Genomic DNA, 72,089 nt, shown 5'->3' on the forward strand with positions numbered 1-72,089 from the left:
GACAATGACTGTATGGGCTTCAACATGGGAAGAAACTTTTCTCCTGTGACTTTTTCAAGATTTTAGCTTTATTAATATGACGTCAAAAGTTTTAGATTATGTGTATGTGTCTTTCCTAAATGAGTATGCATACTTGGCACTGCGGAGGGGAGACAAGGGCATCAGATACCCCGGAACAGGACTTACAAATGGCCGTGAGCCACCATGCAGGCTGGGAACCCAACCCAGTTCTCTGCAAGAGTGTAAGTGCTCTTAACTTCTGAGTCGTCTCCGACCCTGAAGGATAAAGTTCTAAAAGCATAAAAGCTAAGGGAATTTTACTCTGTGCTGCCATCTGAGCCCAGCGCTAATGTGTTTCCTAGTCTTTAGATGATGTATCTGACCACAGGTTAAAGTGGGATTTTTCATGAAATAAAACTCAGAGAGACTCAGATTCAGATAATCTCTTCAGAGTGCTGGTCCAGAAACCCTCTCAAATATCCTGGGACAAACCAAACAAAAAGTTCTCTACTTTGAAAAAACAAAAAACATACTTTCCAACTCTGCAACTTCAACCTCACTTCAGGGATTATTGGTTCCCTAACTGAGAGCTAGGGGTGTTCCAGCACAAGAGGGTACTTGCTGCTAGAACATGCATGAGCCCTAGAAAGAGAAGCCAAGATCACAGACCCTGGACAGTAACAAGATCAATAGTATTGGACCAACCGTCCATCATAGACTGATCATCAAAACAGCATACTTGGCTGCCACCAAGCCCTCATCGTGACATAGAGTCAGGGAGGTTTGACAGGGGGTAATGTCCATGAGAGGACTAGTACTTGTTTTGACCTTATGATCAAGAAATGCTGATCAAAAGAAATTAAGTCAGGCTATTGATTTCTAGTGTTATTTTTTCTTTGTTTGATCATATTTGGACATGATCTCATGTAGCCCAGGTCAAAGACTCTATGTTGTGAAGGATGACTTTGAACTCGTGATCCTGACACCTCCACATCCCATGTGCTGATATCACAGGTGTGCACCCCTCGATCTGGTTTATGCGGAGCTGGGGATTAAACCCGGGGCTTTGTGCATGGCAGACAGGCATTCTACCAGCTGTGCCGCAGCCCCAGTCTCTTTACCCCAAGCTTCTCAAAAGTGTTCCCAGTAACCCGATACTTTACCAAATCCATGAAAGGCATGAGTGATGCCATTTACATCATGAGATGGTTACAAAGGGACTCAACAGTGAGCAAAAACTAAAACATAGAATCGGGGAAAGAAACAAGAAGATCAGCTTTTAAAATAAGTCATCTTTCCTAACAAAGAAGAGAGGAGGCCTGGGTAACCTGCAGTAGGATTGAAAGAAGACCAAGAATGGTCATTTTCTTAGGTACATGGACCCTATGGATCCCATAGATTCTGCTGGATCCTGGGCTTTCTCAGTAAACACTTAGCATACTAGAACAGTTTTAAATGACAAGAACCAGGATTTTGCCAGTTGGGGTGGCTCGTGTCTGTTAGCGCAGCATTCAGGAGACGGGGCCAGGGATACCGGGAGTGGCAGGTCATGCACAGCTATGGCGAACATTCAAGGGTAGAGCGGGCTGTATGCAGTCTTATCTCAAAAGGCAAACCAAGCACCCAACAAACAGGAGAACTAAGATTTTTGAATGCTTTGATTTTATTACATAAACAAAAGTAAGTCTCCAACAAAATGGTGTAACTGTCCTCTGGACAGCCTGGCTGCTCTCTGGTGGAAGACAGACAGGGTAAAATGCTGAATGTGCTCAAAGTTTGAAAACAAACTCTTGCTGACAGACATGCGTGAAGTGCATAGCATGGCCCCGGGAGAGCCGAAAGCAGAAGTCAGCCTTCCACCTTCACGATGGTTTAGCCACAGGTATTTTATCTTCCTTCCGTACCTCATTCACCAGGGAATTCTACTAAGGGAGTGCTGTGGAGAGCTTTGACATAGGACTACCATACAACCATATGATATCCTGACCAATGATCTAGGAAAGGCTTGAAGAGTCCCAATCTCACCTGCCACCATGGCTTTTTATGGACAGAGTGGTGTTCCTGGTATTGGTGAGGGGATGATAGATTTACACATTAGATTTTACCAGCTAGAGAGCTTTGCAAACCCGTAGCATTACAAACCTGGGGGTGTGGAGGTTGTTATTTTTATTTTGTTTTTTTAAAAAAAAAAACCTTTTTTTTTTCAAGGTAAGTTTTTATAAACCCAGGCTAACCACAAACTCTATATGCAGACAAGGATGCCACTGGACTGTTTTAAATAGAAGAAACTGTTTACTTTAGCTTTTGGTTTCCGAGCTATAAGATTTCCTGATGGCAGAGTGGAGACATGGTGGCTAAGGCGGAAAACTGAGATCTTATATCTTCAAACTGGAAGCATGAAGCAGAGAGGGTGAACTGGAAAGGGCTCATGGCTTTGAAGCCCACCCCCATGGATGATGATCGCATGCCAAATGTTACAAGAATACACGATGGTGGCACACACTGGCCTTGATGTAGAGTGAAAGACACGAGACTGAATGAAGAGGAGAGAGGAGGACCTGGAAAGAGCGGGAAAGGTGGGATGCATAGAATCTAAATGTACAACCCGATGTACAAGATTTTCAAAGCTCTCCTGTATGTGAAGAAAATACGTGCTAGGATTGAGATTTATTTACCTCATTCAGTTTACGTCCTTCTGTGATCGGCCTTGTGGAACACGTGCTCGGGTAGAGCTCATAAAGAAGGCACAGTACCAAATACCAGGCAGCAGGGAAAGCACTAAACAAGACGTTTGACAATACCTGAACACCCATCGTACGGCTCAACCATGACCAATGATGGAGCCTTACAGGAAATATGTGGAAAGTCCGATACTCAGAAGAGGTTCTCAATGGCCCCTTCCATCACCAGAACACATTGGCAGGTGCCTATGACCTCATAAGAGACAGGAGAATAAAGTCCAAGCCTTCTCCTTGGCAGGACCACCTGATTCTTTCCTCTCTGATCACTATTCAGCTCCATGCTGAAAGACTACCATGCTTGGTTGCTCATAACATACCCTTGTATATTAGAAAAGGTTATTAGTGCATTAGTCAGGGTCCTCTAGGGTAACAGAACTTAAAGAATGAATGAATATATATAATATATTATACATATATATGAAAGAAACTTATTAGAACAACTTACAGACTACGGTCTAACAACGGCTATCTATAAAGAATCTAGTTAAGTCGCTCAGTACACAAAACTGGCTGACTCAACTGTTCTCCCATGCACACCAGGATCAGACTCTATTGCCAGTGAAGGAATGGACTTGCTAGCAACGGTGAGAACAAACAGGAAAGAGAAAGTTTCCTTCTTCCATGTCCTTTAGATAAGCAGAAGGTGTCACCCAGATTCAAGGTGGATCTTCTTACCTCAAGGATCCAGATTAGAAATGGGTCTTCCCACTTCAAAGCATTTAATTATGAAAAATTCCTTCATATGTGAGTCCAGCCTGGCAAGGATCAGTTAATGTCATATGTAGTCAAGTTGAAACCAGGAATAGCCATTTCAACCTCCATAAATTAAACCCACAGAAATCCAAACATTAAGGTGCACACAAAGCAATTGGTTTTTGAGAATGAAAAGTCAGTTTCATGGCAGAAGTACACAGGGCCACCAAGAAATTGGAGTCAAAGGGAAGACTGTTTGTGTTTATGGAGAAAGAATCTTGTAACCAGCCCAGACTGGAAAATGAGCCTTTATCTAAGCCAAGTGGATAGAACTGCTGTATTCAGATAGCATTGATGATGAAAGTACAGAAGGCATTGTGGGGACTGCTACACCACAGAGACCAGCAGCAGTCAGCAACCACTTGCCTTGCCAAAGGGGTAGCAGTGATAACGAGTCTCAGGGGAATCGCTCAGCAGTTTCCCTTTCTCAGCCTCCTTGACTCTGTCCTGTAGGCTTGATGACCGAAAGATGTGGAAGACACACAACAGAATCTTTTGAAATTTCTGCAAATCTAATTAAAACTCTTACACAGTAGAAGAAGAAAGATGCAAAGTTATTCGTTTAAGGATTAGGAGTACAGTTTAGAACTAGAGCTTGCACTTAATGTGTGGGAAACCCTTGGCTGGCTCCCAGCCACAGAGCAAACTTTGAAATGTGTAGAGACGGGGCCCTCGAGAGTCTAGAAGAAGTGCGCCCCAGAAGGGAAAGGTTAATGAAATGTCAGTTCCTAATTTGTCTGGAGACACAAAAGATATTTGTCCAAGACTTGGTTAAAAAGGGGAACTCTTGTAGGGCAGTGGTGGTGCATTATCTTAGATCCCAACAATTTGGAGGCAGAGGCAGGCAGATCTCTGTGAGTTTAAGGCCATCTTGGTCTACAGAGTGAGTTTCAGGACAGCCAGGGCTACACAGAGGAATCCTGTTTTGAAAACACAACACAAAACAAAACCAAAAAAAGAAAAAGGAAAACTCAGAGCTCGAACAAGCCCAAGAATGGCAAACACAGGCACCAACAAGCTCTGTCCTTTACCCTTCTCTCCCTTCCTATATTACATTCGATTCCTAACCTAGGTCCATTCCCTTATTTGGCCATTGATTCATTCATCCAACAATGAAAATTCATTATTTGGCTATTATGTCCAATCAGGACTGGCTCACTAATCCTAGCACTGACTCCCCCCTTTTCTCCTTAAAAACCCACTCTTGCAACAAGTAAGTAAATAAGCCCACGTTCTGTTACTGCAGCAGCTGCTGCTGGCTTTTACCCAATCCAGAGACAGCCCACCACTTACCCCTCTCGGCTAGTAAATCTCCTTTGTGCTGAGAATTTGGTTATCTGGGCCAGGAAAATGGTTGAGTGGATCAAGTTCTTGCCTCGCAAACATGAGACCCTCAAGTCAGATCCTCAGGATCAATGGAAAAGTTAAGTAATGTGTTATGTAGGGTTTCTATGTCTATGGGAAGACACCATGATCACATAAACTCTTATAGAGAAAAACATTTCGTTGGGGCTGGGCTACAGTTTCAGAGGTTTAGTCCACATCATCATGGTGGGGCGCGGTGCTGTGCAGGCCGACATGGTGCTGGAGAAGGAGCTGAGACTCCTTTCTCTTGATCCTCAGGCAACAGAAACAATCGTACACCACACTGGGCATAGATTGAGCATTTAAGGACCTCAAAACCCGCCCTCACAGTGACACACTTCCTCCAACAAAGCCACACCTCCTAATAGTCCCACTCCCCGATGGGCCGAGCATTCAAACACATGAGTCTATGGGGGCCATCCCTATGCAAACCACCACAGGGACAATAGTAACCACCTATAACCCAAGTGCTGGAGGCTGGGTAGCAAAGACAGGAAGGAAGGTCTCAGAACTCACTGGTCAGCAAGGCTAGCTGAAGCTGCAAGTTCCAGGTTTGCTGAGAGATTCTGTTTCAACGATAAGGTGGAAAACGACAGGGAGATACTGGACGTTGACTGAACTGCACAACTGCACACACATGTATGCTTACACCTGTTTACACACATGTATGCTTCTGTGAAGGCACTGACATCTCACCTTAGCCGGCGTCTTCTCGGCAATAGCATTCCTGCCGGGTTCTCAGTCTGTAGCCTGTGTCTACTGCACACCAGTGTGCGGGGTGTGATAACGTGATCACAGCTCATTTCCTCCACCATCTGTCAGCCAGCTCCAGCCATGCTCTTCCATGTTCTGTCCTGGCTAGCCATCGTGCCCTTTTCTAAACACCAGGGGCAGGCTGGGTGTGGAGTCCCGTGCCTCTCGTTCCGAACCCTGCTGCTTCCATCCAGCCGCTTTCCATGTCTGCAAGAAGAATCAGGGAGAAGGATTTTTCACTGGACTTCTTTGAGGTCCTACCTACGCTTTCTGAATCTCTTTTTTCTTTTAAATTAGGGGTGTGTGTGTGTGTGTGTGTGTGTGTGTGTGTGTGCGCGCGCGCGCGCGCGCGCGCGCGCGCAGACGGCAAAGATCAACTTGCAGGAGTCAGTTTTCTCCTCCTGCCACGTGGATCCCAGAGGTCAAACTCAGGTCATCAAGTTGACAGCAAGCACCTTGACCCTATCAGAACCGGATCAGCAGCCATCTTCATTTCTCTTCAGTTTAGTGGGTCTAACTGGGTATTTCTGTGTGGCATCTGCAACTTCCTTCATCGCATTAATTTTATTGCATTAAAATCTGGCTCGTATTTCACAGAGTTTTCTTCCTTCTCCCCTCCCTCCCTTCCCTCCATTTCTCCCTCCCTCCCTCTCTCCCTCCCTCCTTCCTTCCTTCCTTCCTTCCTTCCTTCCTTCCTTTCTTGCTCACTTCACTTAATCGACATATGAAAAAGAGGCATTTTTGTTTTTCTGAGTTTAGGTCACCTCAATTAATATAACACTTTCCAGATCCAGCCATTATCCTGCAAATTTCACTAACAGAAAACATTGACTAAGAAGAAAGGAAAGCCCAAAAGCTCCTCACTGTGGGGCAGTAGCAGAAAGCCCTGAAAAGGGACTCGTGAAAACAAAACCCAAACTCAGCAAGCAGTTACGAAGTCTGAAAGTGCGCATGGCTGGGAAGTTACATGCGCACGAGGTTCTGTTCCCTCCAGCCCGGCTGTGTCCTTAAAGTTAAAGGATCAACCACAGTCATATGTCACGCCCACAAGGCTCCTGCGCGCCCGCCCACGGGTAGTGTTTGCCTGCTCACGGTCCTATAAGCTAGTGGTATTTGCAGATAGGTGTGTGATGGAAAAAAGTAAACAGCGCAATCCTCACACCACTTCCTGTTTCCTCGTCAGTTCTTCACAAGGAAGTGAGCCTTCATTTGTTTATGCTTTGCCTTGAGAGTATGGATTCACATTGGAGGAGTCCTGATTAAAAGCCAGGCAGATTAGGGAGTTCGGGCCAATGGACTAGCATCCTAAATCCACATTTTCATAGCCTGCAGGAGAGCGAATGAGACCGCACACTAACAAGCGAAGTTTCCTTCTAACCTGACACACTGAAGACTCTGTCCACACCAGCCTCACTGGGTCCTTCCTGGCTTCTCTCCAGATAGGAATGTTTCTGGTAAGTGATTATATGATTTTAATGTTTTCTTTACCTCAAAATGAAACTTTTTTATTCATCCATATGGACTGGTAAGATGTTTTCCTAGTCCAGATACAAGAGTCTGCTGCATGTTTCTTCCTGAATGCATTTTTTAACTGTAAAAAAATGTATTTTTTAACTTCCCAAGAGGAAAAAGGACAGTGTCTACTTTGCTAGAAACATATCCTGAAAGGGGCTTCCCTCTCCTCTGCTACGTTTCTCTGGTTTGTCCTGATTTTTCTTCTCCAAAGCTAAAAATAATGAGTATTTTTGTTGAATTCATGAGCAATTGAACAAACTAAATTAAACCACAAAGCTTCACTGAGTTCTGGTACTTTCTTACTGTGGAAAACACGGTACCACGAAACAAGAAAGAACTACAAAGAAAAATGCTGGGGAACACAGTTAAATAAAGCCCTTCTTATTTATTATTACAGTTAAAAGCAGATTAAATGATAGCATTTCCTCTTGAATATATCCCTTTATATAATGACCAGCTGATAAAAATCTGTGGCCCACATTATTTTTCTACATATTCGATCTAGAAATTTTAGGGAGGATGTGCAGGTATGAACACATCTCCACAGGTTACACTGAGCCAACTGACAAGTCAGATTTGCTCATTATGTGATAAGTGTGGAAGTTTTGCTTGAGTCAGGATAGAGAGCAAACGAAATTGCATTGTTAACAATTTTTAAGGCTCTTTGGGGTGCAATACTTATGGTAAATATATATATATATATATATATATATATGCGTTTACAATGGCTTTTTGGGTTTTTGTTTGTTTGTTTTTGTGCCTAAGGTCAGTTATTTAGGCCTTCAGTGGCAATGCCTTTGTGCTCCCAGCATTTCATTTTGAAAGCAGCTTTGGCCTGAAGGAAAATGGAGTGACTGCATCAAGAATATCCAGAAATAAACAATATGAAAGTCATGATTAGCATGCTGTTGTGCTAGCTGCCTCTCTGGCTGTCTACAATCCATCTATCTACACCCCCATCAGTTTAGTTACATCATGTATATGAGGTATTTTAAGACCTCAGCAAACTTAAGTCTAAACAGTTAAGAAAATATGTCACTTGGGTTCACCATGTCACCTTTTTCCTAGGATAGAAACTCCTTCCCAGTGATATAGGAAGGAGACCTGGTGACTGGTCTGGAAGGGGTTGGAGTGGTAAGGGGAGGTGTGGCCAAAATATATTGAATACACCCGTGAAACTCTCAAAGAAGAAAATTTTAAAAAGACCCTTCAAAAAATTCCTGGCATAGTCATGTACACCTTTAATCCCAGCACTCAGGAGGCAGAGGTCAGTAGATCTCTACAAGCTTGCGGTCAACCTGGTCTATATCATAAGACTCTACCTCAAAAAAAAAAAACCACTGAAATACATAATATTTAACGTGGCATTTGGTGAATGTAGTACAAATCTCTGTCGAGGTATAGAACACCACTCTCACTCCCTAACTAGAAAATTCTTCATTTTATCTAGTCAGTCATTATTCATTCCCCACAATGGCAAATATTCTTCTCCTCAATACCTCAATACACTATGCACACACACGTAGAGTTTTTAAAGACTTATTTGTGTTGTATCAGTATTGTTGAATGGTATTTCATTGTGTGAATATATAAGAATCTACATGTGAATTCTCTGGTTGATGGACACCTAAGCCTGGTCCAATTTTGGCTATTGTGAATAAGCCTGTCGTGAATCTATGCACATATTTTTCTGGATATGTTTTCAGCCTCTTGTGTAAATATATGGGAATAGAATTGCTTGACCCTAATGTAAATTTTCATTTTGATTATGTAAGATACTTTGTATAATTTTAACACCCTCAAAAACATTGTATGAAACTGGGCAGGCAGGTTTTAGACTCTGTGAGTTTGAAGCCAGCCTGGTCTACGGTGACTTTCAGATCGTCTAAGGTTACATAATTAGGTCCCGTATTTTTAAAAAGCTTTAAAAAATAACAATAATAATATTAAATAGTATTTAGGCTTCATGACATAGTATAAGTAACATATTCTTGCCACTAAAACTATTACAAAAAGGTAAATAAGCAATTTCATCTTTGGAGCTACAGGTAGCAAACAGAACTCTCCCTTGGTTGATTTCTCTGCTTCCTATAATTCCATCATTAAGCCATCATCAGCACCATAAAACAATTAATTGCAATCCACTCTTGAACTTTGGCAAAGCTTATCTTGTCGATCTACAAAGCTAGTCAGAAGTGGATGCCCTTTGGAATCTAGCAATCCGCTCTTAACACACCGATATGCACACTATAGGAAGTCATACACAGTTCTCTTCCCTGTATAATCTAGAGTTATGAGGAGCTGGGTCAGGGAGTGTCATCCAGCAGTCCAGTGGCCACTGGCGATGAAGAACAGGAGGCTGCCTGCCTGTCAAACTCAAGACAATCTAATGAAGTCTCTGCTCTTTTGTCTTGCCTGCCTCCTCCCACATTCCTCCACCCCTGCCATAATTTCCAGGGTCCTAGAAAGAAATGCCTACAGAAGGGACAAAATACATTATTTCTTCAGACCCTGCCCCATACCCTACATTCACGGAGTTGAGAGCAGGGTCAGGAAGTGATGAAATGAGAAACTCAGAGGCAAGTAGATCTTTGGGACTTGAAGGCCAACTTGACATACATAGCAAATTCCAAGCCAGCCAGGTCTACACAATAAGCCTTTACCTCAAAAAGGAAAAGTTTAGGGAGTTCCAACATCAGGATCCAGGTCTGACATTCTAAACAAGCAATGTTTTTGAATCAGGCATGGCCACACACTTCTCCTGTCTTAAACAGTTACCAAATTCTAATAACTGAATGACTCTCTAATTTCATCAAAATTACTAGATACACACATTCAACAACATCTCCAGAGAGCCAGGCCAGGTAGCCAACACTTTGAATCCTAGCACTTTAGAGACTAAAGCAGAAGGATTTCTGAGTTTAAAGTCGGCTTGTCTTGAAACGAGCAAACAAAAAGCACACAGGACATTGAGGCAGGAGGATCAGAAGTACAAGGTCATTTTACTTACAAGATTGAGGCTAGTCTGAGCTACAGGATAAAAAGTATTTCTTCATGTGCAGCATACAGGTCACCTCGATCCTGTCAGGCTGACGAGCATGGGAGCTGCTGGCCTTGGGGGAGATGTGATTCCACCCTGTGAAAAAAAATGAACTCTTTGAAAACCCTGCGAAAGAGGAATTCTGCTGGCACCCGCTCCCATGCTGAAAGTGGAACTCAAGCGAATCTGAAGTTGGAAAGACTGTGGAGATTGATTAGTTTTCAGTCACAGAACGATTCGGATTGCTTTGTTAGCGTATGACCCGGTACCTAGAGTAAAAGGGGACTTAGAAAATATTAAAGTTTCTATTCCCAGCATGAACCTGAGAGCAGAGTGCGCACACTCAGGAAAGAAAAGCCAAAGGATCTAGGAAGGCACACCTTCCAGAGCTGCCGACTGCTAGTGCTTCCTTCAGCAACATGAATGTCTACTGCCTGGAGACTTCCATGAGTGCAGCAAAGGAAAAGCACAAACCCTTGTGTGGCTTTTAATTCTTCCAAGCTTTTATGTTGTCCCTTATAATCACAAATCATTTTAAAGGTGGTGGCGGCGCACGCCTTTAATCCCAGCACTCGGGAGGTAGAGGCAAACAGATCCCTATGAGTGTAAGGCCAACCTGGTCTACAAGACCTAGTTTCAGCACAACTAGGGCTGTTACACAGAGAAACCCTGTCTCAAAAACACAAACAAACAAAAAAATCCATATATATCTATATCTATATATAGATATAGATATATAGTCATAAATTATATTACACGTGATCTTATGTACAATTTTATATATGATATACATGATGTATAAAATTATATTTAATATCATATATTTTATAGAGATATAGGAAGTGATATTAAAATGAAGTCAGACAGGCATGATGGTACAAGCCTTTAATCCCAGTACTCAGGATGCAGAGGAAGGTAGGTCCCTGAGTTCTAGGCCTGTCAGAGCTACATATCGAGACTCGATCTTAAAAACAACAAAAAAGTCTATTAGTAAGTAACAAAACTAAAAGTAAGTATACTGTGTAGAGGTTTTCCTGGGCCAGGGGGTGCAGACCTGTAATCCCAGTACATAAGAGGTTGAGGCAGAAGGATGGCAAATTCTGGGCAAGCCTTCATGAGACAGACAGAGAGACAAAGACACAGATTGACAGACATGATAGCTCATTTCTGTAATTCAACACTTGGGATACTAACACAGAAAGATTGCAGTAAGTTTGAACCCAGTTTGGACTAATAGTGAGTTCCAGGCCAATCTGGCATGCAGCCTGAGATCCTGTTCAATAAATACATGATAAATAAACATGAAATGTTGGAATAAAAAAGGCAATATTTATTTGGGTGAAAGTAGTCAGTTTTTTATTTTTACTTTATTTTATTGATTTATTTTGAGGCAGAACCTCACAATGTAGTCCTGGCTAGCCTGAAACTCACTATAGACACCAGGCTAGTCTCAAACTCGTAACAGTCCTTCTGCCTTAGTCTCCTGAGTTTGGGACTAAAAGTGTGTGCCACCAAACCCTGCCCATCACTTTTAAAATAGCCACGTGAGGGGCTGAAGAGACCACACAGTGTTTAGAACTGCTTGCTGCTCTTGCAGAGAACCTGAGTTCAGTTCGTAACACAATGGCCTATAACTCCAACTCCAGGATACCTAACTCCCTCTTCTGGCCTCCTAGGGCCCTCATAGCCACATGCACACACACATATACAGACACATAAATACACGTAAAATGAGATACATTCCTTTAAAACACCGGTTGGCTGAGTGGAAGAGATCACTCAGTGATTGAGAACACTTGCTGCTCTTGCCGAAGATTCTAGTTAGGTTCCTGGAACCCACCAGGTGGCTCACAGTAGCCTGTAATTCCAGTTCTAGGGAACCCAATTCCCTCTCTGGACTTCATGGCACCCATGGAGATATACACATTTATATTCACAAATGCCCATGCACACACACACACAAGTAATTAATTAATCATGTAGAGTAGATGGGATTGCTACATGATTAATTAATCATGTAGAGTAGGGTCCCAGCACTTGGAAAACAGAGGCAAGAGGATCAGGAATTCAAGTTCATCCTTGCTGTGGCTTTACAGTAGGCCCGAGGCCTGGAGCTCCATGGCATTATGTAGTATATATAGCTATTTACTATGGTTGATACGTATATAGTATATGTATTTATTTGATGCATATAGTATTTAATTTTGAAAAAGAGTCTTTTTCCTTTTTCTTTCTTTCTTTCTTTTTTTTTTTTTTAATTTTTGAGACAAGGTTTCTCTGTAGCTTTGGAGTCTGTCCTGGAACTAGCTCTTGTAGACCAGGCTGGCCTTGAACTCACAGAGATCCACCCGCCTCTGCTTCCCAAGTGCTGGGATTAAAGGCGTGCGCCACCACCGCCCAGCTGTTATATGTATTTAACTCCCAAGAGAAGAGTCATTGAGCTAATTTTAAATTTTAAATTTCAAAGCCAAATACAAACTGAGACTAAATTTTTAAAAAAAAAAAATCGTTTACCATGCAAACCTACAAGGGCAATTCTCGACAGACGCAGGAAGAGATCTGAACCACAAGGGCTATGCTTGTTGAGAATTACCAAGTGCCAGGCTCCATTCAACATGTCTCATTGCAGACCATCCTCCCTAGAACTCCGAAGGCTGACTTTCTAAACAAAGAACTAACCACAGTGTGTGCTGCTCCTGTAGGACAGAGAATCTCATTCCAGGCAATGTTCTCAGCTAAACTTAAATGAAAGCACGACCACTTGAACATTAACCCTGTAAATGTGGATGTGTAGGAAAACATCAAGCCGTCTCCCTTAAATATACATAATTTTTACATGCAATTGTACTTCAATAGAGCCAAAAGTCTTGTGGGTGGCATAAATCTCAAAGAATTTCTGAAACATGATAATAAGAGAATGATACAGAAAGATCTTAGATGGGCATAATAGGTGCTTTTCATCCTGATGATATGAAATTAAGTGGAAATAAAGATTCTTGGAGGTGATGGCACACACCTTTGATCCCAGCATTTAAGAGGCAGTAGCAGGCAGATCTCTGAGTTCAAGGCCAGCCTGGCCTATAGTGCCAAGTTCCAGTATAGTCAGGGCTACACAGAGAAACTCTGTCTAAAAAGTAAAAAACAACAACAACAACAACAAATAAATAAATAAAATAAAAGATTCTAGAGGTTGGAGATATGGATTTGCTGTCTAGAGAGCGTATTGCTTTCGCAGAAGATTCAAGTTTGGTCCTCATAACCAATGCTAGTAACTCCAGGGAGAAGTGATCAGCTGGCCTTGGCCAGCAGCTGAACATACCCACACACAGACATGCACACATCTACATACATCTTACCTAGTGTTACTATTGCTGTGATAAAACAGCAACACCACAAACAACTTGGGACAGAAGGAGTTTATTTCAATACTTCCACATCACAGTCCAGTATCAAAGGAAGTCAGGGTCAGAACTGAAACAGGGACCGCAGGGAAAAGCTGCTGCTTACTGCTTGCTTCCCTTGCTTGCTCAGTTGCCTTTTTTATACAGTCAAACCCACCTGCCCAGGGATGCCACTGCCCTTCATCATTAATTACCAACAAGGAAATGCCTTCCAGGCATGGTGGTCCACACTGTTAATCCTAGCTTTCAGGAGTCAGAGTTGGGCGGATCTCTGAGTTCAAGGCCAACCAAAGCTATACATTGAGACCTTATCAAAACAGAAGAAAAGGGAAGGAGGGAGGGAGGGAAGGAGGGAGGGATGGAGGGAGGGAGGGAAGGAGAGAAGGAGGGAGGAAAGGAGGGAGGGAGGGAAGGAGAAAAGGAGAGAGAGGAGAAAGGAAGGATGGAAGGAAGGAAGGAAGGAAGGAAGGAAGGAAGGAAGGAAGGAAGGAAGGAAGGAAGGATACTGTGGGTGGTTTGAAAGAAAATGGCCCCCAAAGAGAATGGCACTATTGGGAGGTGTGGCCTTGTTGGAGTGGGGGTGGTTTTGTTAGAGGGAGTGTGTCACTGTGGAGGCGAACTTTGAGGTCTCTTATGTGCTCAAGCCACGCCCAGTGTTTCAGTTCATTTCCTGTTGCCTTTGGATCAATATGTAAGGACTTTGAACTCCAGAACCATGTTTTCCTACATGCTGCTTTGTTTCCCACCATGATGATAATTAATGAACTAAATCTCTGAATTGTAAGTGAGTCACCACAATTAAATTTTTTTTCCTTTATAAGAGTTGCGATGGTGATGGTGTCTCTTTACAGCAGTAGAAACCCTAAGACAAATACCCTTATAGATATGCCCACAGGTTAACCTAACAAATATAATTCCACAATAGTAAATGCTCCCCCTCTTCCTAGGTGTGTTAAGCTAACCACAAAACTAACCAGGACACACGTACCCAATTATAAAAATGTAAAATAATATAGGTGGCAGAAGAGATCTGGTGGGTTCAGACTGACGGTAGGCACAATATGAAAATAAAAACAAAAGCTGACCGTGGTGGAACATGTCTGCAAGCACAAAATCTGAAAGGCTGAAGTAGAAAGATCACAGGTTCAAGACCAGTCTGATGTATATAGCAAGACTCTGCCTCACAAAACAAAACTAGGGACTGTAGGGGTTAAAAGCTAAAATAGATAGCTCTGGGTTAAAAACACTTGCTGCTTTTGCAGAGACCTCTGGTTCTGCTCCCAGCACCTATGCGGCAGTTCACAGTTATCTGCACCTTCAGCTTCCAAGGGACTCGATGCTGTCTTAGTTTGGGTTGCTATTGCTGTGATTAAACCCCAAGACCAAAAGCAACTTGGGGAGGAAAGGGTTTATTTGGCTTATACCTCCATATCACTGTTCTTCATTGAAGGCAGGCAGGACAGGAACTCAAACGGCAGGAACCTGGATGCAGAAACTAATGCAGAAACCATGGAGGAGTGCTGGCTACTCCCTTGCTTCCTGTTGCTTACTCAACCTGCTTTCTTAACCCAGAACCACCTGTCCAGATATAGAACCACCAACAATGGACTAATTAATAAAATGCCTTATAGGCTTGCCGAAAGACCAATCTTATGAAGACAGTTTCTTAACTGTGGTTTTGTACGGACCTCAAAGTTTGCTCAGGACCCTCCAAGAACAAGTTCTCAGCACATAGGAGATTTGTTTGTCCCAGAGGGACAGGGGGCAAGGATAAGGAACATAGGCAGGAGAAAGAGGATGAAGAGGAAGAGGAAGGGAACAAGGGAGAGGGGATAAAGGAGTAAGAGAGGGGCGTTAGGGATATTTGTCCCAGAGAGACAAAGACTGCCTCTGGATAGAGAGGAGACATAGGCAAATGGCAGTTTATAAAGAAAAAAAGCGAAACCCCGTGTTAGGATGAGGTGTTTAATTTTAATTGGGGGTGTTAATTAGGTGAGCCAAAAGAGGGTTTTTTTGATTGCTAGACTTCAGTACTCTGATAGCTGAACGTTGGTAGTCAACCTCAGAGAGAGAAGTGGCCAAATAAGGTGCCTAGCTTTAGGGATATAATCTCACAGTTTTTGTCAAGGTAGAAAGAATGGGGGTGAAGCAAGACCTGCCAGAGCCTTGCTTGCTACACTGGAGCCAGTTAAGGCCCTTGAGGTTTCCTCCTCTCAGAAGGCTCTAGCTTGTGTCAAGATGATATAAAAATATCCAGCACAGACACCCTCTACTGGCCTCCACTGACACTGCATACAAGTGGAACACACATATTTGAGCAGGCAAACATTCATAACACATGAAATAAATAAGTAAAAAAAATTAGAAAAAATGGTGTCTGGTGTGTAATTCTGTTGGTGGATCACTTATGTAGCATGCATAAAGTTTAGGGTTCAGTTTCCAGCACTGAATAACCTAGCATGGTGGAGCACACTCCAGAGGTAGAGCAGGAGGATCCAAAGTTCAAAATCTTCCTCATATACATAGCCAAGTTCACGGCCAGTCTTTGACTATTTCTAAAAAAGTAAGTAGGGACTAGAGAGATATCTCGATGGTTACAAGCACAGGCTGCTTTTCTAGAGGACTTGAGTTCAATTCCCAACACCCTTTCTTACTCTAGTTCCAAGGGATCAGACACCCCCTTCTGGTCTCTGCAGGCACCAGGAATGTATATGGTATGCAGACATACGTGCAGGCAAAACACCCACACATATAAAATAAAATAATTTTTAAAGGGAACAATAAACAGACATATAAGCGGTTATGGGTAGAAGGAGAAACTACAAGGCAAGTGTTGCTCAGCTGGGATCCTTGCGAGTCGACCTAACCCAAAACATGGTCTTTCCTGTTTTTAATTGATTGTTCTACTTTAGATAAGACAGGATATAAAAGAGAGAAAGCATGGGAAGAAAATACAGAATTGTGTCATCTGGGAGATGTTTGTTTAGAAAACAGAAAGGTAGCCCCAGTGGTTTGTGAATCTTCATAAGAAAGTGGCTTTCTACCTCCATGCTCGGGAACCAGATGGTAACAATTGCATGGGGGAGATTTCCGCTAGTCTGAGCAAAGTTCCTAACAAGCAGGATCATTTGGATTTAGTGTTTTGAGTTAGCTGGTGATGAGCCGCTGGTCACTGGGGAAATCCAAGCACAGGCAGGGTACTGATCTGACCAAATCTCCGAGGGAGAATTCAGGGTTTGCAGAGAATTCAGTGATTGCGGAGAATTCAGGGATTGCGGAGAATTCAGGGATTGCGTGGTATTGGAGTTAACTTCCTTGTCTTTGTCTTTGTCGCTGTGACACAAAAACCACTTAAGAGCGAAAGGGTTGATTTTGGCTTAGAGCCCCAGAGGGACACAGTTAATGACAGGCAGAGAGTGCATGGGGACAGAAGCTTTAGGTGAGCAGGTCACACTGCTTGTAGTCAGAAGAAGAAAGGGCAGCAAGTAGAACCAGGATAGACAGCTTCAAGCCCCGCCCCCTGTGATGCACTTCCTCCAGCAAGGTTCAAGGCCTGTCCACTGTAAAGTACCCACTCCAGCAAGACAGCAGATTCTAAAGGTTCCATAACCTTTCCAAAATGCTTCAGCCGCTGGCGACCAAGTGTCTAAACATATGAGCTTATGACGTGCATTCTACATTCAAACCATAGCAGGAACTTTTAATATTTTTCCCACATCTGAAATTTTATTTAGAGGAAATTTCTCAGGGATCAAATACCATTTAAACGGGAAGACATGTATGGAGTTGTCCAAAGGGCAGGGAAAGTAGTCAACATTTAGGGACCGGGGATGTACTACATTCCAGTTGGTAACATGCTTGCCTGGTGTGCACAAGGCCTTCTGGTAGCATATAAACCAGGTAGGGTGACGCTTGCCTCAGAGAGTACAGCAGAGGGATGAGGAAGGAAAGCCTCAGCTACAGAGTGAGTTTGAGGCCAGCCTAGGTGACATGAGATGCTGTGGGGAAAGGGTGTAAATGGAGAGAGGAAGAGAGATGTGGTAAGTTAAAATGGTGGGAAATAGGGGCTAGAGAGATGGCTCAGAGGTCCAGAGAGCTTGCTGTTGCAGAAAGCAGGGGTTCAATTCCGAGAACTCACATAGGGTACTCAGTAGGCTGTAGTTCCAGTTCTGGGTGATCTTCTGCCATCTTCAGGCCTCTACAGGAATCATTCAAAGTACCTATATGCGTAAAACAAAATCATAATTTTTAAAATTTTAATGTGAGGTAGACGTAATAGTCATTTCTATTCCACAGCTCAAAGTTCAGACATGGAATAAACTAATAAGACCATTGTCCACCTGCATGAGCCTAGACCATGAAGAGACAACTCTAGAACACCCGCGTATAGATGAACATGTGGTGTTTTCTCAGAGATGGGAAAGATTATATTTTATAGCCCTCTCCTCTTTGCTTTCTAACTGTGGACACGTGGCCAGGTGCCACGTACTCTATCCGCCATAATGGACTATGTCCCTTCAACAGTGAGTCCAAATCAACCCTTCCTTTAAAAAGAGAGAGGTTATAGTTCAAAGTCTTGCTTTGCAGACAGTGGTCATTGTTAGTCTTCTGCTGCCACTTTAAGAACTAACCACGCCCACCCCAGCCACTTTTGGACCTCCCCCGCAGCCATCTTCTCTCTTCCCTCTCTGGTGCCTGCGTGCGTGCATGCCTCTGTGTGTGTGTGTGTGTGTGTGTGTGTGTGTGTGTGTGTGTGTGTGTGTGTGTTTGTCTCGTCTCCTGTGTACGTGTGCCTTTGTTCTCTCTCTGTTTTTCTCTTCTTTAAGAAATAAATGTCTCCCTCTTCTTTAAATAATACTATGTCCTATGAGCCTTTTATCCACGGTAACCGCCCGCCTGACTCCCCCGGCCGCATGGCACTGCAGGGACTCACGGCCATCCTTGTCAGACTCAGCGAGCTGCCCGGGACATCCCATCATGGTATTCTTTTTAAAAGAACAAAAGTCATCCCATAACAGAAACCTGTACCGCTTCCACACCCTCACGGACACAGCAGAAGGACAGACGCTTAACGGCAGTCAATGCTCACAGAGCAGGTGTGTTCGTGAGACATTTGTCCCAGAAGGAGGACAGAGGAGGGAGCCAGGAGACAGCATCATAATGGGTTAGTGCCAGTCTGTGCGTTAGCTGGAATCTGTGAGAATATCTGTGCTCACTACAACTTTTCTTCCCAAGGCCATGGAGAATGAGGAAGAGATATACATGGATCTAATCTCCATGGGAAGTAGAAAAAGACAAGGTCTCCTGAGTAAACTGGGAGCGTAGGGATCATGGGAGAGGGTAGAAGGAGAGGGGGGAGGAAGGGAGAGGAACGGAGAAGAATATATAGCTTAATAAAAACAATTTAAAAAGAAAAGAAAATGAGGAAGAGAGAGGTGGTGGCTCAGGCCTTTAATCACAGTACTTGGGAGGCAGAGGCAGGCAGGGATACACAGAGAAACCCTGTCTCAAAAAAAGAAAGGAAGGAAGGGATGGAGAAAAAAGAAAGAAAGAAAATGAAAAAGAAAGAGGAAGTGTTCACATGAGCTCACATGAATCTTTTTTTTCTCTCTCTCTTTTCCTCCCAGCCTGTCATTTTCTGATGTAGCCAGACGTTAGAATTCAAATACCAAAAACATTCCTTGGTAACCAGAAAGTTTACCTATTTGCTTGGGTTGTGAATGGGCTCTTTACTTGAACACTGGCAGATGTTTTCTTTGGGCTAAGGCATTCATTTGACCAGGTACGGCGGCCCTCAGTGCACACACAGCGTTTACACAAGGGAGGAGACTGGATAAGAAGGGCCTGTTCCTCACAGTCCCCAAGCTATCACTCAAGGGTGCCACATCACAGAAAAGCAGAGCGCATTGTAGTGTGAGAGCGAAAGGGAAGGGACAAAGGAGAAGGGCATAGCCCTCTGGAGAGAGGACGGGGTAGGAAGGACGCCGCTGGCAGGACTGTGAGACTCTGAGGCCATTTTCCAAGTGCACGTACTATCCTCTGGTTGAGGTGTTAACATGCAGCAGTCTGCCCGGTCTCACCGAGACTTCTGAGCATGTTCACAACCCACATTTCCATCCCCTTGAAATCCAGGTTTCTACACTAAGCTGTTTGTTCGTGGGCTTCTCTCATTGACTGAGTCAGGGAAGACTCATGGAAATTTTTACTACATTTCTAGATGCATTTCAGAGGTAGCGTGCACCAAGCCTTGGGTGTGAGCCCCGGAGCTGCATACAACAGACATGGCTGTGTAGACCTGTAATCCCAACACCCAGGGAATGGAGGCAGGAGACTCAACTCAAGATCACAAAAAGTATGAGACACTGTCTCAAAAAAAAAAAAAAAAAAGAAAGAAAGAAAGAAAGAAAGAAAGAGAAAAGGAGAGAAAGGAAAGAAGGAAAAAAAGAAAGAAACTTGTATTACTCTACACTAAAGTCATTTTTCTAAGCCCTCCCAACACAGGGGAATAGTAAAGACCTGTGGCCATGGAGCGTTAGTTCATGGGCAGTGCAGACGAACAACAAAACCCCGTGGATCATAAGCACTGTAATGACAACTAAACAACATCAAACCCAGTTTTGACTAGAGCACAGGAACAGGAACTTCCTTGCAGAAAAAAAAAAAGAAAAGAAAATAATAAACCAGCATATGGGGTATACAACCCAAGGAGAAAAGAGCTGCTTTTCAGATATTCCTGCAAGAATTTCGAGAAACACCATCTTTGTATTTAGACAATTTGTGTGTGTGTGTGCATGCATGTGTACATGTGTGTGTGTGTATGTGTGTGGTGTGTGGTACAGTATGTGTGTGTGGTCTATATGTGGTATATGTCTGTGTGGTGTGTATGTGATATATGTATTTGTGGTGTGTATGTGATATGTGTGTGTGTGTGGCAGATACATGTGTGTGTGTGGTATATATGCATGAGTATATGATGTGTATGTGGTGTGGGTATGTGAGGTGTATGTATATGTGTTTATATTTGATGTGTGTGGTGTTTGGGAGGTATATGTGGTATGTGTAGTGTGTGTATGGCATGGGGGTGTAGAATATGTGTGAGGTATATGTGTGTGGTGTGTATGTATGTTTGTGTGAGTGTGTGATATCTATGTATAGTGTCTCTGGTGTGTGTGTGTGTGTGTGCACAGTGTGCGTATGTAGATGTGGTATGTGTGTCGTCTGTGTATGAGGAGCTATGGGGGTGTAGCATGTGTATGTGTGTGTACTCTATATGTAGATGTATGTGTGATATAAGTATGTGGTTTGTATGTATGTGTGGTGTGAGAGTATGGTATGTGTGTGTGCAGTGTGTATGTGCTGTGTGTATATGGTATGTGCGGTTTACACACTGGAACCTGAACCCAGGACATCACATATGCTAAATACACATTCTGCCACCAAACTGTACCCCGGCCTGGAGAGAGTACATGCTGACCAGTTTTCACACCCCGACGGTGGTGGTAGAGCGTCTTTGTAGGATTAAGGGTATGGTGGGGAGAGTGCCTACTCAAGGGCTGGTCCGTCTGACGTAATCAGGTTCCTCGTTCAGAAGTCATAAGGATCTGACACTGTCGCCTACTGTGTGGTTTCATCTTCACACAGCTTTCCACTGAAAAGGGGGTGGGGGGGAATGTTATTTTACTGGGATTACAGCCCAGGAGATGCTGGAGTAGAAAGAATCCACTGTGGCCTGTATCCAAAAGACGACAGCGGTTAGCTCCGTCCACAGCACCTACACTGACATCCTTGTTTCAGCTAAGGTACAGCTCAGCTGTAAAGTGCTTCCCAGCAGACACAAGGCTCCAACCACTAAGCTAATAAATAGACGATAGAATATTATACAAAGCCAGGCATGGAGGCACACACTTGTAATCCTAGCACTGGGAAGCTGGGGCAAGATAAGCACAGGAAGTTCAAGGCCTGCCTCGACTGTGTGACGTGACCCTGTCTCAGAACAAGCAAGCAAAAGTGGGGTTTGGTTTTGTTGTGTTTCAGGGCTGCCTGCCTGTCTGCTTGCTTGCTTGGAGACAGGGTCTCACTTCGTAGCCCAGGCTGGACTGGAACTCACAGAGATCCATCTGTCTCTGTCTCCCGAGAGCTGGGATTAAACTCAGGCACCACCACACTCAGCAAGCAAGAGTGTTAATCCCAAACACAGAATGAAACTGTGGGACATGTAAGGCGGTTTGACATCAGCATGTAGCACCGTAGAACTGCAGCATCCCTGAATTCAGCCATTCTTCCTTCTCAACCCTTCAGCAAGCAGACACCACTAGGTGGCACCACAGATCTCTTTTCTTGTCTTTTCTCGTTTTCCTGAATATTGGCAATAAAAATAAGTTCTGGTTTCTGTAACTCCGTAGCAGAATTAATAATCTTCACAGCCTTTGAAGAAGCAGGTGTGATCCATTCAATTTTGAAATATTGATAAGTCAGAAGATGTACATAAGCATCTTTCTCTGCTACCCATGGGGTTAACATTCCCACGCTCAACTCACAATTCTGTGGGTTGGTTTTGCTGGTGAGTCTCATCTCCTTCCCTCTTTCCTGAATGAGTCTTGGGTCCCTCTGCTCCCTCATATAGCCAGTAGAATGCTCACATTCCCCTGCACGTCCTTCTATAGACCCTGGCTTTGTCTCTTCCCTTTTTCTTCTTTTTGCTAAATTTCACTATTGCTAAAATATTAGCACAGAGCTACAAAACCTCACACTGAGATGTTTCCCCTTTGCCGTTTGTCCTCCTCTATCCTGCGTGTGGAGATGCAGCTACTATAAAATCAGCTTCAGTCTGTCTGGTCCTACTGAGGATCTGTGTTCACTTTAACAGGGGCCAGTGAAGTGACTCAGCGGGTAGAACACTGCACAAGATTCATGACCTGAGTTGCTCCCTGGAACCCATAGAAAGGTGAAAAGAGAATAGACTCGACAAAGTTGTCCTGGGACTTCCATACCTGTGCTGTGGCATGTACATGCACACACACACACCATCCACACACACACACACACACACATGCACACACACCACAAACACACACACACACACACACACACACATGCATACACACATCATCACCACCATTCTGGGCCTTCTTTTAAAAATAATGTTGAAATATTGAGCATGGTGGCACACACCTTTAATCCCAGCACTCGGGAGGCAGAGGCAGGTGGATCTCTGTGAGTACAAGGCAGCCTGGTCTACAGAGCAAGGTCCAGGAGGACAGCCAAGGCTACACAGAGAAACCCTGCCTCAAAAAAAAAAAAAAAAAAAAAAAGGAAGCTGGAGTTTTGTGTAGTGACCTCCTGCTCTCCATGTAGCTGCAGTGGGATTTGAACTCCTATCTTCCTGCATCCACCTCTCAAATACTAGGATTATAGGCATATACTGTGGTACTGTTCCATCTTAGTTTAAAAACCATTTAAAAATTGCATTTATTTTAATTTTGTCCATATTTGCACTCCAGATTTTAAAAAGTGGGAAGGAGGGTGCTGGCATGGTGGTTCAATAATCCTAGCAGTAGGGAAACAGAGGCCAGGTAGATCTCTGTGAGTTCAGTTCAAGGTCAGCTGGGTCTACAGAGGAGTTCAGGCTAGTCGAGGGTCTGAAGTGAGACAGTATATAACAGAGAGAGGGGGGAGAGAGAGAGAGAGAGAGAGAGAGAGAGAGAGAGAGAGAGAGCTTTTACTTGCAGTCTGCAATCTCATCTACAGAATATGTTGAGATCACCTAACTATCACACTGAAAGGAACCTGAGGCCTTAGGGAACAGACTAACAAATTCCTCCTTACACAGTAGATGAAGTGTTTGAGGTGGGAAGATGTGCCTCTCTTTCTCTAGGTGTCTTCAGAACTCCCCTAGGCTCTTGGCCGTGTTTTAAATGGTTGGGATTTGTCTAAATGACACAGAAAGACAGACAGCAGTTGTTCCAAGCAAGATAGACTACAACTGTGTGCATGTGCATGCATGTGTGCTGCGTGCAAACTTATGTGTCTCAGTTAGGGTTCTGTTGCGGTGAAGAGACACCATGACCACAGCCAGTGTTAGAAAGGAGAACATTGTGGCTGGCTTACAGTTCAGAGACGTAGTCCATTATCATCACGGGTGATGACATGCTGGCATGCACATAGACAGGGTGCCGGAGCAGAAACTGAGAGTTAATACATCTTAAACCAAAGGAAACAGGAAGTGAACAGGACTAGGTGCAGCTTGAGCAAAGGTGACTTCAGAGCCCATCCCCGCAGTGACACACTTCCTCCAGCAAGGCTGTACCTCCTAATAATGTCATTCCCTTGGGGCCATTTTCCTTCAAACCACAACAATGTGTGTGCGTGCGTTCTCACAGAGACCAAGGACACTGAGTCTTCCGCCATCACTTGTCTCCTTAGTCCATGTAGCCAGCATCTCTCACTGAACCTGGAGGTAGGCTGTCAGCCACCAAATGCCACTGATCCTCCTGTCTCCTTCTCCCACTGCGCTGGGGTTATAGGTGCGTGCACAGTCACACTAGGCTTCTTCTGCTTTTTAAGATTTTTATTGTTTTTATTATGTGACCTATGGGAGTGCAGACGCTTGATGAGGCCAGCAAAGGGAGCCAGGCTCTGGAGCTGGAGTTACAGACAACTGAAAGCCACCTGACTAGGGGCTGGAGTCAAACTTCAGTCCAGCCCCAGTGTTACAATTTTTCCTCAGGAACTATCTCCTATCTCTATATTTGTGGCCTTACGTTGGAGTCTGAAATTAGTATCTTTCTAGTTGAATTGTTAACATATAATCATTATTTGAGTTAGGGTTCAGATTTGTGATTTAACACAGCAAGGATTGCTAAAAAATAAGTTCCAGGGTCTTGAGATTTTTACACACATGCACACGTGCGCGCACGCACACGCACACACATACACACACACACACACACAAATACCTTTAATTATATATTTGTATCGGTTATTTCTCACCTTAAAGCAAAGACATTTTACTCTGAACCTGTATGTAGTCAGAGCAGATGGATGCCGACATTATTACTTCAAAAGATCTAAGAGAGACTGGAAATGTAGTTCAAAAGTTAAAACACTTGTTGTTCTTCCCAAGAACACAAGTCAGATCTTAGCACCCTCTTCTGGCAGCTCTTGGGTACCGGACTCCAGTTCCAGGAGATCCAATGCCCTCTTCTGACCTCCAAGGGCACCTTAATACATGCAGCTTACACACATAAATAATTAGGTAGGTAGGTAGGTAGGTAGGTAGATAGATAGATAGATGATAGATAGATGATAGATTAGATGGAGAGAGAGAGAGAGAGAGAGAGAGAGAGAGAGAGAGAGAGAGAGAGAGGTGGGTGATAGATATAACTATTTTATTGAAAAAATAATAAAATGAAATAGGGCGAGTGAGACGGCCCAGCAGGTAAAGGCACTGGCAGCATAAGCCTGACAACCAGCGCTGAATCTCCACAACTACATACGTGTTCACGGAGAGAACTGACTCTACGACGCGGTCCCTGGCCTCCACATACTTTCCACAGCACAGGCACTACACACATCATCCACACGTGCGATGGTAAATAATAAGAAGTGAGATGGACCCATTTTTACTAAGCTTCCAAACAAAAAGTCTTACAGAAATGTGTGATCATAGGCTTCAGATCCCCGTGTTCTTTTCCTGTTTATGCAAAGAAAATTTGAGTTAATCAGGCCAAGTTAATATTTAAAACATACACAAAACACCTTTTTTTAAAAGATTTGGTTTTTTGATTTTTATGTATGTGAGTGTTTTGTCTTCATGTATATATGTGTACCTTGTGAAAGCCTAGTGCCTGAAGACGGCAGAAAAGGGTGTCATATCCCCTGGGATGAAGTTCCAGACAGTTGTGAGCCACCATGTGGGGGCTGGGAACCAAATCCAGGTCCTCTATAAAAGAAGCAAGTGCTCCTAACCACTGAGCCATTTCTCCATCTCCCTATTCTTGCTTTTTGTTTGTATGCTTACTTTTGGTTTGGGATAGATTATATTTTTTATACAGAATTTTGGCTCTATAGACTAGACTGGTCTCAACTCACAATTATCCAACCCAGGCCACCCAAATACTAAAATGACAGCCGTATATCACCACACCAAGCCATACTTCATTTTCACCAAGGCCAATTACATTGCTCTGGGAACATAGGTGTTTTGATAAGTTTTAGCATCTGGGTTCGGTTATAAAATAATAATTGCTGAGCAGTTCTCTGGATTACGGTGTCCCTAAGACGATGTTCGTTTCCTACTGTAGGTGAAAACACCTTTTGGCTTCCATGGAGCTTCCATTCACCAACCTGGAGATGGCATTCATTTTACTGGCCTTCTTCATGTTTTCTTTGTTTTCTCTGGCTTCCATCTACACCAACCCTAATGAAAGGAATGAAGGTAAGACAGAAAAAGGAGGGACAGCCCTTTGTGGCCACTGTCTGACTTTTCCTTCACAATCATCTTTTTGTGTGACTGGATTTGGTTTTGTTTTCATTCTGTGTATGAGAATGAGTATGTTTGTTTTTATGGGTGGTGTGTGTGTGTGAGTGTGTGCGTGCACGCACATGCATGTGAGTTTACGTGTGCATGTGTGTTTATGTGTGTGTGAGTGTAAGTGTAGGCGTGTGTGTGTGCATGTTTGTTATGTGCCTTTATGTGTGTGCATGTGTGTGTGTTTATGTGTGCATGTGTATGTATGTGTGTGTGTGTCTTTATGGGTGAAGTGTATGTGTGCATGTTTGTTTCTGTGTGTGTGCATGTGCATGTATGGGTATGTGTGAATTTATATGTATATGTGTGCATATGTGCACATGTGTGTGCATGTGTATGTATTCATATGTATTTATTTGTGTGTGTGTGCTTATGTGTGTGTGTGCATGTCTGTGTGTGGTTTCATTTAAGTGTGTATGCCTGGGAAGAAGAAGCGTTCAAATGTTTTTTTTTAAAAAAAAAAAATTACTTCAGCCTCTGGAATGTAGCTTAGTTGTGGCTGGGAGATAGCCAGATGCTGGAGGGCTTGCCTACCCCACTGGAAGCCCTTAGAACCACAGACACCAGATGTGGCAGCAAACACCTGTAGTCTATCACTCTGTAGGTGGAAGCAGGGGGATCAAGGGTTCAAGATCCAGCCTGGGACACAAGAAACTCTGTCTCAAAAATAAATTAGTTCTCATTAAAGCTCAAACATACATAAAATGAAGATATAGTTTAAATCCCAAAGCCATGTTTTTGCCAATAATAGCAGGTGTTGAAAAGGAAGCAACGTGTTAGTGGGTCCAGACGCCACCAAGATCCATGCAGAATAAATAATAACTCAGGGAAAATTTTTGAGACCAAGAAAAATTATACATGTATGTATAAATACATGCCAAAGACATTTTAGATATTTTTAGAGAATAAGATAAAATCATAAACCAGTTGTGACTGTAGGTGTTTGTTTGTTTGTTTTGAGTCAAGGTCTCACATGTAGCCCTGACTGTCCTGGAACTTACTATATAGACCAGAATGACTTTGAACCCATAGGGTTCTTTACCTCACCAGTACTGAGATTAAAAGCATGTGCCAACTTGCCTGCCTATGCTTACAGCAGTTCGTTTTGCTTTGAATTTTTACGTTTTTATATGTATGAATGTTTTGCCTGTATGTATGTATGTATGTGGGATAAGTACATGCCTGGTGTCCGAGACGTCCAAAGAGGCACTGGACCCCTTGAACTGAAGTTACAGATGGTTCTTAGACCTTGAATGGGGGCTAGGAACCGAACCTGGGACATCTGCAGGAACAGCAAGTGCTCTTAAGCATGGAGCCGTCTCTCCTGCTCTTTCCCATTTGTGGATTTTAACCAAACTTTTCTCATAGACTCTTGTCTGTGAGAAGTACTGTCTGTGAAAGAGATGATGTCTCATAGACATGCAATGGTAAACAACGGATTAGAACACGAGGGTCCCACGAAATAGACACTCAGCTTCCTGCCAACATCTTTAGTGGGAATCCTAACTGGAGTCTGTAAAGCCTTGTTCTCGTTGCACAAAGTGCTTGGATTGCATTTGTTTAAAATGGACTTGGCTGACAGAGTTAGGCCAAAGCAGCATTTACTCTAACTGAGTGATAATGTGTTTCCCTCATATGGTGGTGACTTTGGGACTGACACAGCCTTCCATGTGGTCTTGAACCAAGACTATGTCTTTGCTTCCTTACCTTCACTAACCTCCAGCTCCACATTATGGACCAATCCAGAAGACTTGAAGCCAAATTTTTGGTCTCAGAAGTCAAACACCTAGACAAAATTGTGATTCTGTATTTCCAAAGCAAAAAAGGTAAAACCAATAATGCCTGGGGTGTGTGTGTGTGTGTGTGTGTGTGTGTGTGTGTGTGTGTGTGTGTGATTTAATTTATTTACTTACTTACTTACTTACTTACTTATTAAGATGGGGTCTTACTATTGTAGCCCTGTCTGGCCTGGAACTCACTACATGGACCAGACTAGTCTTTTGTTTTGGTTTTTTGGTATTTCAGTTTTTCAAGACAGGGTTTCTCTGTGTAGGCCTGGCTGTTCTAGAACTCACCTTGTAGATGAAACTGGCCTCAAACTCACAGAGATCCACCTGCCTTTGACTCCTTAGTGCTGGGATTAAAGGTGTGCGCCACTACACCCAGCTTACTTATTATTTTCAAGAAAATCTTTAATACTTTGAGAATTTCATGTATGTATCCGACACCACTTGATCACCTCCACTCCAACTTCCCACAGACGTCACGCCGGCAGATTCTCTCCCACCGTCGTGTCTTCTTTCTCTCATTCTGGAGCCACTGAGGCCAGTTACTACTGCCTATGTGTGCAGGGATGTGGGGTCATCAGGTCACCCAGGGGAGTTGATCCACTACCAGTGGCCACGTCCGCATCCGGCAGCCACCAACTGTCAACAGTGTTTCAGCTAAGGGTGGGGCCTTAGGTGTCACAGCAAAACCCATCATTTTGTATGCTGAGTTTAAAAAGTAACTTTTTAAAATACATTTTGAGGTTCACGGTATAGAGTGTTCACCTAGGAAGCACAAGGTTCTAGACTAAATCTCCAGTACCACATAAACCAGGAGTGTCCATGGACACCAGTGATATCACTATGTGGGAAATGAAGGCAGGAAGATCAGAGTTATCCAAAGCTTTATAGGGCGTTTACAGCCAGGGTTGGCTGAAGCTCTTAGGTCAAAAATAACAACAACAAAAACAAATAAATAAAAATCAAAAGTAGAAAAACAAACTAAGCTTCCTGTTACAGAGTTATCCATTCAACGATCATTTATCATCCTAGAAGTTAAGCATCCACTATGATCTCTAGGCCTAACGCAGGAGAGAAAGATCCACAGCGCTGATCACTACTCAAGCTCTACGCTTGAGGAAAGCAGCTGCACCTCAGATACAGCCCCCACCCTTTGCTTTCCCGAAAACCCTGACCCCCCGTGTGCCCCAGCAGCACGGCTTTGTCAGGAAGAACTGCGTGTCCCCATTCTTAGAGGAGACTCACTGTCTTGGCTCTGGGCTGCAAGAGCCTCCTGAGGCCCTGAGTTTACCTGACAGCGGCACAAACAGGCCTCTCCACCTTGTCTCAGGCAGTTGGCACCGGCTCCACACACTCCAGCTTTGTCTTACGGCTGTTGTGACTGAGATTAGAACTGTTTGTCCCTCTGAAGCTGGCGGGAGATAAAGATAAATGTTTCCTCGGAGGCTGACTGAAGGACCGTTCTTGTGATGGCGGTGGACCCAGGAGTCAACCACTCATCTGGAACTCCGAGACGTCTCTCCCTAACAGGCTCACAGAAAACCACCCGCTGAAGTTGTGTGGCTTTGGATCTGGGGTGCTGCCCACATGGCATTTGGCTGACTCGAGTCAATCTCTATTTGTTCTTTCATGTTTTTTCTCTTTTTCCGCCCTCCTTTCTTTCACAAAAATATGGTATGGCTCCTCTTTATGATCCTCTCAAAATGGGTATGTTAGATCGCAGAGTTTCTTAGCTGGGTTACAAGTATTGCATTTTTTGAGGAAAGAGGTGAATGTTCAGTATAAGAATCTCACTAGGAGGCTGGTGAGATGGCTCAATGACTAAAGGTTCCTGCCATCGAGCCTGGGGACATGAGTTTGATTCCTAGGATCCACATAGTAGGAGCGAGCTGACCGCTGACCTAGACACGTAGTAGGCATGCCAGCTCATGCATGTGCTCAGTCTCCCTCCCTCTCTCTCTCTCTCTCCTTCCCTCCCTCTCTCTTTCTCCCTCCCTCCCTCCCTCCTTCCCTATCTCTCTCTCCCCTCCCTCCCTTCCTCTCTCTTTCTCTCCCTGTCCCTCCCTCCCTCCCTCCCCCCTCTCTCTCTTCACACACATACACACACACACACACACACACACACAATTTTAAAAAAGAATCCCTCTAAAAAGTCATATCTCAATGAGAACAGAATACAGAATTTAGTGACGAAAACCCACGCCTGGATCCCTTCTGCTCATGATCCATGTGTGATCAGTGTCCGCTGTGAGAGAAAACAGACCGTAAAACACAAGATGAAACGAAATTATTGGCTTGTCAGTCAGAGGCACTTGTTGCCAAGCTTGAAGACGTGAGTTCCAATCCCAGCGTCCTCAAGCTGAAAAGACAGAATCAACTCCTGCAAGTTGCTCTGTGACCACCACATACATGTGCCACACATGTTCTTCAGTCAACAAATATAATAAACATGTTACAAAGCAACCAGGTGGTGGTGGCACACGTCTTTAATCCCAGCACTCAGAGAAGCAGAGGCAGGCAGATCTCAGCGAGTTTGAGGCCAGCTTGCTCAACAGAGTCAGTTCCAGAACAGCCAAAGCTGCACACAGAAACGCTGTCTTGAAAAAAAACAAAACAAAAAACAACAAAAAAATAATAAAATTAAAGACTTTATCTTCACTGAATCATTTCCTTGGGGAAAAAAAGCATGTCAATAACAAACAAAACAGATAAGGTAACATTTTACACAAAATAAGATAAGTTTATACTCTGTATACCATGTCCAGGGTTCTATAATGTGCGGATTTGGTTGGTTTTAGTCTATGCTCCAGGCAGCTCTTTGCAATGCTACCCGGGACATAGGTGGTTCTGAAGGACTCAATGCCGTAGCAAATACACTCAGCTTATTACCTTAGACCATCTCACTGTGCGCTTTCCAAATTCATTAGCGTGGTGTAGTCTCTCTCTCTCGTTCTCTACTTCTTCCTCCTAACTGCCATGATGCTTTGTATCTACTTAATCATCCCAGCCTGTCTAAATCTATGAAGCAGATATTATTACTCTGTTATACCTAAAAATCCTCAAACATACCCACTGTAACCCTGTACCAAACATTCCACCCCCTGCAGGATGGTAGTGGTGCATGCCTTTAATCCAGCCGCCAGGAGGCAGAAGCAGGCAGATGTCTGTGAGTTTGAGTCCAGCCTGGTCAACAGAGTGAGTTCCGGGACAGGCAGGGTGACACAAAGAAACCCTGTGACAATAAATAAATAAATAAATAAATAAATAAATAAATAAATAAATAAAATTCCATGCCTTTGTGAAGGAACAGAAAGCCCATTACAGGCAGGTGTGTACACAGAAGCATAATCCAATACAACTCAGGCGAGTGGCTTGCCCTTATAGTCCCAAGTCTAAGGAGGTGAAGACAGGAGGATCAAGAGTTCAGGGCCAGCCCGGGCTGCACAAAACCCATCTCAGCAGAGGGATGGGGCTGTAGTAATAACTGTGTGGTTAAGCGTACTTGCTGCTCTTACAAGGGGACCCAGGTTTTTTTCCCATTACCCAAGTGGTGACTTGCTATCACTTGTAACTCTAGCTTCAGAGAGCCTGACACCCTCTCCTGGATTCCTCAGGTTCAAAGTACATACATAGAACATATACATACATATGGGGAAACACTCACACATATGAAATAAAAACAAGTAAACCTTTAAAAATAATAAGAGCTGAGTGTGGTGGTGTGCACCTTTAATCCCAGCAGTTGAGAGGCAGAAGCAACCGAATCTATGAGTTCAAGACCACCCTGGTCTATAGAGCGAGGTCTAGGACAGCCAGGGCTACATAGAGAAATCCTGTCTCCAAAACTAATAATTATAATAATAAATAAATTCTTAAAAATACTCAGCTATCTGAGTATCTATAAACACCCTCCACTAAACAGTAAACTCAGTGTTATACACGCACACTAATTCGGAACAGTACGAATCTATATTGGTAATTCTGAAGGATGGTTCTCAGTGTGTATTCGATTACCCATCGACAGCATCCACATTCAATATGTCCATGAACCATATATTCTAATCTTGAACAAAATGTAACAAGCATGGATGTACCCGCTTGGCAAAAGAAATTATGCAATGAATGCCGAAGTCAGATGCAGACATGTGGAGGCGGATGTAATTGAGTGCTACACTGTTCACCTATTCTGTATGGGGGCCCTACGTTCTCACCCATTACACCGTGAAAAGCACCTTTGCACAGACAGGTCAATGCACTTCCTCACTTGGTATTATCCAGACCACAGTGTCTTTTTCTTCGATGGTAAAGAACCATGTCAGGCTGCTTTACGGTCCTTGGCTGTCTAAGCTGCTCACTGTAAAGCTGCAGCCTCTTTTTCGGAGAGACTGGCGTGATACCCAGTGTGTACTTTAGAGACTAGCTCGTAGCGTTGCAGGTAGGAGCCATTTCCTGCCTGAATTACACTGTCATCCACCTGCCTTTGAGAGCTGTCTTGTCTAACGACAGGAGGAAGTGATAAAATGCTAGTGAGCCAGCAGGGAGTTATAAGGGTATTCTAGGTAAGCAATGATCCTTCATCAAAGGTGTGTGCACAGCCTCCTGGCAAACAGTGGCCGCCCACATCCCCATGCCAGACACTCCCTTCCAGGGCAGCCGTGGGAACTGCCAGGTGGAGTGCCTTTGAGACTTCATCTGCAGGCCGAGCAGCAAAGCCAGAGCCTAAGGCTCATGGGTCACCAACGCAGACCAAGAGGAAATTTAAATTATTGCAGAATTCTTTAGCTGGACTTGAAAGCCCTACATATATTAAGAATTCACTTAAAGCCTAGGGTAGTGGCGCACATCTTTCATCCCAGCACTCTGGAGGAAGGGGCAGCCTGATCTATGTAGAGTTCTAGGACAACCAGGGTTCTATAAAGAGATCCTGCCTCTATAACAACAACAATGACAACAATAATAATAATATAAATTTATAGGGCTAGAGATATTGTTCAGTGTTAAGAGCAGAGGACCCTGGTTTGGTGCCAAGGGCCAACAAGGCAGCTCACAGCTCCGGTTCCACAGGACCCAGTGCCCTCTCTGGTCTCCACAGACACCAAGCATTTATGTGATGTATACACTACATGCAGGCAAAACACTCATACGTATAAAATAAATAAATAAAATAGTTTTTTTAAGAATTAATTTATAGGGCTGGGGAGATGGCTCAGTAGTTAAGAGCACTGCATACTGCTCTTCCAGAGGACCTGAGTTCAGTTCCCAGCGCTCCCTTCAGGCAGCTCACAAACTACCTGTAACACCAGCTCCAGAAGTACCCAATGCCTGTGGCACTCACTTGCTCACATAACACATGCGCGCACATACACACACACAATAAAAATAGAGCTTTAAAAAAAAAGGAATTTATTTCTAATCCTTGGTGAAAGTATACTCCTGTAACCACAGTGTTTGAGAGATAGAGGCAGTAGAATCATGAGTTCAAGGCCAACTGAGGTTACAATACAAGGGGCGTGAAGAGACAGTTCAAGTTGCTTAGATGCTACAACTACTGTTATTCAACTGTACCAATGTGACCAGAAAAACCATTGCAGTACTTTCTAACTAAAAGGACTAAATGGAAGGATGGCAGGAAATAGATCAGGGTGGGTCAGGCATGACTTGTGTAAATCCTGTCAGTGTCGTGAAGCTGCCTGTCTTCATCTGTAGATTAGTGGAGAGAGCACCCACACGGAGCTGTTGTGGGAACTGAAAGGTGACAGGTAAAATGTGATCAGGGGTTTAAAAGCCAACACTTCCTTTGTCAAGTTGCCTCGCTTCAGGGCCGTTCTTGCTCAGGTCCTCTAGTTGTCTGTGATCTTTTCTGCGGCTCTTGTCGGTGTCTCTGTCACTGTGTTAAAGTGTCTGTGACCTCTTGAGATGATTGATGTCTTTGGTGTTCTCAGCTAAACTCTCTTCAGGCATTTATCTTACACACACACACACACACTCAACCAACTGCAAGCAAGTTGAGTTGGTTGAAATGAATTTCACATCTATAGTAGTTTTTCTAAAGCATTTCTGGTTTGGTTTTGTTAGGTTGGGGGTTGGGGTTTTTTTTGCAGGGGTTTAGGAGGCGTTGTTTTAAAGGGGGTATGATGTTTAGCTTCGGTTTAATGGCGACTTTTGTGACACCAAATACAGCAAATACAAGAAATATTCATTGAGAACCTGCTCGTAGATATGATGGCTCAATATTAGTTGAGAACCTGTCATAAATATTATAGCTCTTCCAAAGAAATGATACTTACTTTGTCCTGGAAGGACTAGCTAATTAACCCCCCACCCCAAAAAAGGGGGCTCTAAAAAAAAAGAAAGAGAAAAAAAAACACTTACAAATTCTAGAATCTGTGTGGCTATATCCTTAAAGGAATATTGACAAAGACAAAGCATTGAACAACCAACAATTATTCCGCCCCACTAGGACGGGTTCAGGCTGTCTTCTTACGAGTCCTATAAATGCCTGCATAGATATTTCCACTCAACAGCTGGTCACCGTGTCCCTCTGTTGACTGATGGGTTCACTGCCCTGACCACAAGCTTTTAAATATTCATGAGGCAAAATCCCCGCACATTCCAGTGACTATGTCGTCTTTCAGTGTTTATCTGATGCTAAGCATTCACATTAACCTCGCAGAAGGACAGAGTTTATGCCCCGTGTGCCAAGCATCACATCGCCCGCCCTAGCCCCCATGCTCTCAGATGGCCAGCACTGAAGACTACCATATACATTGCACTATAGAAGATATCGATTTTGTTTTGTTTTGTTTGAGACACGGTCTCAGTGTGTAGCTCGGACTGACCTGGAACTCACTAAGTAGACCAGGTTGGCCTCCAACTCACAGAGACCTACCTTTTTCTGCTTCCCCGAGTATTAAGATTAAAGGTGTGCACCGTATGTGACCCTGATCAATGTTTACAGATAGATTTTGAAAGGTGCTTCATAGTCAACAGTCATTTCTTGTGCATTTTGTCATCATTTATAAGTGAAGAATTAGTAAAGAAACTGTGCACCCAGTACAGTGGTGTGCACCCTTAACCTAAAGGAGGAAAGAAAGGAGGGAGAGGGGAGTGGAGAAGGAGGAAGAGAAAGAAAAAGGAGAAACCTTGCAAAATATTTCTGTCTACATTTGTTTCTAGTTATTTGGTGGTCACAGTAACAATTCAATAATAGTTGAATAATAATTAGTTTATGGCATCAAAAATTTTAAATTGAATTAAACTTCATGTCCATTTTTGTAAAGAAGGGGAGGGTATTAGCTGAGTTGGGGGGCATTTTGTTTAGTTGAGACAGGTCTCTTTATGTAATTCTGGCTCTAGAATTCTCTATTTGGACCAGACTGGACTCAAATTCACAGAAACCCACATACCTCTCCCTCCCTAATTCTAGGGTTAAAAGTGTGCACCTATGTGTGCACCTTTGTCCAACTATTTCGTTTTGTTATTTTTTTAACATTTTAGATTTTTTTAAAATATAAATGTGTGTGTGTGTGTGTGTGTGTGTGTGTGTGTGTGTGTGTGTGTGTCTGTGCCTACTGAGTTCAGAAAAAGGCACTGGATGCCCTGGCACCAGTGTAGCAGGTGCTGTCAGCAGCCTGTTGGGTTCTGAGAACTGAACTGCAGTCCTCTGCAAGAGCAACAACTTTTAATCACCAAGCAGTCTCACCATCTCTTTATCTCTGCTTTGAAGGAAAAGACAAAAATGGAAATGTGTGGTTAAGAGGACATGCTTGGGGTGGAGAGGTGGCTCCGCCATTAAGAGCACTTGCTGCTCTTACTCAATGCCACGTTCCGTTTCCAGCACCCCCATGGCAGCTCACGACTGCCTGTGACCCCAGCACTGGGGTACCTGACGCCCTCTTCTGGCCTCCATAGGCTCCGGTGCACACACACATGCAGTGCACATAAACTCAGACACACACACATACTCATAAAAATAAATAAATAAAATATAAATAAATAAACCATTTTAAAAAGAAGACATATAGTACCAAACAATACAATATTTGTATGTTGTATATGTACATATACATGGGTTTTTTTAGATTCATTTATTTTGTGTATATGGTAATTTTGTCTGAATGTGTACAGGTATGTTCACAGATCAATTTATCAATCATTTCTAGACGAATAGAAACACATGGGATGGATAACTCTGGAGACAAGAAGTAGGAGAGGAAGCTTAAATCTTTCTAAAGTGATTGACAAAGAAGCACTTTCCCATTAAGATGCTATGGCTTCCCTCCTCTCCAATAGTAATGCACACATTGCTGTTCAGAGCTCACAGTGCCCGTCTGTGCTTTTCAGTGCATTCTTGACAACTTGTTTCATTTGTTAGGGTATCAGTTACTCTTCTAGTCCCATGACGAAACACCATGACCAAGGCAGCTGATAAAAGAAAGCTTTTAACTTCGGGCTCACAGCTCCAGAAGGTTAGAGTCTATGGCCATTGTGGCAGGGAACAGGACAGCAGGCAGGCAGGCGGGCATGGTGCTGAAGCAGAAGCTGAGGGAAGTAAGCAGGGGGAAAGAAAGGGAGATAACTGGGAGTGGCCTGAGTATCTGAAACCCCAAAGCCCAGCCCCAGTGACACACCTCCTCCAACAAAGCCATACCTTCTAGTCCCTTCCCAAACAGTTCCACCAACAGGGGACCAAGTACTCAAACATGTAAGCCTATGGTGGTCATTCATCATTCAAAACCTCACGGGGAGGAGGATCCCCATGTCCTTCCTCATCTAGTGACAGCCAAGGAAAGTTGATAGGGAGCAGAGGAAACATTTTTATAAATTCAAGATTCACTTATTTTTATTGTATTTATCTGAGAGTCTGGCCAGCATGTGTGTATGTGCACGGTGTGCCTGCCTGATGTCCCAGGAAGCCCAAAGATGGCAACAGATCCCTTGAAACTGGAGTGACAGATGGTTGTGAGCTGCCATGTGGCTGCTGGGAACCAAACCTGGGGCATCTGCAAGAACAGCAAGTGCTCTTAGCCACTGAGCCGTGTCTCTAGACCCCACACAAAATTGTACAGACACATTCAGCGACCAGTGAACAAAGACAGATGCAAGGTCACACTCTATCTGGGGTTACTAAGGACAGGAACCAGAAGGGTAAAGCAGTCTGTCTGACTGAAGTCCCTTATCAGCTGAGGAGCAGGAATTCCCGTATAACTAATATTCACTGTGAGGACTGTCTACGGGGACACAAGGCTTCTTTTTTATGGAGAAGACTATCACCTTAATAATGAACCACCCTTAGCCTGATGACCTCACTCCTTTTCCAGACGTTTCCTGCGAACCTCACAAACAAGATTTACTTAACCTTGGTTTACAGTAAAAGCGTCTTAACTTTTCCTCAGTCCTGTTGATCTAGAATTTTACCTCATCAGCTGTAATCCTATCCAATGCATAGGAGCCACTCTGTGGGTGCATTGAGGTCTCTTAGCAACCCTTACATATTCAAAAGCCAGCACACGTGGCAACTAAAGACATCGAAACGTGGCCAACACGTACATTCTCCAGTGTCCCCTTTGTTCCTGAGTACCCCTCCTTTCTTTTCATCTTTGTGATTAGAATCTATTTTTAAAAATATCTTGTCCTATGTGTGTGATTGTGTGTGTGTGTCTGTGTGTGTGAGTGTATATAAGAGACAGAGGCCTAGACAGAGAGACAGAGACAAGATAGATGTGAATATGAGTGTGCACTGGTGTGGGTTTGTGTGCTCCGTATCAGACATGGGGAAGGACACAGCTTCTTAACCCAATCTAGCTGGTCCCAGAGCTTCTGGAGGGTCTGCTGTCTTCGCTTCCCATTTCTAGTAGGCACCCTAAGACTCCAGATGTGTGGCTGATGTTTCTATGGAGGCTCTAGGGATCTGAGCTCAGGTTGTCAGGCTAATGTAGCAATCACTTTTATATTTAGCCATCTCCTCAACCCCTACATAAGAAGTCTGAGGCCAGCCTTCTACACATAAGGCCTTATCTCAGAAGAAGAAAAGGGACGGGGGCTGGACAGCAGTTAAGAGCAGTTACTACTACTTCAGAATAGACGGTTTGGTTTCCAGCACCCATGTTGGAGCTCACAACCATCTGGAACTCCAGTTTCTGTGGGTTCAGTGCCTCCTTCTGACCTCCACAGGCACTGAATGAGCTCGGGGCATATGAACTCATGTAGGCACACACATGTATACATAAAAGTCAAAAATTTAAATACCTTGTAGTTATGCTCGTGTATGTATAGGCACATATATATGTAACATGAGGACTGGCTTGTTGGGGTTTCTGTCCTGCCTGGTACCCCACAACTGGCAAGCTCCAAAGAAAATCACACAGAGATCTCCATAAGTTATAAAACTGATTGGTCCATTAGCTCAGGCTTCTTATTAGTTCTTATAGCTTATTAACCCATTGTTCTTATCTATGCTAGCCACATGGCTCGGTACCTTTCACAGCGGGGCAGGTCACATGTTGCTTCTCGGTTTGGTCTGGGCAAGAATGGGAGGAATGGGCTTCCTCCTTTCCAACATTCACCTGTTCTCCTTGCCCCACCTCTACTTCCTGTCTGGTTGACCTGCCTATACTTCATGCCTGGCCAATCAGCATTTTAATAAAATACATGATTGAGAGAATACAGATAATTCTCCCGCACCATATATATGTGCATGTGTATAGAGGCCATAGGTCAACTTGGGTGTCTTTCTCAGTCACCCCACCTTGGTGGGTTTTTTTGTTGGTTTGTTAATTTGTTTAATTTAATTTTATGTATATAGATGTTTTAATTTCATGTACATCTGCACACCAGCAGAGGGCGTTGGATTCTGTAAGACTACAGTTACAGATAGTTGGGAGCCGCCATGTGGGTGCTGGGAATTGAACTCCGGATCTCTGGAAGAGCAGTTCTCCATCCCTTCCCCCTTATTTTTTTTTTAAGAGAGGGTCTCCCACTTTACCCAGAGTTGGTCTTCTCTGGTAGACTGCCTCCTGCCTCTACTTCCCCAGCATTGGGATTAGTGGCATGTATTGCCTCGCCTGGCCTTTTTACTCAGGAGCTAAGGGTTAAACTCAAGTCCTGATATTTACCCAAGAGTTTGCCAGAGGAGCATCTCCCTGACCCCAAAACTGTCCTCAATGGGGTTAAACTGAATCATAATGGCTTCTCCTGAAGTTCTTTTCTAGGGCAAAGGTAAGAATTCAGCTTTACCTGAGTGGAGATGCCTAAAAGATAAGGAAACTTCTCAGCAGGTGAACGTGGGGTAGAATAATGTCCTTGCCCCAGGGCTGCTAACATTTTCCATAACAACAAACGGTTCGTGAATAAAAAATAGCCTCCTGCTCCAGACAAAACAAAATACTGAGGGAGAATGGAAGGTCCAGTGAAAACCCAGGAATGTGTGTGCAGTGTGGGAGAGAGGAGGGTGGAGAACCCAATGTGAGGAGCATTATTTTCAGTGGAAGGCTTCTTCATCTTGTCTCGCTTCATCACATTTTAGTGTGTCTCTGTGTGTGTGTGTGGGTGTGTGTGTGTGTGTGTAGGTGAGAGTGCCAAGCACACCTTGGAGGTCAAAGGACAGCTTTCCAGAGCCTGTCTGCTCCTTCCACATGAGACCAAACACTGAACTCAGACTGACAAGCTGGGCAGCAAATGCCTTTATCCACTGAGCCGTCACACCGGCCCCAAAATTCCCTACCTCAATGTTACATTTCCAATGAACTAAGGTTTGATTGAATGTAAATTAAATGCCTTCGATAGCAGAGAAATATCATCTCTAGGACAATTATGATCTTCAAGACGTAGGTGAGACTTGTGCCTTCTCCATCCATCGGAATGAGAAGCAGGCTTGGGGTCCTGTCTCCTGGGCTGTTTCCATACCACGAAGTGGTTGTTGTCTTATACCGTGAAGTGGCTGTAGTCTCTGCAGAGCGGGCCTTGTAGCACAGCTGTGCAGACAGCAGGGGACACAGGCTCAACGGTTTCTGTCGATGTTGTCGGAAGTTAGAACACCAGATTGCCTGAATCCCAAATTTACTTCGTGAAAATGAGGAAAACTCATCTTAGGAAAAGACTGCGTGGTCCTCGCTGGCCAGTTTGTAGATTCTCTACTAATATGCACACTGTTAAGAGTAGATGTGTTTTCCCGCAGTGTTTTGACTTTCCACTGGTCCTGACACTCCTTCTGCCTTTATGAACAAAATTATGAAGCCAAGGCCATAAATGGGACCAAAGACATCTTATCAAGTTCATTCACCCAGAAGCCATTAACTCAGCAGAAATGAGATAAGGCATAGGCTGCCTTGGGTTATTTCTGAGGCCGTTTCAAGTTTCTTGTAGACAAAACCAATGCATCCTGTCAATATTAGCACAGCAGAGGCATGCTTTAGCGAGAAAGGCGGTCCGTAAAGGTATATATCCAGAGGATTATCAGTGCACTCAGTTGTGGGCTGGTTGATGTGCAGATACGGCACGGCTTGGAAAGCTGGCAACATGTTTCCTCCACGTGGATTCCAGGATGGAATGACAGCCGCCAGCCGGGAAACAGGAATGCCTTCCAACAGAAATCAAGCAAAACCAAGTCATTCCTGTTACGTTCAGCGAAAACAGGAATTTCTGAAACTAAAGTCACAGCAAATACTGTGCTAGCCCTAGGGACACCACGTGCATGAACCTCCACTGAGAAATCCCTTCATAATATGTATAACGCAGATAATTTCTTTCTTTGTTCAAAATCTGAAGGGTAGTTCTAGGAGCTAAATAAGGTGTGTGCTCAAGGATTAGGTTAAATGGCACGGTAACCTGGGTTCATTTACAGTTTAAATTTTTAAACTGAAACTAAAGGTGATGCCAGCTACTAGGCCTGGCCACAAAGGCTTATACCCCACAGCTACTTGGTTAGCTGAGGAAGAAGGATCATTGATTCAGGCTCCACTAGGGTTACAGAGTGAACTCAAGGAAGTCTAGGCAACTTTTCAAAGTAAAAAGAAGCCAAGTAAGCCTTACAAAAAAGTATGGGTCACTTATATTTTTTTTAAATATTCTTTAAAAAAAAATTTAAGACTGTAGTTTGTTGGTGAGATCTTCCCAAGCGTGTAGGAGACCCCAGGTAAGACTCCGATAGCACAGGCACACACAGAATTAATAAATTTACTAAATTTGTTATGTAATACTGCTTTTAAAATCTCACAAAAGGTGCATCAGGGGTGGTGAGATAGCTCAACAAGCGAAGGCAGTTCTGCCAAGCCGGAGGCCTGAGTTAATCTCCAGGCACATGACAAAGGGAGAAAATAAGTTCTCAAAGCTGTGTAGTCCTCTGACTTACACACGCACACACAAACACTTCTTAAAATACAGTGTTTTTTCAGAGTCAAACATTGGTACATAATTCCAGCATTTAAGAGACCAAGGAAGGAAAAGCACCCTGTTAAGGCCAGCTTGTGCTACATAATAAGACCCTGTCTTGAAAAGAAAAGCAAAAGGAAAGAAAGAAAAGGTAAACAGTTACCATATGCCCAAGGAATTCTGTATATCCAGTAGCTATATTCATGTAGAACATTTATATAGCTGTTTATACATTATTCATAACTGCCAAATGACAAACAAAAACAAAAAATAGGAAGGATAACAGGACTGGGATAAATATGATCAAATATTTTATGTCTGTGTTTAAAAATAGCATAATGAAACCCATTATTTGATGTAGTTTATATATGCTTATATAAAACATTTTTCTCATTTTTACCTTTTATTGAAAATAGATAATTTTCTCATACAATATATCTGATTACAATTATCCCACACCTCTCCTCCCAGTTCCTCCCACCTTTGCTGTCTCTCCTTAGAAAAGAACAGGCAGCCGGGCAGTGGTGGCTCTCACCTTTCATTCCTGCATTCGGGAGGCAGAGGCAGGTGGACCTCTGTGCTGCTAGGAATACACACAGAGAAACCCTGTCTTGATAAATGAAAACAAAGGAAGAAAGAGAGAAAGAAAGGAAGGAAGGAAGGGAGGAAGGGAGGGAGAAAGGAAGGAAGGGAGGGAGGGAAGAAGGAAGGAAGGAAGGAAGGAAGGAAGGAAGGAAGGAAGGAAGGAAGGAAGGAAGGAAGGAAGGAAGAAAGGAAGGAAGGGGCTTCTAAGAGATAAAAACCAAACATGATAAAATAAAATATAAGATAAAACAAAGTTAGAAAGTTAGAAAGAACAAAGCAACAGAAAGAGCCCAAGAAAAGGCACAAGACTCAGAGACCCACTTGTTCTCACACTCGCTGAAAGCCAAAACGTACACCCAGAGGACCTGGTGCGGGCCCATGCAGGTGCTATGCTTGCTGCTTCTGTCTCTCCGGGATGTAAACATCTCTAAGAACAAACAGCAAGCCAAGTATCTTTCACCAGGCACATAGATAATCACAGGTAAAGGGACATGCCTGGTTGTCATTTTAAGACAGTTGCACTACACCTCCCAGGCTGTCCTTGAACTCATGATTCTTCCACCCTAGCCTTCCCAGTGCTAGGATTCCAGGTTCTTGCCACTGTGCAGCACCAGGCTCCCTACAACCCTGGCAATGAACAACTGACCATCTCCGGAAAGGCCAGGTGGTGGTAGTTCCAGCATTTGGATGGTAAAGAGAAGGATTGCAAATCAGAGGCTAGCCTGGGCTAATTAAGGAGGCAGCCCTCTCCACCCCCTGTCCTCAACTCAAGACACTGTCAGATATTCCCTCTGGGAGCAGTTATCTCTGGGAAGAAGTAGTGCGCGCAGGAAAAGATGTGCTAGAAAATTCCCATCATTGCGGATGGTTCTGTCTGCACGGCATTGTGGGGAAGACAAACTGTAGGGACTGACCAGCAGCTGCTGAACACAAGGGAAGCAGGAAAGTTAAGCACAGGAGAGCAGGGATGTCTGGAGTGAGGGGCTGGTGTGTGTCCTGATGTGAGCAGTGCGTTCCACACTCTGCCTGTCTCAGGACTCACGGCTCCTTCTGCTGATGAAATCGACTTCACCTTGTGGAAAATTAACCTTTGAAAGTGCACAAAACACTGACTCTAAAGCAATGTAAGAACAAATACTGAGGTGGGGATGTGTGGCTTCAAAGGAGCACCATCTAATCCCACATTAACCGGTGAAGTTCTACGTCTTCACATATATTTCAAATAAACTAACAAGAAATAACAACAAAACCCACAAACAAGCGCCAGTGGGATGGCTCAGCAGGGGAAATCCCAGCTAGCCAGACAGCCTGTGTCTGACCACCAGCACCAATGTGTTGGAAGAAAAACCAACTCCCCGAGTTGTACTCTGACCTCCACCTGAGAGCTGGAGGAGATGTACAAACATATAAACATACATACACATGCAATACACACACAACCATATACAGTGCCATATATGTATGCATGTGTATATGCATATGTATATATAATTTAATTGAATTTATCATAATAAAGTTCAGTTAAATTTATCTACGAACGATCATGGATATCAGTAAATAGAGGTGATCTCTCCCTCTCCCCGCTCCCCAAGACAGGGGTTCCTCTGTGTAGCCTTGGCTATCCTGGAACTCGCTCTGTAGACGAGGTTGACCTCAAACTCAGAGATCTGACTGTCTCTTCCTCCTGAGTGCTGGGATTAAAGGTGTGTGCATCACTGCAGCCCTCCAAGAGGGGGATCTTATTTTAAACATTTCAATGAAATGAATTTATAGAGATGGCATGTCACTAGCAAAGAATCCATGCCTCAGGTGTTTCAGGAAAAATAAGATACATCTAACTGTGCGGGAAAAATCTGATGTGTGCAGACATTTTCATTGTGTTTATATGAACCTGCATAGAAAAACTTCAAAACTGTGGAATAGAGAAGCAGCTTTCTTGACTTTAGGGGAGCTGGGAGTACAGCCTGTGGGTAGGGTACATGCTTTAACTTGTGTAAAGCCCTGGGTTCACTTCCCAGAATCGAAATGTGTTTTTGAAAATTAACCCCCAAAGTGCAGCTTTAGTGACAGTAATAACAATTCCAGACACGACTTGCCCTCGGTCATGCAGAGTAAGCAAACCCTTCTGCCAAGAATCTCCCGAGAAGCCAAGGATGGTGGCCATAACACCAAGGCGGGAAAATCAAGCTAGCGCAAAGAGAGTTGGAGTCGGGAAACCAGCTGGAAAGCAGGCCCAGACCGTTGATCTGTAACCAGGCCTACTTTCTCATTGCTCCCTGGAGAGGTAGGATTATTTAACTGGAGGACAAACAACATCCCAAGCTGGACACCAAGACCACCGGGCTTGGTCGCAGACTAAGGTCTCCTCCTTTGACAAGCTCTGCTCAAACTTCAGAACAAAGAACCGCCGTTTAAATTATCTTTGGTAAATGTAATCACTAACTGTCTCTGGACCTTGGTAATATTGTAAAACATGCTCCCATGCTACATGTCCAGCACATAAAATATTTCTTTTGACCCAGAAAAGACCGTTGATGAGCACAGGAAAGCTTTTGACACATAACATAATGACCGTAAACAGGAAGTTAAACACTTGATAGTGAGTTTCATTGGAACAGCAAACGGCTACGAAGCTGGTGGGGAGTGGGGGTGGAGGAATAGAGTTCTGGCAGGTTAGACGGTGCTGCTCGGAGTAAGTGGTTCCCTTCTGAAAGGACTGAGGTGTAAGACAGACAAGTTCGGCAGTGCTGTGTGCCCCTTAAGCAGCTGGGAACCAGAATGAGAGTCCCTGAGGGACTGCTGGGAGAGTGGGGGCCGCAGCTGAGGCTACCGGATTGATGGTGTGGACCTTAGGAGGCCTGTGTGTTTGGACAAGCCATGCTCACAACAAAGGCATCTCTGCCGCCATCAGCTGCTCCTCTAAGTATTGCCTGCCTGGGGACTTTGGACTCGGCTGAATTCTCTGTATATTACAAATACCTTTTCAATTTTTTGAGACAGGGCCTCACTGTGTAGTTCTGGCTGCCCTTGAAATCATGGAAAAATGCCTCCCAAGTGATGGGTTGAAAGGCTCGCACCACCATGTCTGGCATAAATTTGCATTTATTTTTGAGAAAGAGAGAGTGTGTGTCTGTGTGTGTCTGTGTGCAGGTGCACAGACACCATAATGGGAGTGTGGGTCAGAGCACAGAGATCGGGAACTCCTTCCCTCCTTCTGCCTTGCTAAGGGTAGGTCTATCCTACCCTTATGCCATGCTTGAGTACCCCATCACATCCAGCTTTTCCACGTGGAAGCTGGGTTATAGTTCACTTCTTCCCTGGAGAGCCATCTTGGAGCCCCTAAAAGCTAGTTTTATGGGGTTTTGTTTTGTTTTGTTTTTCAAGACAGGGTTTCTCTGCAACCTGAGAGTCTGTCCTGGAACGAGCTCTTGTAGAACAGGCTGTCCTCAAACTCACAGAGATCCACCTGCCTCTGCCTCCTGAGTGTTGGGATTAAAGGAGTGCACCACCACTGCCTAGCTTGGTTTGATTTGGTTTTTTAAAAGATAATATACTGGTGATCATAGAAAACTGGAATCAAAAACTGCTACTCCATGGATGGCACTAGAGATTCACTACATAAAGGGCCAAGATTTTTGTAACTACCAAGAGGTGTTTAAAGAATGAATGCAAGCCAGGTATGATGTCTCCAGTCCGGAATCCCATCATACAGGAGACTGAATACACTTAAGGCCAGCCAGGGCTTGCAGAGCTGCAGACTAGAAAACTCTCTCTCTCTCTCTCTCTCTCTCTCTCTCTCTCTCTCTCTCTCTCTCTCTTTCTCTCTCTCTCGTTTTCCTTCCTTTCTCTATTCCCTTTGTTCCAAGTGGAAAATGAAAACCCAGGCTTTACAAACAAAGAAGCTAAAGACAGTACAGACAGTTCCAGCGCTTAATGGGATCTCTCCCCCTTGACAGTAGATCTCAGATGAACAAGAGTTCACGTGACTTAAAAAAATGGAAATTCTAGATCTTTTGACATCAACCTCCAAATCCCAATCCTTCCAGAAAAACGTGCTCCATATAAACACATGCACACTGTTACCTCCCCGAGGATACAGATCTTCCTCACCCAACTCTGGCCTAATCACTTCCGTGTTTGAAGAAGTCAGTCTTTCGAAAGACAGACTTAGAACTGAGCCTTGTCTTCTGGCTGAGACACATTTTTTAACATATTTGGCAAAGTACTTAAGTACAGTTGTCCCATCCTGGAGCCCTGTGTTACGGCTGGCCAGATCTTTAGAGCTGTAACACCATGTTCAGGGAGGCCTCCATACTCAGCCTGCAGACCATTCCTTTTCAAAGTCTCTCCCAAGAACCTCAGTCTTTTATTTTCAGGAAACTTCGGGTCCCTGCGATGTTTTGCAGATGTCCTTTGAACTCTTTGCTTTCATTAGGGAATGGTGCAAGCATCCCCAGTGCTCTTTGAACTCCATGACCCTGGTTCGGAAGAACTTTCTTTTTTAACACCATATAAATACAGTGATAGATGTGGTTCAGAGAAGTCACTGCAGCTGCTCTGATTTTGCTCACAAGAGCTAGTTCTTCTGATGATTAACAGTGTTCAAGAACGGGACCACCAAGATGGCTCAGCAGAAAAAGGTACTGCAGCCAGGTCTGATGAGCTGAGTTCAATCCCTGTGAGACCCACACAAAGGAAGGAGAGAATCAACCCCCACAGGTTGTCCTCTGACTTCTACACACACACACACACACACACACACACACACACACACGACATCAGAAATAAATGAACAAAATGTATCTTTAAAAACTATATTTGGAGGCTGGAGGATGAAAGCATCTGCTGCTCTTGCAAAGGCTCCTGGGTTCAGGCCCCAGAATCCACATAGCCACTAGCCTGTAACTCCAATGCCTGGAATCCAGTGTCCTTTTTTGATCTCTGAGGACAATGCATGTATACAGTATGTAGATACACATGAAGGCAAAGCATTCATATACATAAAATAAAAATCAGCAAATGACTTAGAAACATAATCTTTGCCCAAATACTCCACACATAGACACAGACAGACAGACAGACAGACACACACACACACACACACCTTTGTTTTCTTATATACTAAGACAAAGGCCATTTTATAAAAGAATAAAAAGAATCAAAAAAACTAATTCAAGCAAGGTGCTCCTCATGAAGAAAGATTTTAACTCAGCTGTTAGCGTGTAGCCTAAACTATTTGGTGACACACGCCTACAATCACAGCAGGTAAGAGGAGACCCAGGCAATAAAATTGCAGTGAGTTCTAAGCCAGCTTGAATTACAAGTCAAGAAGCTGAAGAAAGGTGTAGGGGGGGCGGTGAGGAGCAGTGGGCAGGAATCGTGACGGATGTGATCCGATACATTGTTTACATGTATGCGACCATCAAAAAATATGTAAAAGGTATTCAGCTAAAAATGCCTTTCTCAAAAAGTTTAAAGATTTTTTTTAATCTTTGCATGCATATATATGTGCCTGAGTGAATTTTTGTGTACCGTACATGTGTAGGAACTTGTCAGATCCCCCTGGAACCGCTGTGAGGACTGCTTATGAGGCCTTGTTCAGTGGGGAGCTGAACCTGGGTCCTCTGTTCTTAACTGCTGAGCCAACTCTCTCTCCAGCCCAATTACCTTTTAATTATTGATTGATTGATTGATTGATTGATTGATTGGACAGAGTCTCACCATGTAGGCTTGGCCAGCCTGGAACTCACTATGCTTATGAGGTTATCCTCAAACTCAGAGATGCACTTGCCTGCCTCTGTCTCCCAGGTGCTTGGATTAAGGTGTGTGCTCCCGGACCAGGCAGAGAGGTAGACTTTAAGGGCCGTTTTAACCTGCCAGGTGTGGTAGCACACACATACACACTTAGGAGACAGGCAGCCGCACCTGGAGTTTAAGGTCATCCTCAGCTACACAGTGAGTACCAGAGCAGCCGAGGCTAGGTGAAAGTCTCAACAACAACAAAGTGGTAATTCGAGGCTTTTCACATCCATATCTACATGGGGCTGGAGAGATGGCTCAGCAGTCATGCGATCCGCCTGCTCCCCCTGAGAACCTGGGTTCTACTCCCTTGGTGGCTTACAACCCTCTATAACTCCAGCTCCAGGGGATCCCACACCTTCTTGTGCCCTCCTTGGGCAACAGGCACACAAGTGGTGCACAGACATACATTCAGCCAAAACATTCATACACATAAAACAAATCAGTAACATATGAAATGCTATGAAGATTGAAGAACAAATGGGAAATCTGAATACCTACAGACTAAGCAAACCCTTCACCTGGCATTGCTTTGAATGACTCTATATTTAAAAGTCCTTTTTAAATGGATTAGTCTTCAAGTAATAAACCAAATTCTAAAATTGAATTATTTATACATTTTACAGATTGCAAAAAATCCCTATTAAAGTAATCTAATAAATTGTGCCATATGAGTAATTTGCTTTAAGTAACTTCACATGAACTCATAAATTCTTAAGAATACAAAAAAGTTAATTAGCATCAGTTTTGACTCTCATTACACCCGTAACCATGGTTTCTGAAAAATACAAGAAAACCTCAAAGAGACCAAAGTTAACTTTAACAAGAAAAATAAAAATGCTTAGGGCTAAAATTTTCCAGTCAAATAAGAAATGGCTTTATTCATTTGTTTGAGGAGTGTGAGAGTGTGTCGGTGCATGCGTGTGTGTGTGCACGTGTGTTCTACACTAGTGATGCTGGTGCATGCGTCTGTGTACGTGTGTATGTAGAGGCCTGAGGTTGATGTTGAGCACCCTCCTCTGCCATTCTCCGTCTTCTTTCTTTAAGTTGGGGAATCCCCTTGAGCCTGACAGTAGTGTTTCCAGCAAGGCTGGCAGCCAGGAACCTCGGTGACCCTTTAGTATCAGCATCACCGGCATGCACATTACCGCATCTGGCTTGTTACACGGGTCCTGGGGTAGGAACACTGATCTTCGTGGTCTCAGAGCAAGCAGGCTTAACCACTCTGCATTGCTCCAACTCAGCGCATGATTTGTACTAGAGAAAGGTTACATTTTAGATATAATTATCTCTGTTAGAGAGAGAGAGAGAGAGAGAGAACGCCATGGACTAGCAATGACTGAGGCAGCCTCTGTAGCCCATGCTGCCTGGAACGCACTGTGTCACTCAGGCTGGTCTCAAACTTAAAAAATCCTATTGCTTCATCTCCCCAAATGCTGGGATTGCCCACCAGGCTGACCTTGCATCCTGTCCTCTCCGTTCCTGTATCTGACCTCTTCCCTGGTCAACCCATAAAACCACGCTGTCCCCAAGTCCTTCAATAACTAAAGTTAGTTTCTACTTTTTTTTTTCCTCAGGGGTTAACTTTTTTTTGTTTGTTTTTTGTTTTTTGTTATAGAAGATGACCATCAACTAAAGGAAATGAGAAAGAAAAGAAAAGAGTTTAAAAAGAAGAAAAAATGTTCCGAGGAAAAACACAGAATTGAAATAGTTTAACCATGATCTCACAGCCTCCTGTGAACTCACCAAGGCAGCCCTCAGGGATGGGAAGGAAGTGGTCCCTGGGAGTTGCTTACCTATAGGTAAGCTCACCGGCCAGCAAAACCAAAGACATCAAAGGAAGCCTTCTTATCTTCCAGGATGGCAGTGATCACTAGGACCCAACACGACAACTGGGGCTGCACACTCTCTTCTTGACATCCTTTTTCAAAAGTATTTATCACGCTTTCTGCTAGCACTTGCTATGACACAAAGGCATGCAGGCAAAGTAAGATCTTTCAAAGCAGAGAAAACACATGTATCCTGATCTGGCGAGAGAAAATACAACAGTTGGGGCTGTGGCTCTTTGGTAGAGTGCTTGCTTAGCGTGTTTAAGGCTCTGAGTTTGATTCCCAGAATTGATCCAAAAAAAAAAAAAAAAAAGGTGGAGAAGGGGAAAAAATAAAAACAGTAACTTTTTAAATTATGTACATATGTGTGTATCTGATTATGTACATATGTGTGTATCTGTACATATGTTCACATGCATGTGGGTGCCCACAGAGGTCAGAGGCTAGGCTGGCGACGGAGCTAGAGCCATAGGAGGCCGTGGATGCTGAGCTACCAGCAGTGGATGCTGAGAGCTGAATTCGGGTCCTCTGCAGCTGCAGCAAATGTTCTTAACTGCTAAGCCACCTCTCCAGTGCCAAGAACAATAGATTTTCACTCCTTTGCTCCCAACTGGACACACATACATGGAGGGGTTTATAATCCTCCGTTCTTCTGTTGCCAAATTACAATTAACTATGCCCCTGCTTCTGTATTTGAAATAAACACCAAAGACAAAATTCCTATCTTCACAGCCCTAAGGCAGAAACTTTGAAGTGTTCCTATGAAATAGAAATATGATCATTGCTTCAAAAAATTTTAAGATCTAAAGTGATACAGTTTACGAAGACATGAGTTCTTTTTTCCTTTTCTTTTTTCCGGGGTTGGGGGGGTGGGGTGAGGTTTTTCTTAAATGTTTGCTACATTTTCCCGTATTTACTCTGCATGTCTGTGTGCGTGCAGACTCGATCTATGAGTGGAGACTAAGAACAAATTGCTTGAGTGGGAACGTGATCTCCAACCGGAAGCTTCACGGCCAACATCTCCACCTGTCTCTCCAATCCCAGTCTTTGTAAAGCAAAATATGAACGCATGTAGCGAAAACTGTCCTTCTTTGTCCTTTTTCCTAAAATTGAAATCTCTGTGTTTACCGTGAGGATGGACATTAAGTCTTCACAGCCATATGGACAGGGTCACAGAGACAGAATACATGCCATTGCCAGCCACAGCCAGGATCACAGAATCACAGACTCCAGCATAGGTCTCACTGCTGGTCCCTGCGCTCCAGCAGGGTAACAGGCCCTGCCCACCTGCCTCCCTACTGACACTTTCTGTGTTCGAGCAAGATTTAATACAAATGGAACTCTGCCGTACACTGACAGACACAGAACTCTGGACAGCTAATTAGCAAAATTAGCCAAGTTGTTCCCAGGTCAGAATACCAAAATTTTACAGACACTTACTGTGTTCCAAAATAAATAAATAAATAAAAATAAAAAAAGACCTACTGTTGGTTTTTAAGACCAGCAGAAAGTAGCACACTGGTGCATGCCATAACCCTGGTCCTCAGGAAGTGGAGGCAGAACAGGAATTCAAATTCACCCTTAACAAGTAGAGAGAGGCCACAGCAGGTGACAAGAGACTGTTTCAAATGACAAGCAGAACAGACAAGGAGGAATGGGTCTGGGTCTCTATTTCCTCTGGAGAATTAATTCTTCTTAGCTTCATTGTTCTCCCTGAAGAACCAGAATGGCAAAGACTTCCGCAGGATTCTTCATTGAATAAAAGATAACATGTTATTCAATGCTTGGGATGTTGCTCAACGAGACTGCCTGCATTCAAATGCATTTCTGTTCCCTTAACTTTTAAGTCTATAGGTATGATTTTCTGGGAAAGCAGAAAACAAAAGCCTTGGCTGCTGACCAGGCCACACCGATTACCTTGTCTGACCTCACACTGCATCGACTGGAGTGGGAAATGCTTGGCAATCCATGAAGAACGCCATTGCCATAGGTACAGCCGAGAAGAGAGCCGTAAGAAGATGGCTCACTAATGCTATGGAATGACTGCTAAAACCTGGGGCTAAGCTGGTCACAATAGAACATGCCTGAAACCCCAGCGTTCTAGCTGTGGGGGCAGGAAGGTCAAGAGAGTAAATTATCCTGAGCTACATGGGGAGCTGGAGGACAGTCTGTATTAGAAATAGAACACACACACACGTGCGTACACACACACACACACACACACACACACACCAAATAAAAAAATAATAGTATGGATTTTGGAGTATATTACAACTCTCAGTCCTTTTGGAATTTACATCACGAACGCTTTGTTTCACTGTGTGCAAAGCTTCTCCTCTGGATCTGTGCACACACATGCAGTGCCTCTCCTCTGGATCTGTGCACACACATGCAGTACCTCTCCTCTGGATCTGTGCACACACATGCAGTGCCTCTCCTCTGGATCTGCGCACACACATGCAGTACCTCTCCTCTGGATCTGCGCACACACATGCAGTGCCTCTCTTCTGGATCTGTGCACACACATGCCATACCTCTCCTCTGGATCTGCGCACACACGTGCAGTACCCAGTGTGTGACTTCCCCCTGTGGAGAATGTTAGAAATAGGCATCCTCTTTGAATTTACTCACACTTCATAAAAAGTTCTCCTGACTTAAGAACAACATTCAAATGGCCAAACGCTAGACCATGAGCCTCTGCTTGCTACTACCAAGGGGATGAGCTGTTCTTACTGTCTCCATCTTCTGAAGGGTTGAGGAGCAGTTAAAAAAAACTAAGAACTGGAGAAATATGATTGAGAAGCATTGTGTTTCAAAAGGGGCCTCTCTCACATCCACACAGAGAGCAATCATCAAAGACAGGAAAACGTTTACACAGATAAGAGAACGATTCCATCAGGGACAATGAGCCGAAAAGATAGGCAAGAGCGAGGGGCAGACTCCACGAAGGTATAGTGTTCCCAGTAGGTAAACACTTGAGTTTTGCTCTACAATAGGCAGAAAAGCGTTCGACTGTGTGCTCTGCCTTCTCGCTATCAGTGTTTTAACTGAGTAAAGACTAGTTTGGCCTAATTTGGGAAGAAAGGTCAAAAACAGAATGCACAGGTTACCCTTTCACTGGGTAACCTTTGTGTTCCGTGTGACTAATGAAATCCACTGAGGGCTCCACGCTGCCTCTGCGGTATCCACCCACGCCCAGTGAACATTGCCCAGGGAAACCAACTGTCCATTGTTTATGTTACCTGAAGACAGAAAAGAAGAAAGTTCGGGTGCTGAAGAAATAGCTCAGCAGGTAAGGGGGCTGGGTGCCAAGGCTGATGATTGCATTTGATCCCGAAAGACCCACATGGCGAAGAGAGCTGACACATGCGCGCTGTCTTCTGACCGCCACATGACTCCTCTGCCCCCCACACACACCCACACACAGACACACAAGCTCTCTGAGTCTCTTGCTGTTATCAGAATGCCCACAGGAGCTGTCTGAAATTCTCCAGTGACGTCATTCGAATGTGTATCTTTCTCCTGGAATTTCTTTTTCTTTTTTCTTCTGAAGCATTCTTCTTAGCTTACTTATGTAGGTCCTGAAGGTCCCCCAGATTCCTCCTACATTTGGGGCATCCAAACATGGAAACAAGAAATAGATAAGCAAATACAAATACTTTAGTGCTGTTTTGAGATAGGATCTGGCTCCATAGCTCTGGCTGTCCTGGAACTCGCTATGTAGACCAAGCTGGCCTCAAACTCAGAGATCTAGCTTTGCCTCCCGAGTGCTGGGGTAAAGATCAGCAGTGTCATACCTGGCTACAAATCACTTCTAAAAGACAGAAAAATCAGGAACTTAATAAAGTATAATTATGGAAAGCAATGCATCGTGTTCACTCATGCCTATGCAAACTAGTAAGTACTATGCAAGACTGTCAGTTTTGTCTGTGTGTGTCTAATGTCCTTCGTAAAATTGTGCCTTACAGAAAACATGATTTTTCTTCCTGCAATAGCATCTTGCTCCTTGGTGTCTAACCAACATTCAGTTATGATTAGCTAATTGACAGGTCTATCAATCAGTATCTGTTTCAAAAGAGCTTTCTTCTAGGTTACACTTCTCCTCCTCTCCCTCCTCCTCTCCCTCCTCCTCTCCCTCCTCTTCTTTCTCCTTTTCCTTCTCCTTCTCCTCCTTTTCTTCCTCCTCATCTTCCTCCTCCTCCTCTCTTCCTCTTCCTCTTCTTCTTCAGTGGTTGGTTCTATTTTTTACCGTTTTGAGACTGGGCCTCATGTAGCTCATGCTGTCTTTCAGCTCCCATGTGGCTAAGGACAACCTCAAACTCCTGAGCCTCCTGACTACCTCCTGAATGCTGGGGAGACGAGAGCCACTTAAATGCCTGGCTCTCAAGGTTACATTCAATATTTATTTTAATCACATAAAATACGAATAGATTAAGAGTACGTTTGTCTCTACGATATACTTACCCCTTAAAGATGTACTACTACCAACGACCAACGATGGACCAGAAATTGTGCAGACTGACAGCCGCACAGCTACGGAGCACAGACAGACTTCCCTATGGAATGCTGGTCTTTCGGGATACTGATGCATCAACACATAGCACATTGTGATGGATACAGATGATGCCAAAAGTGCAGTGAGGCTGGGAGGGGCTGGGAAAGGGTGAGGAGAGAGAAGAGAAAACCCGGATGAGCAAATATGCTGCTAGAAACAATTATCACCACATACACACACTCCCCACATTCTCCTGTCAGTTTTTCCTTCAGGCCCTCCTACTAGCTGGATGCACTGGGTGTCACTGTCTCCAGTGGAAAAAAGAGTGTAGAGGGAATGATATTTTTTTTGGGGGGGGGGGTGATATTTTCTTGTTTGAAAACAATTTTAAAATAATTTAACTTTTTTTTTACCAATTTATTTTCTTTTTAATTGTGTGTATGTGTGTGTCTGTAAGTGGGCACATGTGAGCGAGGTACCCTTGGACTTCAGAGGAGGACGTCATGTCTTCAGGAGCTGGCGTTACAGGCAGTCATGAGCCCCCTGATATGGGTGCTGGGAACAGAACTCAGGTCCTCTGCAAGAACAACAAGCTCTGTTAGCCAATGCGCCTCCTTCCAGACCTTCTTCCTCTAGCCCTGGGTGAATCAAGTTTTTAACAGGTAACTTTTAAGACACATTTGAAGTAAAAGTCTAGACAATACAGAATGATTCTGAAGTGTTCTGCAAAGAAACAGAACAGGCTTGCAGCCGCCTCACCTGTCTAAGGGCTGAACCCCTTTCCTACATAGGAAACCCTCAATGAAAGGATGCTCGCCAGTCCTTGACAACTACAGCAAATGCCCTTCAACAAGGAAAACATGCTCTTGTACGGTTTTCCAAGATAAGGTTTCTCTGTAGCCCTGGAACTCTTTAGATCAGACTGTCCTCAAACTCAGAGATCCATCTACCTGCCTCTGCATCCCCAGTGCCAGGATTAAAGCATGGCCTACCACACCTGGCCTGAAATTTAGTAATTTTTATTATTAAGTACACAATTAAATGTATCACCCTAAGCACTAGAATATGTCTTCTGTGTCTTACTCACATAAGGAAGTTTAAATTCAATACTAAAAAAAAAAAAAACCTGAATTAATCAATCTTAACTTTTTGACATATTTTGTTGCGTGTAAAAAACAGTTTGAGTTAATAGTTTTCCAGTTTCCCTGAAATGAATTATATTTTGTCCCTTCAGCATTGTAGATTAGAAGGGTCGTATTAAAAGTCAGACCAGAAGAGATAGCTCACGCCTTTTATCCCAGCACTTGGGAGGCAGGGGCAGGCAGATCGCTGTGAGTTGGAGACCAGCTTGGTTTACAGAGTGAGTTGTAGGGCAGCTGGAGCTACACAATAAGACCTTGTCTCAAAAACCAAAGCTACAGGCTTCATTCTATACACCAGAATAACCCACCATTCTCCTTACCTTTAGTCCTCCCTCCAGCCCTCGTTGCACTATTTTTTCCTTCACCTTGTCACATGCTTTTGAAGCTTCACAAAGCTTTAGAGACCTAACCTATCTACTTTTCTTGCGTGTTCTGTCACCATCTGAGTCCTAGACAGCCGTCTCTCCCGAAAACACCGAGGGTGCCTCCCCTCTGCGATCCACACTCTGCACTGGCTCTCTTCCACTCTGTCCGCCATGTCACCAGAGTGAGCTTTTCCAAAATCTGTGCTTGAGCTGGAGAGATGGCTCAGAGGTTAAGAGCACTTGTCGTTCTTGCAGAGGATGAAGATTGGGTCCGCAACATTCACATGGTGGCTCACAGCCGTCTGCAACTCCAGTTCCGGAGGATTCCTAGCCCTTTTCTGTCCTTGGCAGTCATTGGGCACACACAAGGGGCACAGACACACATTCAGGCAAAACATTCAAACACATAAAATAAAATCTTTTTTCCTTTTAATCTGCTTGGTGCTCACCTAACTCCCAGACACCTCATGTGTCCAAAATCGCCTACATCCCCTATCCCTCTGAGCCACCAAGAAGATCTTGACAAACAGCGATACCTACAATGTGGGTGCACACATCTCAGGCTGGGCACATCAAAGTAGCTCAGTTCCAGGGCTGTTACACAGAGAAACCCTGTCTCAAAACAAAACAAACAAACAAAAAGTCTTGTCTTGATTTGGTTTGGGGGACCAGGTCTCACTATATAGTCCAGGATGACTTTGAACTCATTATTTAACTAAGACTATCCTAGAACTGCTGCTAATCCTCCTGTCTCAGCCTCCAAGCACTGGAGTTGTGGGCGTGTGCTGTGTCCCAGCCTGCGCTGCTTCATCTTCCGCAGACTCCAGCTCTGGGCTTGGAATGCATTTCTAGTAGATGTTATTTGTTTTTATTTGTTTGTTTGTTATGTTTTGTTTTCAGTACTGTAGTTTGAACCTGGGGCTTTGTCTATGCTTTGTATGTACTTAGCACTGACCAGCTGACAAATCTGTCTTCAAGAACCCCCCCCGCACCAGCCTTGAACTCCTGATTCTCCTAATTCTACCTCCCAAGAGCTGGGATGATGGGTCTGTGCACCATGTCCCACGAGCTAAAATGATGCTCTCTACAAAGTCGGTATGAAACACAACAGCCTTCAACAGTGCTTCTTTTGGTCGTTTCTGAAGGCCTGAGATGAGACTCACGTTGGAGGAAGGCAAAGCAGATGCTCACGGGCGGGCTGTCTCTGACTTGTCCTGCTCACGAACCTCTTTCTGATCAGAAGAAACAGAAGCGTGAATGCAAACCAAGTGAGCAGCAGGTCAGGGGGAGCCTGCCCTTTACGTGCTGGAACAAAGGCCTGAATGACCAGCAAGTGTGGGGGTGCTTATCTGCACCTCATCTTGTAAGGTCATCCTGCATTTGTTAAGTGGGTCCCAAAGAGGAAATGGATCTTGAATTATCTAAAGAGACCAAGTCCACCATTAACCTGAAGCTTGGCGATCAGGTGCGCTGCTGGGGATCAGATGGAGGCAGGGGAATTTTTTCTTTCTCTCTCTCTTACTAACCTGAAGAATGAAGGCCTGGAGCTTCTCCAAGAGCTAAAGCATTGCAGAAGTCCTCTGAAGTCTTATCAGTGTTTACAGGGCTCTGCTGGTTAATGGTGGTCACGGGGAGGACTGCCAGATAAACTCTCCTCATTGTTTCTGTGTCTCTAGCTTGAGTGGCAGGTGGTCTGAGAATGTAGGTCAAAAGAATCTGCGTGTCTCACCGATTGGACGGAGACAAGGGACAGTGGCGGCAGAGACCAGAAGTCAGTGGCTCTGTGTATTAATGCAGAGGTTCTGAGTAGTGCTTTGGGGTCAGACCTCAAAGGTGCATGTCAAATGATGAACTTTGTTGCAAATGTTCACGCTTTGTTTGACTGGTGGAAGAACTCCCATGATTTATTTCCTTTTTAAAAGCGTGATTAAGTAAAGCATGAGTTAATACAGGAAAATGGGCTTTCCCAGATCTGGAAACAAACTCTCCTTGGACTTTGACGAGAAATGAAAGGCATATTGTCATGGAAAAGTTCGAGCGATCCTGGGTTACACTCAGCAAAGCTCACTGCGAAAGGACTTTCTTTTCAATTCTGTGATTTCTCTTTAATTTTGAGGCCTTGGTGGTTTATCAGATAAAACAGTGGTATTCTTTTTAGCACGAAAATTGTACTTTTTAAAGTGAACCTAACTAGTTGTGACAGCTCACACCTAGAATTCCAGAACTCCAGAGGCAGAGGCAGGAAGATGGCCACAAGTAGCAGACCAGTGTGGTCCACATTATTGAATTCTGGGCCAGTCAGAGCTCTATGGTGTCTAGCCTGACCTTTAAAGAGGAAAAACGGCAGACACCCTGTGTCTCAAACAAGATGGAAGGTGAGGTTGGACACCTGAGGTTGCCCTATGACAGGCACATATGCACTTTTATACACACACACTTCCACACACACCCATACATACACACACAAACACACACACACACACAAAGGTCAGTAAAGTCTGGCTTAGTGAAGGAAGGCTTCAGACTAACTATTTATGATGAATATGGGGATAAGAAAAGTACAAAACACTGTATTTTATATTTTATTTAGTTGTTTAGTAGCTTTTAAAATATATATATAAAACTTTCTTTTGTTTGTTTTTCAAGGCAGAGTTTCTCTGCGTAGAAACCTATCCTGGAATTTGATCTGTAGACCAGGCTAGCCTCGAACTCAAAGATCTGCCTGCCTCTGCAGTGCTGGTATCAAAGTTTTGCACTACACCCTCAGCTAAATTTTTCATATATTAAGAAAGCAATAATGTATACATATATATAATATATAATATATATTATAATATTATATATTATTATATATTATAATATTATTATAATATAATATATTATTATAATATATTATAATATATTATAATATATAATATAATATATAATAATTATATATAGTATTATATATGATATAATATATTATAATATTATTATAATATATAATATATATTATATAATTAATATAAATATATAATATGTAATATATAATGCATATATAATTTAATCTAGAAAAGAATTTCCAAGTATTTTTTGGTTTGGTTGGTTTATGGTTTATTACATTTAAAAAAAAATCATGTGAAAAGTCTTGGATTAAATTTCCAGCACCAAGAAAATAAATAAATAAATGTTATTCTCAAAGCCAGGCTCCCTAGTAGAAGGACTACAAATTTAAACCAGGTTATTTATTTTTTACAGATTTTATACCTCAAGTTTTACAAAGAAAGATGGCTATTACAATGGAGAAATCTTGCTTTCACTTAATCAGTAGCTTAAATGAGCATGTGTTGGCAGTCTCAGTAAACAGAGTCTGCAAGAGTGGTAACCTCCATTATGTCCTAACTCGTTACCCCACTGTGCAGAGTTCTGGGCACAGGCTTCTGCCCCACATGCCCCATGTACACTGCCGCATCTGTCACCTCCCTGTGATGTGCTCTGAGTTCACAGGAGGCATGGCTCAGGTTTGAGCACAACAGAGCAACAATTCATAGTGACTTCAAACACCTTCAGAAACAAAGTAGCTCTCCAACTTAACAACATTTGGGGATTTTTTGTTTGTTTGTTTTTAATTTTCTATTAAATGTGTGGACGTGTGTGTGTGTGGTGTGCGCGTGCATGCACGCGTGCATGGGCATGCACACACGCATGGGCATGCACACACAAGTGCTCAAATTATGGCTATCTGGGGGAGACAGTTCTCTCCTTCTATCATGTGAGTCCCAAAGATCAAAATAGAGATCAAGTACCTTTGCCCCTACTCCCCAAGATGCCTCATCAACCCCTAACACATTTGTATTGTCAGGAAACCTTCCCAAGATAAGATGCTAGGCCAAGGGATCCCTCAGTTCTTCTCGGAACAAATCTATTAGAGCTATATTGGGGGAGGGGACTCTATTGCGATGCACCGAATCTTACAGAAGTAACTAAAGGTAAGGTGGGTAAAATTTTCCTCCCCACATTAGCTTTAATGTTTTGACAAGCAGAACGCAGTCCCAAGTAGAGGTAAAATAGGTTTGAAAAGTGAGTCGTGAAGATCATTCACTGATTATCCAGGAGACCTCAAACTGCCCCCGGGAGCCATAAGGAAACAAAGAAGAATCTGATACTTCTAAAGGCCTAGTTTCTGATCAGAGACTTTATCACCATCTAAAGACATAAAGCTAAGGGTATAGCTCAGCTGGGAGAGTGCTTGCCTGGCTTGTGCAAAGGCCTGGGTTGATCACCAGCATCATAAAAAAACAGGGCAAGGTGGCCCAGGTCTGTAAACACAGCACCAAAGGGTAGAGGCAAGAGAAACAAAAGTTCAAAGTTATTCTCAATTACACTGCAAGTCTGAGGCTACCTAGGGTTACATGAAACCTTGCATCAGAAAGGAAAGGAAGGAGGGAGGGAGAGAAGGAGGGAGGGCAGGGAGGGGGAGGGAGGCAGGGAGGAAGGAAGATTGTAAGTTATAGGCTACTTTTTTGTTTGTTTTTTGTTATTTCGAGACAGGGTTTCTCTGTAGCTTTGGAGTCTGTCCTAGAACTAGCTCTTGTAGATCAGGCTGGCCTCAAACTCACAGAAATCCGCCTGCCTCTGTCTCTCGAGGGCGGGGATTAAAGGCGTGCGCCACCACCACCCAGCAAGACTATTTCTTAATGGTACAAAGTTATATTGGCAGGCAAAACACCCATACACATCAATAAAAATAAACAAACCTTTTTTTTTAATCTTTAAAATACTTGTTATAAAATTGGCCATTTCCCAATGTGATGTTTGGGGAGGCCTTAGAAACTGTTTTTCCTTTCTGGTAAAACATCCGTTTCCAGTATGTTAACTCTGGTTGGGGAGAGAACCCAGGTTCAAACCCCAGGCCTGCCTAAATAAAGAACCACGAACTGTTAACATTCTCCAGACCCCTTTTCTAGGTTGTGCATTAAAGCAAACGTTTATGCTTACATCCATTATCACAATTCTAAAACCCAAAAAGTCTGAAAGTCGAGCTTCCTCTTCCTTCGTGAGACACGGTCATCTGGCCACGTGCTGATAAGACCCGGCTTGAAGTTTCCCTGTGCCGGGGAATTACAGGAGCCAGCGGCACAGTGAGCAGTTAAAGGTCGAGAGTCGACTCCGGCGCTGCCGCTTCCTTTAAGACACTGACGCGCAGTGTAACCTCCCTGTGTAACCTCCGCTAGCTTATCTTCGCTCCCCTCCCTAGAAAGCACGAGATCTCAACCCACAGTGTCCCTGATACGGTCTCAAAGCTGAAAAACTGCAACGTAGATGTATAAAGCAGACCAACTGGCGCCCGGGAGAGATTCATAAATGGTCACCGCGTCAGTTCCAGCTCGTGAAAAATCTGTACCCTAGAGTCAAACTGAGGATCTATGGCAGTTTTGTTATTTAAATTCATCATTTTTCTTAAAAAATAAATAAATAAATAAAATTTGTACTGTATGGCATATACGCCAATCTATGATTATTTTTCTTTTTCAGAACCATTTTTTCATTTCCCTATTAAACAAATGTTCCTCCACTTTGTCATTAGCCATATATATGCACAGTAGATAAACAAAGGGACTTCTGAGGATCATCTGAATGCAAACAATATAAGTCCCTTTTCTCGTTCTCACAGAGTCAGAGCAATAGGGAATGACATCACATTAAAACCCGGAACTGCAGACGACGTAAAAGCATTCTGAAAATAAACCATGCCACGGACAACTCTAGGCACCAACAGCAATCTCGGTCACATCTAACTTAACGGGCGGGAATGTGAGGCAGAATAGCTGGCTTGAAGCTGTAATGGGGGATATTCTTTAATGAACTACGGTGCTGGGTGCCTGACAATGGCCAAATTGCACATCACGTGACAGGAAGAGGGGGAGCCATGTGTCTTTGTAACTAGTTTGCGGACCGCCCAGTTAAACCGTTGGAACTGGAGCTGTGATCATTTGTGATCATTCATCCTCACAGGACAAGGCCTCGGTTCTGTTTACTTTGGGTTGTATCCCTGATTTCTTCTCGGTGTTATTATTCCTTTTTAACTCTCTTGTTGTTTGATTCAGTGTCTTCTAGACGCTAAGAGTAAGATGGCTAGTTTCTTAAAATTTTACAAGTGCCTCTTAGACTAAACTTTTTTGATCAAAAAAAGTTTTTGATCAAAACTCCTATTTTGATAGGAGGAAGGTTGTCAAAGAAAATTAGCCCAGAAGAGATTGGGGTAATGGGGTGGGGGTGGAAGTACCTGTACTCTACCTTAGTCAGAAAACAAAGGGCTGCAAATACAACCCAGTAGTGGAGTGCATGCCCATGAGGCCCAGGGTTCCCTCCTCAATCACCTAAGTGGCTGAAAAGTTCCTGCAGCCCGATAATCCTCTCTGCCAACACAGCAATCAAAATCAAACACAATTAGAAAAATCCCAGGTTTAATGGGTAAAATACTCCCGGATAATCGTCCGAGCCCCCTTGGAGTGGGGAGGGGCAGTTTAAATACCCTGTGGGCATGGCCTTGCGCATCTCTGCAGGAGGGGGTCATGTTTGGAGGGCTTTCTGACCTGTGGCAGGGCTTCAGGAGAGAGAGATGGGGAAGAGAGACTGAGGTGGAGCTTCTACCAGAACAGTAATGGCACACATCTTTAACCCCAGCACTCAGGAGGTAGAGGCAGGTGGATCGCCATGAGTTTGAGGCCAGTCTGGTCTACACACAATTAAAATTAAAGTACTATATGCTAATTGTCTGAGATGACTGTTTACATCACTGCAGGGACATCACTGTCACAAGCTAATGATGAAAAACTAAGTTTTTCTGCATGGCTCTGCCTCCCCAGCGCTGCATTAAAAACATGTGCCACCATACCCAGCATAGGAAACTAAGGCTTGATCACACATTGATTTCATTTGGTCCCTTGTGGTTTGTACATTGGAGGGAAAGGAAGGCTTTGACTGGGTAGGAATTACCTATGTCTCACTATCTACTGAACCCTCACCCAATTAAACCATGGCCCGTGGTGGAATCTCCAATTTCACTTCAATTATGCGAGGCATAGATGTGAGGAAATGTTATGTCCATCAGCAAACTACATCCCCAAGTCCTGGCCTAGCTGTTAGGCTGCCTGAGTTTGCTAGAGGTCGCTCAGCTTGCTGAGGAGCCCTAGTCCAGGATGAAGCTCCACAGACTGGAAGAGGAAGAGGTGTCTGTATTGTTCTTTTAAAAATACCATGAGTGGATGTCCCGGGCAGCTCGCAGAGCAGCTGCAAGTGGCAGTGCCATGCGGTGGGGGAGTCAGGGTCCCCGGGCGAGCGGCAGAGTCAAACGGCTGGATACGGTGGACGACAGAGTAAATAGACATAAGACTATACATAAAGCTAGACATTTATTACTTAAAGAAAGGAAAACATAGACAAACATAGGAAAAAGACACATATACACACATACACATGCGCACACACACACACACACACACACACACACACACACATACACACGCGCGCGCACCAGAGAGAGAAAGAGAGAGAGAAAGAGAGAGAGAGAGAGAGAGAGAGAGAGAGAAGATGGCGGTGGGGGGAGGGTCAAAAGTGGCTGGGATGGGCGTGGTTAGTTCTTAAAGTGTCCCAATGGAATAACAGTCTGGACAGCAGTAAGAGCAGAAGCAAACTGCCTCTGCGGGATTTCACTTCTGCCCAAGTGATGTGCAACGTTTTAGACCCACTGATTTAGTTCTCCCTAAAATTAATGCACAAACTACAAATTCCTATTTTTAGTAAATGATTTGGTATCTGCAAGTCTCTTCAATTTTTCTAAACTTTCTGGCAATTTCTTTAATCCACACTGGCCTCAGGCTATGGGAAACACTCTGACTTGCAACCCAAGTTGGAAATTAGTAGGAAAAACCAGGAGTCTTTAGTAAAAACTTCCGGTTCCTACATTATTGTGTGTGTGTGTGTGTGTGTGTGTGTGTGTGTGTGTGTGTGTGTGTGTGTGTGTGGAGGAGTCTCATAACCTCAATGTAAGCAGGGGAAGGCTGAAAAGGTGTTTCTCAGTTGAACATCTGAGGATCCACGTAGGATTAGGAACATCTTGCTAAGCTGTGTAGCTGCTCCTCTCTTGTTCCTTTGGCAGCTATGATATTGTCTTAGAAGAGACATCGCTCACGCATGGCCAGGCTTATATATTTTTCTTCTCTAAAACTAAGAACTTCCTATTTTAGAATGCACTATAAGCCAAATCTATATAACTATGTGCTTATTAAGATAAGAGGTTGCTCTAGGCTAATGACACAATTCAGTCTGGTATGCAAATGGGGGTTCAGTCTATTCCATTCTGTTCTGGCCCCTTCCTTTCAGGCTACTCAGGAAGGCTTACTGAAAGAGCCTACATTTTAGCTTTTCTTCTCTTCTCTGATTGAATGACAACCCTGCCTAAAATTGTCAAATAAATCACTGAAGCTTTTCAAGATAAGCAGGGCAAGCATGACCACCACAAAACCTTTGCGCCAGCTGGCCATGTGTTTCTCATCTGGCTCTTACACTGCGCTCCTGGATGGGGTGGGAGGGTAGGAGGAGTGGACGCCGGGATTAAGCCTTCTCGCCTCTGCCCATCCTTTACTAGCCCTCCTGAAGTTTCCTTGACCACTGTTCTCTGTTGTATCTATGTACTCTGGAGAACTATACTGCATTTTACAAGCCCACTTCTTGTTCAAGGAAAAAAGCAAAAAGGAGTTGCTTTTGTGTTGGGACAACACGGGAATCCCAGAATGAGAGCAGACTCAGATTTACTTCCCCCTTCCTCTTCACTGGGAGACGATTCACCTCACGAGAAAGAGCTACAAAATGTGTCTGGGAGTGAGTCGTTTCCTCTCCCAGCGACTACATAATGGTTTCCTCCCAAGCAGAGCTTCTCATTCAAGTTTTCCTGTGTACACTGAAAGTATTGGCAGTGTTCATGCCGAGTCACCATGATTCCTCAAAACAAAGGTCAGAGACTGTGACCATCAGGGAGACAAAGAACACACTGAGATGGGAAGTGTCACTCAGGATACCACAAATGCTCGACATCCATGAGGCCCTGATTCCATCCCCAACACCAGAGAAGAGGGAGGGGGAAGGCAGAGCCCACCAGAAGTCAAACCATTTGCCCTCACTTTGGTGAGACCAAGACAGGAAAAAGAACAATACACCTTGCAAGTTAATGGGAGAGATCAAAACAGGAAAAAAAAAATGTTTCTTTCAGGTTAAAGGTTTTGTTTACAATTGAGAATAAGTTCCTGTTGTACTATGTTTGTTTGACTCAACTGCAAGGAGTGTGCCTGATCACATAAAGGCGGAAATATGTGGGTGGGAAATACATCAGGATGTGTGCTTGCCCCTGATTGAATGTAGGCAATTGGAACCCAATCTGTAGACCAGAAAATGAAATAAAAATGAAATGTCTGTCCTGGCAGTGATGAAGCATGCAAGGGCAGCCCGTACATGGCAGTTTTGTTGAACCACTAACAATTTTAAGCCAGATTTGAAACAAATTTGAAATACCACTCAGGATGATGAACTCTGGCCAAGTCCATTCCAGGGTTCCCAGAAAATGGCCATGAGCTGGGCTGGCCAGGTGTTCATAAAGCAAACCTACAAACAAGGTTTTTTATTTCCTGCCTTCATCGATTCAGGGGCAAGCAAACATTCTGATGTACTTCCTGCCTACATACCTCCACACCTATGTGTGATCAAGCATATCCAGTGCTGCTGGGTCCACCATTTGTAGGTTAGAGGCATTTTTGTTTTATGGATCTTGTGAGAGTCAAAGTTACATTTTAAGTTTTAATTACTACTCCATAGAGGTTCAGAAAACAGGTTTTTGCTCCCCTAAACAAGTTTGTTTGACCCACCTACACCAGATGTGCTTGATCACATGTGGGCAGGAGGCTTCCAGGCAGGAAAAACATCACGGTGTGTGCTTGCCCCTGATTGGACCTGATGAGAAATATTTATTCTGCCGCAAACCGTGACTCAAGGCCATTTTCTGGAAACCTGGAGATGGACCTGGCCAGAGCCCCATCCACCTGGCCAGTTTTAATTAAAGCTTGCTTCAAATTTAGCTTTAAATTGTGATAGCGGTCTTATTCTCTGTTGGTGGAATGAACAATCTCTTAGGCACAGTAATTAAAACTTACAACATGACTTTGGCTCTCACGCACACAATAGGGTTGACAAGGTCCACTCAAGCTCCCCTGAAATGATTTTCATCTAGGTCCTGATAGGGAACTTCAAGGGCTTGTGAACCATGGCTCACTGCACAGGGAACATCCGTACACACAAAAGAACCCATAGAGCAATATCACCGTAGGCAGGCAGCATGGGGCAGCGGAAGGTGTTCGCTGAAGCAAGTCTCCCCAGGTTCTGGAAAGCTGCCTGGAAGGCTTACATGTCCCACCTGCGCTTAGCTAAGGGGCCCGGGAAAGCAGCGCACCCCGGCTTTTGCTGGTTGTTTGCTTGTTTGTTTTAAGATTTTTCTAGGGGCAAAAGAGCTGACTCCGCAGTTAGGAACACTGGTTGCACATACATGAACTCGGACGACACAGAGAAAATAGATACAAAAGAGATAAACGTTACACATAAATTCAGCCCGTGTGTGTTTGCATACATCACACTGCATATGTACACGTGTTGATCCGAGAACAACTAGCCTTTCCTTCCACTGTGTAGGATCTGGGGATCAGACTCAATTCATCAGGCTTGGCAGCAAGTACCTTGATCCACGGAGCCACCTTGCCAGCCCACACCCTGGGTTTAAATCCCGGGGTCACTTGAAACACTGGAGTGAAGCTTTAAGGACCTTGTCAGTCTAGAGACCATGCAAACAGAGACCGAGTTGTTCCAGAAGTTCCCCATTAATTTCAGGGTGCTAAGCTTCTAGCACATTCTACAGTTACTATAAAAAAAAATAAAAATAAAAATAAAAAAGAAACAAGGGAAAGTGGGTAAAATGAAAACTGGCCTGCCATGTTGGCCACTCCGTTGTCCAGTGTTACCAAGAATACTGCCGAGTTTTCTTCTAACCAGGACTGGCCACCTTCGGTATGGGATCACTCTCAACATCTGGTCAGTCTTCTCCTCTCCAGTATCCCCAGCATCCCTAGTCTTCTCCATCCCATCCCCAACATCACACCATGAACAGCCATGACAGTTCACACCTGTAATCCCAGAACTCTGAAGGTCTTCCCAAGGAGGTTAGAAGTTCAGTGGCTTGCATTCTTGCTGGATAGCAGGTTGGAGGCCTTGTCTAAATCTATAAAAGCTGTTTTGGCTTTATTCAAAGACCACACACCAATAACTACATCTAGCATGCACTGCATGTGCACTGAGACGTTACATCGACAAATACTCCTGTGGTCGTGACACCGCTCATCAACACAAAGGCCTTGCTTTTCTAATTGACATCGTATCCAGCAAAGTGCAGGACTGAGGAAGACCCACCAGGATGGCAAAGGGTTAAACACACAGGTCTACACATCACAACATAGGAAGATCTCTCCTATAGATGCCTCCTGACAGGTTAGGAAGCTAAGGGTGAGCCATGAAGGTGCTTTCTAGACACTGGAAGGAACTAGATTCATTGTGGAATGACACAAGGTTCAGGGCTAGAAGCCATAGCTGCATACTTCACAGAGGGGCAGAGTGAATTTACTAAGTTAGAAAATGACTTTACTCAAAAATGTAACATGAGGGCCGGCTTGTTGGGGTTTCTGTCCGGCCCGGTACCCCACAATCAGCAACTCGCAAGGAAAAATCACACACAGGACTCCATAAGGTTATAAACTGATTGGCCCATTAGGTCAGGCTACTTATTAGTTCTTATGACTGATCTTAACCCATTATTCTAATCTATGTTAGCCATACGGCTCCGTACCTTTCTCAGCTGGGCAAGTTACATGCTGCCACTTCGGTGGTCTGTGCAGGAGTGGCTGAGGGAGCTTTCTCCTCCCTTGCCTTATCCTATTCTCATTGCCCCGCCTCTACTTCCTGTCTGGTTGACCCACCTATACTTCCTGCCTGGCCAATCAGCGTTTTATTAAAATACATGATTGACAGAATACAGATAATTCTCCCACACCACAAAAATGTATAATTTTCAAAACTTACAGAAAATGCTTTTTTTTTTCCCCGAGATTAGTTTTCTCCATGTAACTGCCTTGGCTATGCTGGAAGTTGCTCTGCAGACCAGGATAGCCTTGAACTCACAGAGATCATCTGCGTCAGGGTCTGGGATTAAAAGCATGCACCACCACCCTGCTCAGAAAATGCATTTTTAAAGGGAAGTCTATTCAAGTGACCCTTTGAGGTTGTTGTGCTTTGCTTTGTTTTGACCTGTGTGTTTCCTCTTTGAGCCAGCATCTTGGCCTGCACACACTGCATAGCCCCGGTTGACATGGAGCTCACGTTCTTCCTGCCTCCTAAGTGCTGGGAGGGCAGCATGTGCCACCATTCAGGCTCTCCAAACCAGCTTTCAACTACTAACCCAGTTCCTGATCTTATGTTATACAAGTGCTGGAGAGTCACTGAGAATCTAATCTAAACCCAAAACTGAATTAAACCCAAAGGATATAAACTTGCATGTTAGCATGAATTGAGGGGTTAACTCAGGATCTGTCGGGCAGAGGCAGAAATCCCAAACCCACCAAGTTTCACCTCCCGCATGATAAAATTTAATAGCAAACAAACTGTCTCGTTTTAAAAATATTTCCTTCATGTAGAGAGCTGCAAACTCACTTCTCAGGGGGTTTGTTTGCTTCTATTGTCATTCGAGCACGCTAAAGCCAGGTTTGGAGCTCTGCATTTCAGAAGGTTTCTTTGAATGCCAATTACAATGCCTGTGTTAATTCTGCGGTCTTGAAGTTAGGAAGTTAAGGCCCCTGGTCACAATCTCAATGCTGAAGGCAATTGAGAATACACACAGGAAGAGGAGGGAGCAAGCTCATACCCACTCTGTTTTCTCGGAAGAGTAAATGCGGATCTTTGGAATTTTACCATGCTTTTCTTGCATCACTTAGTCTAGAGCTGCTATATGAATAAAATTAGTTCTCTCTCCTCTATTAAAGGGTCCTTCGGATGACAAGACAGGGAAACTGGTTACTATCTCACTAGAGCCCAGGTCATCCTGGAGCTTACTGCATGCTGTTTGTGTCTTCTACCTTGTGAGTACCTAAAGGAACTCACTGCCTGCACTCCCAGTACCCACAGTCCATTTGGAGCAGTGCATGCTGATCTGATTAATGAACCCTGTTCTGCTGGAAGTTCTATCCCAGCCCCTGCATCCATATACCCGAAGAGTCTGGGATGTTCTGGTGGAAGCTCCACCTCAATCCCCTTCCCCCATCTCTTTCTCCCCAAACCCTGCCTTATCTCAGAAAGCCCACCATACATGGCTCTTCCCCCAGAGATGCTCAAGATTACTCCCACAGGGTATTTAAACTGTCCCCAGGTCTCTCTTACTCGTTTCCTCTCAGAGAGGCAAAGATAAAGGCTGCTCTTCCCGAGGTCCTAGGTTCAATTCCTAGAACCCACATAGACCATCTGTAGTTCTCATTCCAAGAGATCCACTACCTTCTTCCAGACTCCTTAGGCACTGAATGTATGTCCTGCATGAACATGCATGCAGACAAAACACCCATACACATAAATAAAGCAAAACTTTTTTTTTTTTTTTAAAAAAAAGAATCTTGTCTTAGTTAGGGTAATCATGTCCTTGGTAGGAAGTTAAAGTCACGCTTGGAAAATGTACAAATGTACAAGCAGGGCTTTAAGTAAATCCCTAAATAAACTCAAAATTGCTATCTTACGATTGGTCTCTTCTACCTTGTTCCACTTCTTGAGTGTCTTAGTTAAGATTTTATGGTTGAGAAGAGATACCATGGCAATCGGGAAAGCATCAGAGGTTTAGTTGTCAGCACAAGGGGAAGCCTAGCGACTCACAGGCAGACATAGCACTGGAGAAGGAGCCAAGAGTTCTACAACTGAATCAGCAGACAGCAGGAAGAGAGAGGGAGAGACACTGGGCCTGGCTTGAGCATTTGAAATCTCAAAACCACCCCCAGTGACACACTTCCTCCAACAGAGCCATGACTATCCCGGTAAGTCCACACCTTCCAACAGTGCCTCCAGCTGTGAGCTTATGGGAGCATTTCCATACAAACCACCACAAACCTTTCTCTCAAGTTTCGATGCACAGGGCTATCTCCGAAATAGCTCATTCTCAGAAACTTGCTCCTTTTATATTTGCTTGTCTTCTTGTTACTGTTTGAGAAAGAGTCTTGGTATATAGTTCTGGCTGCCCTCCAGCTCACTACATAGATGAGGCTGTTCAATTTTACAGCAATCCCGTCTCAGTGTCCCAGATACTGAGATCACTGCATCCAGCTTCAAGTCATTTTCAATACTGATGCCCCTGATATTCTCAGTGTCTCTGTTGTATAACACTACAAGAGCCAGGCATGGTGGTACACGTCTTTAATCCCAGCGCTCAGAGGCAGAGGCACGCAAATCTTTGTGAGTTTGAGGCCAGCCTTACCCCTATGATGAGTTCCAAGAAAGCCAAGGCTAAGTAAAGAGACCGTGTATAAAAATAAAAAGAAAAACTACAGGAAGCAAAATTACCATTTCCAATGACAAGGGCTGTTTGAGAAAAGAGAATGGTGAGGGCATGGTCTAGGAAGTTAAGAAGCACAGAGCTGGAGCCCGGAATCAGTGACATGTCTGTCCCCCAAGAGTTGATGCCGGGTGGTGGTGGCTCACACCTTTAATCCTAACACTCGGGAGGCAGAGGCAGAGGCAGGTACATCTCTGTGAGTTTGAGGCCAGCCTGGTCTACAAGAGCTGGTTCTAGGACAGGCTCCAAAGCTACAGAGAAACTCTGTCTCGAAAAACAAAGGGGGGAGGGGTTGTTTAGAGTCCTATGTACTGAACAAGAAAATGACTGTTGAAGATGAGACATCTCAGGCAAGATCAATGATGAGGAGAAACAGAGGATTCTTGTCATCATCAGGTGGCGAGTTGAGCTGAGCTCAGCTAGCAGCGTGCATGCCTAGCCGGCAGGAAGCCTGCAACACATAAACAGGTATTAAGTGTCATCTCAACCTTGAGTAGTTGAAGGCAGGTGGAGCAAAAGCTCAAAGTCATCCTTAGCGACATATCCAGTTAAAGGCCAGCCTGGAGGACTCTCAACATTTACAAACGACCAATGAAACAAGAGGGAAAAAAAACCACGTCAGTGGCAAGAGTCAAAGAGCAATCCCTGCAGATGGACGCCAGTGGACAGGGGCAAGAAGAAGCGTTATGGAGGCAGAGTGGCAGGAAGATGGGGTCCAGAGCAGGATAATGAAGGCTTGGCATGCCTCTGTAGATCGCCTGGGCTTGGCTTTGCCGCTTGTTAGAAGGCTAAAGGGTTTTCCGGGATTAAAGTGACATGTTAAGTAGATTTATATCTAAGCAACAGATGATCCAAGATAAAATTTAGTTTAAAATCTAATTTAATTGCCCCCTAATGGATGTTTTTTGTTTGTTTGTTTTTGAGACAGGGCTTTTCTGTGTAGATCTGGATATCATGGAACTCTCTGTGTAGACCAGGCTGGCCTCAGACTCAGAACTCAGATCGCCTGCCTTGCCTCTGAAGTGCCGCAATGAAAGGTTTTTGAATGGCACATTACATATTTTTGGAAATCCTTTGATCATAGTGTGGTAGTGAGCATATTTGCAATCCCAGCTCTCTGGAAGCTGAGGCAGGAAGATCAAAAGAAGGAAGGAAGCAAGAGAGGGAGGGAGGGAGGGAGGGAGGGAGGGAGGGAGGGAGGGAGGGAGGGAGGGAGAAAAGAAGGAAGGAAGGAAGAAAGGAAGGAAGGAAGGAAGGAAGGAAGGAAGGAAGGAAGGAAGGAAGGAAGGAAAGAAGGAAGGAAGAGAGGGAGGGAGGGATGAAGGGAGGGAGGGAGGGAGGGAGGGAGGAAGAGAGGAAGAAAAGAAGGAAGAAAAGAAGGAAGGAAGGAAGACTTGCAGAAGATGTCCTTTGAGTCAAATAATAAACTTTGTCTCAGGGGAAAAACGCAGTCACTATAGAGTGATGACATTATCAGAAAATGTACTATTTGATTCCTTGTGATTTCATGAAAGGAAAACATGGCGTCTTGCTGCTGTTTGGAGCTGTATTTACTGAATCTCTAGTAAGGAGAGGCATTTCCATGCACTTACTCCCATATTCTCTTGTTCTGTGTTTCTCTCCTCTGCACTGTTAGTGTATTTTATTGGAGTTGAAGGGAAAGTCATTACACTGTGTCTTAAAAACTCAACTCTCTTTAAATAAAACAAGTTGTTCCTTGGCTGTTTCATTATCAACCCAGACTCAAAACTGCTAAGTTTTTAAAACCATGGAAAAGACTTCATTTTTAATATCTAGGCATAGACTGTAAGAAGCTAGGAACTCAGTTACAGGGGTAGGGATGGGGAAGAGCAACCCCCTTCTGCATACAAGTCCCACAGGGTGTCTGTCCTGAGATGTCGAATCAGCCAATTATCCCAACACATGCCTCCTGCTGGCAGGCCAGGAGAAGCTTCTGTGTCTACCA

General features: G+C 43.9%; 1 long non-coding RNA gene across 1 annotated transcript; it reads left to right on the forward strand.

The window, feature by feature from the left end:
* Positions 1 to 6,665: 6,665 nt before the first annotated feature.
* Positions 6,666 to 49,825, forward strand: LOC146890646 (uncharacterized). Its single transcript, XR_014998552.2, has 2 exons — positions 6,666 to 7,066; positions 49,255 to 49,825. It is a non-coding gene; the product is annotated as an uncharacterized LOC146890646 (long non-coding RNA).
* Positions 49,826 to 72,089: the final 22,264 nt, after the last annotated feature.

This window comes from Myodes glareolus, chromosome 23, assembly GCF_982192425.1.
Source record: "Myodes glareolus chromosome 23, mMyoGla1.1, whole genome shotgun sequence".
Taxonomy (NCBI): Eukaryota; Metazoa; Chordata; class Mammalia; order Rodentia; family Cricetidae; genus Myodes; species Myodes glareolus.